This window comes from Platalea leucorodia (genome assembly GCF_965183815.1).
Source record: "Platalea leucorodia genome assembly, chromosome: 18".
In the NCBI taxonomy this organism is placed as follows: Eukaryota; Metazoa; Chordata; class Aves; order Pelecaniformes; family Threskiornithidae; genus Platalea; species Platalea leucorodia.
In genome coordinates, this window is record NC_138840.1 from 9,871,532 (window position 1) to 9,941,087 (window position 69,556).

Below are 69,556 nucleotides of genomic sequence, written 5' to 3' on the forward strand. Positions count from 1 at the left end.
TGCTCATTGCCTTCGGGCAGAGGGTGCTGCCGCAGGCTCCGCACCCCAAACCCAGCAGCCTCGGGGGCCCCTGGGTGCTCCCCCCTCAATGGCACCCAGGGCTGCCCCCCCGCCAAAGCCTTTCTTTGCACTGGGACTGGATTTGCACATTTTGGGGGAGGGATGGATGTGAAGAGGCTCCTTGGGGTGGGGACCCCTCGGTGGGGTGCTGCAGAGCGGGGGTTAGGGTGGAGGGGCTGTTTCTTGTTTACAACCATAGGGGGGGAATAAAAGTAATTTGTGATACAAGGTGCGGCTGTTTGATGCTGGGGAGGGGAGGGGTTGGGACAGGACGGTGTCACCCGCAGCGGAGGGGGAGAGCAGGTTGAGGTCCCCGCGCCGTCGCCCCGAGTCCAGGGCCTTCTCCCCGCTCCATTTCCCCGTGCCCGGTTAAGAAATCCCAAGCGACAGCGCGTTCCCCCACCCATCAGATCCTGTTAGCAGGAGCTGGCCTTGGGGGAGCAGCGCCGAGGGCCCCCGCCATCCTCATCCTCGCAGCGGTCCAGTGCCCGGCAGGCAGAGGGGCTGCATCCAGCCTTGTGCCGTTATTGCCGCCCCGATCAGAGCAAGATCACGGGCAGCTGCCTGCGCCCTGGCCCCTCTCCTGGCGAGGGTGGCACAGGAGGGCTCAGGGCTCTGCCCAGGACCCCTGCACCGAGGTGCCTGTGCTGCGAGAGCCACCGCTCAAATAGGACCTGGGATGTCCATCATTGCTGCCCACACTGTTTGCATGCAGCGTTCGTCACAGAGAAGGCAGGGTTAACGATGGCAGAGCTAATTAGGGCAGCTTGTCCCCTCCGGTAGCAGGGCTCTGCGCCCCGAGAGCCCCCCATGCCCCTGCCCACCCCGGTCAGGGAGCAGCAGGTTTCTTACAGGCATTTGTGCATCCGCAGACACGCCGGGATGTGGCAGAGCCCAGGGCTGAAGAGCAGCCAGAGCCCGGCTGGGTGCTGCGGCGCAGGATGCATGCTGGCCCCCGAGGCTTCGCTTCACCTTGGGCTCGGGGACCTGGTGGCAGCCCGGGGGGTTGGTGCTGTTTATTGCAAAGGAAATAAAGATTTTTCTTCTGCTTCTCGGCCAAGCTGAGCACTGGAGAGGGGTAATGGCAGCAAGCATCGAGGGGATATGGGGCTGGGGAGAGGCTGAAGGACCCACAGACCAACGTCGCCTGCTCTCCAGGGGCTGGGCTTTGGAATTTGGGGCTTGCCTTGTCCCCACTGAGGTTAAGCCAGGGGGAAAGGAGCAAAGCTCAGGGGCTGGAGACACCCGTTGTGTCCCGAGGCTGAGCTGAGGACCCTCCATCCCTCAGCCAGGGGATAATTCCTGAGCCCACCTCCCCCAGCAGTGAAAAATCCTGTAATTCCCAGCCCTTCTTGATTCATGGGCAGTTCGTACCTGGCTGTTCTTATGTCAACATTGTACAGCGGCTTAAACAGCTTTTCTCTCCCTTGTGCTTCCCCTGCTGATGTCTTCAGAGGGAGCAGCTGCAGCCCCTTTGCTTCTTGGCAGTAGGCAAGCCTGACCGGTCCCTCCTGCTCCCTGGGGTCCCTGTGACCTCCTCTGGGGACAGGGTGACATGCCAGGGTTTGCTGCAGTGTGTATAAGCACGTGGCATAAAGGCAGCACCACGCAGGTCTGCTGGGACCCCCCTTGGGCTCCCACCCACCATGGCTGGCGGTGGGGTGGGCACAGGGCTGCAGCCCCCAGCTCCTGGCAGGGCTGCACCACAGCCGAGGGGCTTCCAAATTCACCTGGGGGGGATTCACAGGGCTCCAGAGCTGGGCTGAGCCCACAGTGACAGCCTGGCACCAAAAGCCACCACGACCCAGCCGCATTGCACCACATAAGGCCAAGGGGCCGCCTGTGATGGCTCCCTCCACCGCCGGCAATTTGGGAGCCCTCATACCCACCACCGTGGGTCCCCCGAGAACATCACCCCTCGCAGCCCCGACCCCTGCTGCCACCAGACACCACCATGGTGGCCATCGCTCAGCGTGTGGCTGCCCTGCGTGCTGCTTCCCGGCTGGGAAACGCACCCTTCGGCTCCTACCTGTGTCCGATTCCCTCCTGCCAGGACGGACGAGGAAAGCTGAGGCTGAACGCGGGGCTGGAGGAAGCCGGGCCCCTGACCCTGCCGCGGTGCTGGTTGCTCTCTCGGCACACCAGCCAGTGAGTCCGGAGACATCCCCGGCTGCTCCAGGCCTTTGGGGGATGGAGCAGGCAGCACCGAGCTGGAAGATAAACCAGCCCGCAGCAGGGCCCAGCCTGCTCCCTTTTTCGGTGGAGAAAGATGCAGAAAGCAGAGGTATAAAAAATAGTCAAATCCATCCGAGAAGACGCCCAAGTGCCGAGCAGCCACCCCCACGCTGCTGATGTGCAGGAGAGGCTTGTGGGGCGACTGACAGCCCAGCTTTGGGGTTAAAATATGAGCTAAGAGGCTGTGAGCAGGATAAAGGGGTGGGCACGCCATCACCCCAGCTGTGCACACACATCTGGCAGGCCCGGCCCTCCCCAGGCACTCCCTGCCCAGCACCATGGCTCCCAGCGGATGCCGTAAGCCACAGGCGGCCTCTTGCCTCCAAACCCTGCCCATGCTGCCGTGAGGGCATGAGGCTCCGGGCAGGGTTTGCTCCCATTCTCTGCCGCAGGCAGTCCCTGCCCCATTGGCAGCAGCGGGGCTCGGCTACGGCTCCAAGCGCCTGCCCTTTGCCACCTTGCCGGGAGCAGGGACACCGGGCAAGAGCGCTGGCAGTGACCACAGCAAAGCCTCCCATCACCGTGGTGCCAAAACCAGGGGGGCTTTGCCACCTTGGAGGATGGAGGAAGGTCAATGCTACCCCAAAAACCTCCCACCAGCACCCTGAACCCCAGCTGGCACGCCTGGGGCAGAGCCGAGAGCTGCCCATCACCCACACCGCATCCCGGGGAGGGGTCTCTGCTCCCAGCAGTGTACTGGGGCGCCTGTGATGGGTGCGTCCTGGCAGGGAGCACAAGCCCCGACATCCCCCTTGCACCAGCACGGGCGGCCGGGCTGGGAAGGCTGGGCCGTAGGGAGGGCTGAGCAGCTCTGGTTATTGGCCTGGGTAACATTTAAATGAGAAACCTCAGCCCTGGCTTGGGGGATTTTGTTTCCTTGGAAGCAGGAGCAGGCAGGAAATGAAGAAAACGCGGCCCCGCTCATAAGCGTTTTACCAAATGCCGAAGGCAGCAGGAGGCATTTCCCGGTGCGGCTGTGGAGCATCAGCCCCAGCCACCACCGGAGCCGTGGCTCAGGGAGACATGGGTCAGCACATCCTAGGGAAGGGAGCCCAGCTGAAAGCACCGCTTGGGGTGGGAGGCAGCGAACAGCAGGGTGTAAAGCAGGTCTCTAGCACCCAGCAGCCTCCCATTTTATTCCTGCATCAACACTCGGAGAAGGCAGCTTCGTGCCACGGGCCCTTGGCTGCCTGGCCGGGGCGCAGGGAGCCAGGGGCGGCAGCACCCTCTGCTCCCCATCAGCAGCTCACAGAGGACGGGGCTCCCACGCTGGCTCGGGGCTGGGGCTTTGTCTAAATTGCCCTGGCCTGGAGACAGCGATGGGCAGCGTAATTTGGCGCTGGCTGCAGCCCCAGCTCCGCACCGGCTGCCTTAAGCCCTCCACATGCAGGCACTGGCCTTTGCAGGAGCGGATGAGCCCAGCGCAGAGCTGCTGCCCTGCCAGACTGCAGAAACTTGAGCTCCAAATACATAATTCCTCTGGCACCCCGTGGTTATTTGTGAGCTGCTGTGAGCAGATGGAAGAGTTACAGATAAAGCCATCCGCAGCACGGGAGCCGATTGCCTTCCCCACACAACCGCGTAGGCAACAGCAAAGGCAGGGAGGAGGAAAAAAAAAAAAGAAAAGGCAGAAAGAGAGTGCGAGAGAAGGAGTCAGCCATTTCTACAGGGGCTGAGCTGCCATCTCAGCACACCTACGTGCAAGAAATGGGGACTCTCTGCTGGCAGCGGGCCCTTCCCGGGGAGTTGGACGAGGGTAGTGCTCTCCCACCAGCCATGGCTGCTTGGCTAACGAAGGCAGCGCAAGTCGGGGGTGACATTGGCAAGGCAGAGCGCTGCCACACACTGGGAGAGCAGGCTGTTAACGCTGATCAGAGCTGGCAGCGCCTGCACTCGCTTTGGTCCCAGAGGGGGAATTAAGGGAGAGAAGCTGACGTCAGTCGTGGAAAGGACACGCAGCCCACTCAGCCAAGGCAGCCGGCAGCATCTTCTGGGTGTTGCTAACACCACCTTGAAGGAGAAAATTAAATAGGTCTTTGGAGACAGGGGCTCCTCTGAAGCCAGAGCCCGGCCAGCTGTGATCTGGTGCCGAGCCCCGTGGAAGAGGCAGACAGGCAGGCAAGCACATCAAAGGCTCGGGCCAAGGCCAGAGCGCCAAGCCCCAGAGACTCCCCCAGCTGCAAGCAGCTCCTCCGTAAGAAACCGCTGCTCACAGAAAGGGGACCACGATTAATCTCACTGCTGGGCTTCTCCTCCCTGCACGGAGCTAAACCCCGAGCCGGGGAGCAGCAGCGGAGGCTCCTCAGTCTCCAGGAGCTCTCGCCAGCTCCGTGGGTTGCTTGCGGAGGGTGAAGCGTGGGGCCCCGTGAGCTCCTCGCTGGAGGCAGGTGGGCTACCCAGGAGGGCGGATCTGGCACCGGAGTTTCCCTGTCTGTCTTTTAGGGGGGGTAAACCAGCCCAACACTCACCAACACCCCCCCAGTTCCCAAAGATGACTTTCAAGGGCTGGTACCCCAAAAGCACAGAGCTGTGTGCTAGCATGTACCCCAAAAAAGCAGAGGCACCAAGTTAGCCCTGGCCACAGCCACACCCATCCAGGCAAGGGAGCTAGGGGCACCTGCTGCTCCTCCCGGATTCGAGATGGAGCTGAGAGCCGGGACACAGAGCACCAGGGAGCGTGGAAGCCCAAGAGAGAGACCCCCCCTTCCCCTGCCCTCCGCGCCCCAGCACGACTAAAGGGCTTGCTTGTTCAGAAGCTGGCAAGGCCAATTAATCTAATGAGGTTTTGCAGCCAGGGACTATTGTCAGCCAAGAAAGGCACAGCACTGCAGCGTGAGCGCACGGGTGTCTCCTAGAAGCCAAGGGAATTTGGCAGAGCAAAGCTCACAGCAAAAGCAGGGACGAGAGCAGCACGGATGGATCCTTTTGTTGCTCTCCACCGACCAGCAAGAAAATACACGGGGCACAACAGGCTCACGTGCCGAGTCCAGACAAAGCACCTGAAAACAGGGCCAGGAGCCATCGCTGCTGCGGCCGAGGCCAGGCAGATTAACTGCAGAAGGGACCTTGAGCAGCTGAAATGGAGGCAAAAAAAGCAGAAGCAGCCCCCCCCCCCCCCCCCCCCCAGCTGCAGCCGCTCTGCTCCTCTGCTCTTGCAAGATGGAGCACGGGCTCATTTCGTATGGCAGGGAGCACACAGGGGAGGCTGGTAGCTCCTCCTGGATAGCACTTCCTTGGCGCCGTTACCCACCGCGGGCAGCGCTAACCACCGCCATCGATAATCCTCAACCCACCTTGGCACGGCTGCATTTTGGTACTGGAAGAGGCTTCTGCGTGGATGGTGTCTGCAAGACAGCCTGGGACCTGCTGGCTTTCTTCATCCCTCTGCTCAGGCGGCTGCGACAGAGCACGGCCCGGGCACCCTCGATGAAACGCTGAAGGCAGCCGGGCTCCCCAGATTGCCCCAGCAGCCCTGCTACGGGACACAGGTTGCACAGGCGGGAGCCGCTCGGTGACGGACGAGCCGCAGCCGCCCCGCTGCCCAGGACCCGCCGCCTTCCACGTGCGAAGGACCACACCGCAGCTCCCCAGCGCATGCCCAGAGTAAGACACGCAGGCACCGATTGGATAGAAAGGTTTTATCAAGTTTAAGTTCTAAAAAAGGATCAAAAAATTGTTTTTTATTTTTACACGTACATTACAAAAAAATTTGCAATTGGAATCTTCATCCAGGGGTTACTGAGCTGATTACAAAAAAAAAAAAAAAAAAAGCAGCAGGAAAGCCTGGCTTACACAGCAACCGACAGGGAAAAGCACAGACATTACAGGGGAAACAGAAGGCAGGGAGCCTGCGCCGGGATGCACAGGTACGAGTGCAGACCGGGCTCCACTCCCCAGCAGCAGCAGCTTTATGCCCGCTGCATCCATGCACACGAGGCAGCAGAGCCCGGCCATCAGTGTTTATTTCCCAGGGGTAAGAAAACCAAACAAGTCTACAGTATTTTGCTCATGAGGTTGGTTTTTTTTTTTTGTTGTTGTTGTTGTTGTTGTTGTTGTTGTTTCCCCCCCCCCCCCGCCCCCCAAGCAGAGTTTCACTGCTGAAACTCCTTTGGTCTGAAGTAACCCCCTGCACCCTGAGAGTAGCCGTCAAACATCGCCCTTCCGACCCCCGGCCTGGCTGGGTCCTCCGAGGGCACTTCCCATCTCTCCTCCCACCATATCTTCTGCTCAGCAATAAACCCCTAAGACACAAGTGAAATAATTACTCTTATAAATATATTTATATCATGTAGGAAAATAAGGCACTTCAGGAGGGTTACAGCTCGTCTAATTCTATGACATTCTAATCAGGAAGAAAAATGGGTTAGTTTCTGAAATGAATTAAAACGAATGTTAATACAGTAATAAAAACATCTGATCCGCTTCCCACTTAAAGGCTTTGTTTAAAAAGGAAGAGAAGAAAGTACCCCCTGAAATCCAACAGCAACGAGACCTGACCCGGGGCAGCTGCATCTGCCCCACGCGAGGCCCTGCCAGCCAGCTCCCGCCGGAGCCCCTCAGGGGTGGGTACTTTCAAAGAGGCATATTAAATAAGTTCACGGACTTAAAAAAAAAAAAAAAAATCCTTTCCCTGAAACGACACTCACTCCGCAGAGTTTCTCGGCCATCTGGGACCTCCAGGAGCCCCTTCCCTCGATCTGGTCTGGTGCTTTGGGTCTGATAAGGAGAGGAGAAAGCAGTGAAGGTCACCGACTGCGGATGAGGCTCCAGGCTGAGCCCAGGGAGCCGGGACATGGCTTTCCCTGCGAGCGCGGGCAGGGGGGCGGCGGGGGAAAGGCTGCCGGCGGCAGCAGCCAAGCACTGCGGGCGAGGACACCGGGAGAATGGTTAACCAGGAGCGCGGCGCCGGGAAGGGGAAGGCAGCGGCGGCCTGCCCAAACTCGCCGTGTGCGGGGAGGGAGCGAGCACGCCCCGAGCAAACGGCTCCCAGGATGGGCGAAATGGCTGCTCCGGCTCCGCGTCTCCATACGGACGCGGGTCGGGCTGAAATGGAAAGACAGGGAGGACCCCAGCTGCCAGCTCTCGCTTTTGGCTTTGTGAAATGCTTGAGGTTCGTCCGCCATGCTGTTCAACCCAGCCTTACGCAGAAAAAGGGGAGGAAGGAGTAAGGTAACACGAAATGACAAAGATGGCAGGGGAGTCCAGCACAGGCCCTCCGTCTACGCGGGGCAGCAGCCCTGCAGTTACAGCACAGCTGCTCTGTCTTGCAAAGGTTGTTTTTGGCACCTCTCCTCTTCCCCTACTGGTTTAAGAAATATTAAGCTTACTTGGTGGCCCAGGGCTCTGCGATTTTGCAACGATACTCAAAGAGAGTCACTTTACACCAGTTGTTTCTCAGGGATCTCCACACTAGGCTCATACCACTTCTTTTTGCAATCAAAGGAGATTTAAAAAAAAAATAAAAAATAAAAAAAAAAGACAACCAACCTTCCCTACCTGTCTACAACCCTTCTGTTTAGGATCCAGCAGTTTTGATTCTCACCTCAAGAGGAGAGTTTGAAAGCAGAGGGTGGTTACAGCAGGCTTGCACGGACAGAGCCGCATCCCTCCCGCTGCCAGGAGGGCCGTGCAAGCAGGCGGAGGAGCCGACTCCACCCGCGGCCATGCCAGATCACCCACACAGCATCCTTGTGCAACAGGCAGCGCGTGGGGCAACAGTGTCCCTAACGCCCCGAGGCACGGCCCTGCCTGACAGACCATCCGTCTGGGTCACAGAGAATATGGCACTTTTCTGAATTTCACACGACAGGAATACTCGCTCCCCTTTCCCAACAGGGGCCAAGTCTAGTTAAGGCAATTTAAAATTAACCCAGGTTTGGCATTTGCGAGCTCCTTGCTTCCCTGTGTGATAACGCTGTCAGCCCGGGTTAGCTTAAAGGTCCGTTTTCCCCAGGAACCTGTCTCCGAGAGAAGCCAGAGGAGGATGCTTACAGAAAGAGCAGAAAAACAAGAGGCAGCAATTCTCCTCTAGCTCCCCTTACCCAGCTTGCAGCAGTCATCAGTTTGCATTTCCAAGTCCCTCCACTGCACGATGGCTCACTGGCACTTGAGGGGTTTGCTCCCTCTTCCAGAACCTGAAACCAGCGTTGCTCAGATGTTCCCAGCCCATCGGGATGCCTCACCGTCTACGCCTTTGCATCCTGCCTAGCAGCTGATTTGCAGACAAAAATCTGATGGTGTAGCAGCCCAGTAAATCTCTCCTGATTGTGCTCAGGGTCGCGCTGGATCCGCACCCCAGAAAAGCCCATCCTCCAGGCCCTTATCTGCTCTTTCAAAGATTAAAAATGCATGTGCACACACACGAGAAATCAGTGAGAACTCAATGGCACAAACTGAAGCCATCAATCAAACCCCAAGAAGGATTTTCAGCAACCTGGCAGCCTCGGGCTGGGCCTGGCGCTCCCGATGTCAGCAGCACCATTAAACAAGGCAAGCCAGAGAAGAACGAACGGGCACAGGCTGGCAAAACACTTTACAGCAGGAAAGGCAAAGAGGCTGGAGAGTTGCTCTTAACGGGACACACAGCTGGTCCTGCCCCACAACAGCTGGACCCGTGATCTCCAAAAGGCTTTGGAATTGCTTTCTTGCATGACCCTGGCTGAGAGAGTCACGTCCAAATTAAAATACACATCCATACCATCGGGGGTATTTGTTTATAGATTTCCAAGATATGCTTATAATCTATGTAAGGCAATACAAAACAGCAATAAAACCTAGGTCAGCTAGTTCAAGTTTGCCATTTTCTCCCCCTGCCAGTACTGTATCTGTACTGAGCAGCCTGGGAATTCATAGGGTTAGTGAGGAGAAAAACCGTTTTTTTGGTTTTGTTTTTTGTTTTTTGTTTCTTTAAAATTAACTAATGAATTATAATAAAATTACAGGAAAAGACATAGGTTAGGTCTGATGTAACTGATAGGCAACTCGGTTCACACACAAGACGTTTTTAAGCACACAAACTCCCCTCCTTAGGTGGAAGGGAGGAGGAAGCAAAGGTAATACCAGCATTTTCTGCTACTCAGGTCCCTGTGTAAAAAGTATGGTCACTCTGCTAGAAAAAGCACCTCTTCAAACTGACTGCAGCATTGCCCTGAGCAGGCCAAAGAAGATCAAAGTGCCTGGTGTTCAGAGAACCCCTCCCCACACCATCTCCCTGCTCTACGCACTTTTTTTTTTTTTTTCCTTTTTTAAATACACTCTCAGTATGAACTGGAGAAATCAGCAAAGCGGAGTTTCGCCACCCCTCAGTGCTGACGACACAGATGTGTCTCAGTGGGGCAGTGGCTCTGCTCTCCCAGAAGCGGAAAGCCGAGCAACCGTTCTGCCCCGGCTTTGCATCCCTTTTGTGCAAGTCTCCTTTGGCAGACTTGGCAAAGCAGTCCAGGAGATTTGAGGAAGGTAAAGGCAGCTTTTCAAATAAAAAAAGTCCCTCCTCACATTGCACCCAATGCACTCCACAGCCCTGGAGCCAGGAAGCGCACCCCACGCAGGGTAGTCTGGAAATAATACTAGGGGGTCAGAGGGGAAAGAATTGTGCACTATTGCCAAAACCTGATTATTTGACAGTGGGATGCAGCAGAGAACTGACATTTAAAGCCCATTTTCTTGCAGCACTACCAGTATTCACTGGAAAGGAAGAGCCATCAGATCAACTGTCTGCTGTTGCAATGAGAAAACTAGCTGAAAATGTCCTTCATCTGAAAGGCCACGCGGCCACAACAGGATCATCCATCTTTACTTTAAAAATCCCTCGGGATGGAGGGTTTATATGTGCTCTGCCTGGTGGCATCGAGAATCTGGAGGTTTAGCTCTCTCTTAAATAAGCAACCGTTACACCCCCTCCAGCTAAATCCCAACACCGCATCCTCAGTGTCCGTGAGGAGACCTTTTGGAAAGGCAGAGCACAAAGTCCTGCCAAAGCAGGAGGGGGAGGGAGACGGGAGACATGCTGCTGGTTGTCTGAAAACCCTTGGCACATCTTTGGTTACGGAATGAAAAAGGAAGCGGTGGAAGGTTTGGCCACCTGATTCTTTAAGAAGATGTTAACCCAGGAGAGAAGGGGAAGAAGGGGACGGGACCATGATTAATCCGACCATTCGTCCTCATCGAACTCCGAAGAGTCGTCCTCAGAGTCGCTGTACTCCACAGCGATGCGGCGTGACAGGATCGTTGCCACATCATTGCCCACAACGTCCCGCTTCTCCTGTTCCCGCTGCTCCTCCACCTTGCGGAGCTGGAAGCCTGTTGGGAAGAAGGCAATGGAGGGGATCATGCAAAGGCTTTGGTCACACTGAAATCTCCAAAGCAGCCATCCCTTTGACACAATCCTCTGAGCGAGGCAGCCTGTCCTCTGCCAGCGAGTATCGGACACGCTGTGGGATAACACTGGTGGTGAATGACAGCCAAGACAGGCTGGGTGGGCACGAGGAATGGGAAGCGAATTGTCTCCGTGCTCCTCTGAGGGGTTACCACCACTGCCATTCAATCCACTCACAAACTTGGAATGCACCGATTCCAGCACTGCCGTCTCCAAAGGTGACGGCGGAGGCGTAAAACCTCGTGAGGTGTCAGCATAGGGGCAGGCAAGGAGGGACCACAAGGGACAGGTCTCAAGCAGCGAGGCGGTCACACCACTGCTCGTGAGACGGCTCCCAAGTGCTCGCACTTGGATACTGTGGGGTTTTCCAGAGGCAAAGGAGAAAGTTGGTATTGAAACAAAACCTTACCTTGACGAATAGCTGAAAGTAGATCACTCCTGGCATCGCTAACCGCAGGCAAGGATGACTTGGGCTTGGAGGCGGAGGTGTCTGAGGGTGGAGGAGGGGGTGGGGGCCCATCCAGGCCACTGGAAGACAGAGGCGGTGGGCCAGGAGGAGGCGGCGGTGGCGGGGGAGGCGGCGCACTCCCACTGCCTGGCTGCGGCAGCGGAGGTGGGAGCACACTGGCATATTCAACTGCTGGAGGGGGAGGCGGCGGTGGCGGGGCAGCAAACTCGGGGTGAGGAGGGAAAGACGGGGGCGAGGGTGGTGGTGGGGTTCCTGGGGACGGGAAGCCCATTGGAGGTGGTGGAGGGGGGGTGCTTCCCATCAGCGGTGGTGGCGGCGGTGGCGCCGGAGGGGGAGCAAAGCCTGGCCTGGCTGCTGAGGGGGATCCGATCGGAGGAGCTGGTGGCGGGTGACTTGGGCTAACCAGGCTGGACCGTTTGGTCCCTCCAGAACCAGAACCTCTTTGGTTGTCTACAGGATAGCTGTTGCAACAGAAGGAGAGAGAGAAGTAAGGCTGTTAGCTGTGAGGCCAGATTAGACTGTACAATCTCAATGTTAATGCAAATCACGTGTGTTTGTTGCAGTCCAGACAAAAATCTAAGTTCCAGCTTTAACTGGTGTGTCCATGAGACCTCTCTCCTTGGTTTTAGTTCCCTCACAGTGTTTCTTTTGGCCTACACCACTAGAACAAAGGAAAGCTTCTGGGGACTGGCAGAAGCATTATCATCCATCCCATCTCCCAGGCTGACAAGAACATGAGCCATCTCACCTCTCCGCCAGAGGCCGAGCGTCACATCGGAGCTCAGAGCAGCCTCCTGGCCTAAGCGCTCCTGCAGCAACGCAAGCCACTACCCCTCCACGCTGAGGTCAGACTTATGACACACCAAGCAGGGACGTCTACCGTGATAAATTGCACAAGGACTGGTGGGTGTGCCAGGACAGCATAGGCTCTGAACACCTGCTAGGAACCGATCTCTTCACTGGATTCCACAGCTCAGAGCTGGAGCGCACCAGCCATGTCTCATATCTCGCCATGGCGGGTGAAGAGCAAGACATGGAAATCCAACATGCTTTTAAGGGAAACACCAATTCTTGAGTGACTGAATCTCCCATTTATGGAAGCTGTGTTACACTGCTGCCCTTAAGATACTGTAATATCCTACGTACGTGTAAAGGAAGCCCTAAATTAACATCTCCTTCCATGGTAAAACAGAAGAATAAGGTACATTTGCCACAAAAAGGTCACAGTTTTTAACAGTGCACAGTGCTGATCCAAGACAGACTACTGGAGATCAAACCTAGCTCCCAGAGTTCTTTAAAAACAACCACCAAAACAAAACCAGAGAGGGGAGATCTCTGTGGCTAGGCAGAGATCTAAGCAACTGCATAAGGCAGCGTAAGCTTCATCTGAAAGCTCGTTTCTGCTCTGCCCTAGAGGAACATGCTGCAGAGTGGAGTGCTTGGTCTCTCTGACACATCAGAAGAGTCTTTTCTGCAGCACTGCTGCCTTTGGATAAGATGGAGACAAGCTAACACAATCCTGTCTATCAGATGTACATCCTCCTGTTACTCTTGACTCTGTTTTACTGCCTTTAAGAAAAAGCTACTCTCGTTTCATCCTTTGTGTCTTGAGCCACTGCTGGACCATAATTCTCATCTCTAGAGGTGACTGGAAGTCACCATTTCATCCGATACAAAGCAGCTGCCCTGAACTTGCACTGAAGTCTCTGGGAAGAAGTCAGCTGGTGTGCTCAAGTCCTTTAAATTTAACTACATCTACATCTTCAGCACCCACGTCGCACATTTGTCAAAGATCATAGGGCAAATGATAACAAAAACAGAGGCAAAAGCAGCCGTTCTTTGCACAGCTCTATCAGGAACGTAAGTCTACGTGCTCTGGAACAACTGCATTCGAAAACTCATGCAATGGAGACAGACCATTAAATTGGGACCCCACTCTTCTAGAACGTGAAGTAAGTCTGCTCTAGTTCTCGCCCAGGCCCATTCTCCCCTTCTGTATAGGAATGACGACGGCGGCTGGGATTTATGGAGAGCCGTGCTGCCTGTGCCTCTGTCCCTGCCTGCAGTTGCACTTCCCCTCCAGACAGGAGCATTCTGGTTCCCGTACAACACCCGTTAGGAAGTTATGCTGAACTATCTCAGCCTGTCTCATGTCATCCTTTTACACCACCTACTACTCCTTGGTGACAGAAGGGATCCCGTAGGCTTACCTAAATTCCACCGGGGGTGGAGGCAGGCTGTCATCTGGGAATGAAGGAGGTGGTGGCACAATAGAGTCAGTCTGCGGCGGTGGCGGGTAGCAGTTCACGTCCATGCTTTCATTTGAACCGATGCTGCCGTTCTGATACACCATGTTAGAGGGGTACCTGAGTGAAAGCAAGACAAGCAATTTATTTAAAGAGTTCAAGGCAACGTCTAAAGCTCACTTTCCCCCTCACTCACAAGAGCTTTGCCTCGTGGAAGGGTTACAACAAACAACTGTGCAGCAGTTCAACCACCAAACAGCAGTGATATTAACCACGTGGATAGATCAACCTGCAAGACTCAGAAATGAGGTTTTCTAGCAGGAATGGCTTTTCCCAGCACAGTGGGACCTTATCAACCACCACAACAGGACACACAAAACCTTAAAGCAACATTTAAAAAAAAAAAGTCTCTATTTCTCAAAGCATCCTATATGAAGAACCACGTACAGATGTATTAGTTTGCTCTGCATAATTCTTTGGCTAGAATTTGCCCAGATACTCTCACGTTTGCTTATTGCTACCACATGCCAGAACAGCATGAGTTATTTATTTTAGTGAACAAGAAAACACTGAAATAAAAAATATTTTTCTTAACATTTGATTATAGAAATAACACTTATAAGACTGTTTTGACCAACTTGGACTTGAAGGACTCCCCGCTACACTGGGCATCATCAGTGGCAAAAAAGAAGAGATACTCAAAGATGCCAAAAAATAAGCCTGAGAACAGAATATCAAACAAGAAACAGCGATGCCATTATCCAAGTATCCAAAGCTGAAATAGTACTGAAGGAAGAGACCACTCTCACACTCAGCTTTCAATGAGCTCATTTCACTGTGGGGTGGTGAAGCCCCTCGTTCTTGGGGCTCTGCACCTCAAGTGAATTCAAACGCATGAACATGCTTACATGAGAAAAGAGAGGAGCAAGAAAATGGTGCTGTTGTGCTGCTTGATTCCTCTGCTAGAAACCAAACCTGCTCTCCTATTAAACTAAAAGCAAGTTTTATTTTTAGCTGGAGAGTGTGATTTAAAGAGAGATTTTTCTTATATGAAAGGAAGCTGCAAGGAGCGAGCAAGCGAGAAGTGCATTGTGGGGAATTCAGTCTGCTTCCAGCCTTGCTGGTGTCAAAAGTTAAATGAATTCCCAAGCCAGAAGCGCTAAAGAGAGATCTGTAGCTTGAAATACTTGGATGGGGACAGCCCCCGCTTCAACTTTAGGGTGTGAAGAGCCATTTGTGAAATGTAACAAAGCAATCACACAATACCACTGAGATGCCACCCCGCTCCTCAGCGTAAGGCCCAGAGGCTGGGTGTGATGGGAAGGGCATCGCGACGGGGTAGGGAGCCAAAGCTCTCAACACTTTTGTGCCCACAAGACAGGCAGCCGAGAGCAGACTTGCTACCGAAGCTGTTCCTGCCACCTTGTTCAAACCATGTAGCTCCCTGATTTATTTAGCAAATTTTAAATCAGCAGACGGATTTACTTTGGAGAATCTGATTAGTGGCAGTATCGATCCGCACTGTGCAGCGGATCTGGAGAAGCTGCAGAGCAGGGTGAACTGCATTACAATCAACAACACCCGCCCGCTCCCCCTCGCTGGGAGCTGAACAGAGCCCCAGACTTGCTTACCCGGTAGGACCGTGTTTGTCCTTTGACTCAACAAACTCTTGTCCCATTTTCAGCTTCTCCCACTCTTCTTTCCGGGTTTTGATTTTCCGCGGATTCACATTTCCTCGGTTTGGATTCTCCTTTTTCTCTTTCTAAGGGAGGAGGAATCAAACAGAAGCCTTATTTTGCTTTAAACTCACTGGGAATAGGGAGGGATAGGACAGACCTACAGCAGTTTAAAGATACAGTCTCAAAGAGAGCCAGGATTTTTAATTTACTTTCCTGATTGCTGCAAGCTCCAAAGATCTCCCATAGAAGTTGGAGTACAGACAGCATAAAAAGAAAGACAGCATCAGGTTCCCCAGTGCAGCCCAGACATGATGCCATCGTTACTCCCTGGCACAACCACCCTGAGGGCAGAGGGCAAGCTCAGTTTCCCACATTAATTCAGTTTTTGGCCCCTGTGTCAAGACTGCCAAGTCTCACCATCACCTTGCTGGTGTTACGTGCTTTGGGGTGCAACATGGACACTTGCCCACAAAGAATTGGGCTTTAGCTAGCCTCGCTCTCTGTATTCTAGCATGCCCTAAATCTCTCCTTTGTTATTTTGACTGAAAAATCATGATCTGTTTTGATATTTAATACTCCAGTTGCTCAACAGCTAAATAAAGTATGCTCAAACTGAATCTTTTATGGTGTAAGTTTCAGTGTTGGTAAACATGGGGCCAGGCAGCCAAACCCATTTGGACCCATGTTTACCCGCACTCCCTCCAGGCAGCCAAACCAGGAACTCTACTGGGCAGTTTCAGCTTAAATGGTTTTGTTAAGCCTCCCGCTTGCTCCTGATTTAACATTAGGGCCTGGTTTTGCACTCCTGAAGGGATATTTTCTCCCTCCTTTATTCTTCCACAGTAGAATGTATTACGCCACTCAAAACACTGTGGTGCTGGGGCAGTGGGATTTGCACTGCTTCAACACTGAACAGACCCCATCAGAAGCACAGAAAAGACTCCAACACAATTTTCTCCCCTGCTGACTGCACCAGCGCCATGTTTGAGGACTACAAATTAAGCCATTATAACCATACAAAGACAGTGGCATTTGGAAAAACAGATTAAGGGTATTTTTGTTTTCTTTTTTTAATTAACAAGGATGAGAGTAAACCAGATAAAAACGTCACAGAATTGATCCCTAAAGAGTTTAAGAGAGCAAACCTGAATTTTGGATAGCAACTTTCGAGTCCAAGATTCATTAACACTTCCCACCTCCTATTCTTCCCTGACATGGCTCTGTTGGCAGAGATCTCCAATTTCCTCACCCTATGTTTCCGCTTCTCTTTCATAATATCCTTGGTGTCCTGAAGCATTTTCTCTTTCCAAAGGTCAAAGAAATATGATGGATCTGTGTAGAATTTAAGCGCCTCCTTGCCATCATCCCTAGAACGGGGGGGGGGGGAAACACACAAACAAGGACCAAGTCACGCATTTGTTTGAAGCCCAAAGAAAACACAAGGCACAACCCCAGATGACAGTTTAAAAGTCTGCAGTGAGAAGGTCAAACACGCTGCTCTCGTCTCTGTCCTCCATTTCAGAACAGGCAGCAGACCCACAGCCTCACTTGTCCCGGCTCTCCCACTTGCCATCGCTTTTGCCCTCACACAAACTCTCCATTACTCAGCACCTGAAGAGCTCAACTGCTCTAAACAATCACCAAGAGAGCAGCAGGTCTCTCACTTCAACCCCCACTTGTTTGTGTTGTATTTTTGGTGTGAAAAAAACCTTCTCCAGCCCAGGAACCCTAAATCAGACCAGCACCATCCCTGAAACTCATGAGCGAGCACACAGACACGCACACACACGCGCGCACACACACACTCTCTCTCTCCTCCTACTTTGCAGTGCAGCCGCGTCTGGCAGAAGACAGCTGCCTCCAGCTATCTGTAATTACTTTTTACCTGTTCAAAAGATATTTATGGATGTGGGCTAAGTCTCTGTATTCTGACCCCCTTTACTTCTACTACCTACAAGATGAAATCAGAGCGGGACTGCTCAGGAGAACTGGTTACACAGCCAGCACAGGTCACATCAGATGTCTCAGACCAGGCACAGAAGGCCACAGAAAGCATCTCCAGATTCTACAGGAGTCTGCTGCACCCACCTGGGTGAGAGCCATTTACAGATGTATGCTCTGCAGTTTGCACTACAGCTTTCTGGAAAGGAGCCACAGGGCTACAGAGAAGCACAAGAAAAATGCATCATCTGCACAACACCTAGCATGTTTATGCAGTGCCAGCCAAGCCTTGCCCCAAGGCAGTCACAACAGTGACAGCAGGTAACCAAATATATAATTTTCTAGCTACGCTCATTTGTACAGCCCCAAAAGCGAAGTTTCACGTAATCCAGAGGATGAAGGTCTCCTAGTGGATCTCAATTTCGCAACTCGATTTCCCATTGGAAACGGCTACTTCAATACAGCACAGAATGGGAAATGACCTCCTTGGCAGGTTGGGGGGGAAGAGGTACTCCTCTGCAAGGGAACAAGGGGCCAAGAAGGTGTTGCAGCCATACCTGTAAGGTGAGAGAATGTTGAGAGGTGGAGGAGTGTTGCAGGTCCTATAGGTTTCAAGGACAGGCACGGGGAGAGAATCTCTGTCGAAGAGCTTCTGGTCCTGAGTAGTGGAGCTTTTGAAGGCCTTCCTGGTGTTAATCCCTTGCAGGGAGACTGTAAGAAAGAGGAGAGAGCAAGTGAAGAACAGCTTGACCCAGGCCAATGACACTGAAGATCAAGTAGCGAACATCTGATTTCAGTTGGAGTTCTTGGCACGCTTAGCACTTCTTAAGGTCAGGTTCCTTTTCCCACAGATCTCTTGGGGAACGCAGCAAATCTCAGATCATACCGTGCCAATACCCGCTGCTGTATAGACACGGCTCTCTTGAGAGTTGCCAATGTGGTTTCAAACCCCTGTGACCAAGACTCAAGAAGTGCACCGCTAACAAACTGCTGAAAAGCGAGTTTCCACATGGAGACTTGCTAACGAGCAAATCTGGACTCGGCCAGAAAGGCTATCCACATGAGCAGCACAGTGCTTTTTCAGGAGGGGAGGAAACTGTCCCTCTTAGTCCAAGAGAAGACGTTCCAACGCCCATCGCAGCATCGTTTTACGGCCGCGAATTGACCACGCTGACTCAATAAGAATCTTTACCACGCTTGGTCTGCAAGGACTGTGCTCCACTCCATTACCTTCTTCCTCTTTGGGATCCAGCTGAGTGACTTTGACTTGCAAGCGGTCAACTCTCTCGACTAGAACGCTCACCCGAGAGGCAAAGGTGTTGGCTTGAGTAAACAACTCTCCAAATATGTCTTCTGCAAATTTACCTGGAATATTAAAGCGTCCACATTACCCTCGTGAGCCACATCAGACCACGTTCAGTCTCCCAGCTTGTTTTCTTGAAGAAAGAAGAAAGAAGGAACAAACCACGCATCTTTTCAAGTTTGTCAGGGTTGAGTTTTAACATCCAGGAAGAAAATGCTCTATTCCACCAAAACCTGACATTTCCAAGGGATCTTCAAGCAATAAAGAGACAATCGAGTCATACTTTCAAGTCATTATTAAAGTAACGAAATAAGGAGGGCTGACAACACTGTGCTGGTCTGAATCTGGACGGGTCTGTAGTCCTTTAAGATTCTCTGCTGTTCTGTTTATTAGACAAGCAAATACAGTTAGATTTTTATTGCTCTGGAGAATCTCAAAGGCTCCCAGTCTCCAGCAGGCCTGCCTCCAGGGTAACTGGCACATATTTACAAGCTCAAAGTACTCTGGAACTAGAGAGCAGACCCAGTCCTTGATCCTAAAGCCTGAGCTACAAACCACAGACGAAAGCACTGACCCTTTTGTTCCTTCAGGTGGCAGTGTCTGAAAAATTGATGCATTCACGTTTATTCTAAATCAAAACCAGAGGGGAACTTCTCACACATGGATATTCTCTCTGTAACAGCCTGGATTGCCCAGTGGGCTGCTATGACAAACATCATCCATCGTTTAGACTGCAAGAGTGCCTAGGGGCTTAGATCAGGAGCTCGCTGCACCACTTACTGGCCTAATGAAAAGATGTCCCCTGTCCTTAAGAGTTTAAAAATCTACGCATACAACAAGAGATGACCACAGGTAGACAGGGGTGGGAGAACTGGAAGAAAACCAAGAACTTACAGTAACCAAGAACTTACAGTAAGTACTGTCTTTTTGTTCTGCTCTCAGGCATAACCCAAGACAGGGAGCCCTCACCACGCAGAGGACCACACTGATCAGAACAGACTTGGCACTGACAGCAGACGCAGGCCCGTGGAGTTCCCACTGATGGGAAACATTTCCAGCCACGGCTGCTGAGTACAAGGCTGCTCCCAATAAGCAGTCTGGTTTTGAAGTGCATCATCATATGGTCAACAGTTTGTTCTGGAATCTGTTACTCCTGAAGATCCTCTCCGACATTCAGGAAAGGATAACCAGTTGGAAGCCTAACTTCAACGGCAATTTTGGAAAATCTAGCTGTCTGCAATGAGTCACACCAGAAAGGCAAGCGCCCCTTCCGCAAGGCAACGCGAGGGCATCCCCCAAAGCCCAGCTGCACAAATACTTTCAGCTATCTAAACTGACATATCAGCTACTTGTTCATACTCCCATGCAGTTCTCCTTACACTGCCAAGCACGGGGAACCAGCCAGGTTAAAAATCAACCTCCTCCACCCCTTCTGGTGGCAATGCCAGCTTGAAGTGTTTATAGAAAGCAAATGCTGGATGTTAACTTCAACTGATCTCCTCCTTCCATGTCTCCACATACGCTCCATTAACAAGCCCAACCAGCTTTCCTCAAACGCATGAGAGGGATTTTACTTCTGGAGACCTAAGGGCCAGGTAGCTCTTGCTATAGCAACAGTTCAAAAAAGAAAAGTTGGAATTTGGTTTCTACTTTAATAAGAACCGAAAATAACTTCTGAATTTCACAAGGAACTGTGACAAGCACTAGGGAAAAAATAAAGTCTTTGGTTTGCAATGCTGAGTAGTACCTTTCAAGCATAAAATAATATATTAAACAGCATTGTATATATCAGTCTTGACCCTGGAGGGAGACGAAGGGATGGTCCGTATTCCCTTGCCTGTGTAAGTGCACCTGTACGGAGTTATCATCCAGCATCTCACATACTGTTCTGTGTTTCATGTACACTTTTAGATGAGATAAGGCAGAGATTAATTTTTTGGTTTAGTTACTTTGACTGCAAAAGCGCAGCTTACAATCAGAATTATCTTTGTCATGCACTGGCAGGAAGACAGACGGCATGATTTAATAGGTCTTTCCATCTTTAGCTTGTGGATTCTATAAAATCACACAGAAACGCACAGTCGACTTATACAAAGTGCTACCAGCTGTGATAGTAACGAAGGGTAAACTCACTGGAATATGAAAGTTTGACAAGATTTATGTTTGCATCTTTGTAAGGAGACTGCGGTGCACTAGGCATGGCTGATTATTCACTTGACAGGGCTGTCACAGCCTACTGAACCTGCTTTACGTTCCTGTAATATTCAACATACAAGGAAGGAACGGATTTATTTTTCAGAACTAAGAAAAGAAAAGGAGCGGGGGCAGGACTTTGGCCATTTGGGTGCGAGCGTTCTGTAGCGGTTAGTCTAAACAGCGCTCCACGTAAAATACTGCTGGCCCTAGGGAAGCGGGTAAGAGACGGTGCTCAGCATTTCCTCCGCACCCGCCTCGCTCCCCTTACGCAGGCAAGTGTGCAAGTGTCAGCAAGAGCCACCTCTCCCGAGTTTTCCCTCCAGCGCTCTCCTCGAGGTATCTGCGATTGGTGCAGCAGCACGCACCTCCCTCCCCACATTGCCGAGCGAGGCTCCCGGGGTGCCTTCCCAATAAAGAAACCGGGCTGCAATTTGGCTTCCAGCACTTCACCCTCTCTCTCTGACGAGGCAGAGGCAGAGAAGCTTTGAATATCTGAGCTGTGCAAAGAAGGTCTAAACCTGAAGGATCTCACCATGGCTCTGTCACGCTAACCCGCTGCATGCCTTTGGACTGGGATTAGCTTTCTCTGCAGCTGAGATTTGCACAGCTTTACCGCCTTCTTCCTCATCATTTCACATGCACGAGATGGATTTTACTCACACTCCACAACCATCTTGGCTACAAGACCTAACAAATGAACAACGAGGGCCAGTTGAACGCGAGCAGAGAAACTGGTCTTGCCTGCGCAGTGACATTTCTACAACCCAACAGAATGCGATACCGACTGGCAGCAAACACAGGCCCAGATTTTAGCGACAGCCATGGTTTTCACTGCTGGAAAGAGACTGCACCCAAACTTTCCCTGCCACATTCACGCTACGGCGGAAGACAAGGGGTTTGCTTTGCAGAGCAGGCAGAAGTGCTTGCAGAAACCATGGAGAAGCTAAACAATATATTAATTTGATTATCCAAGTCTTGCTTCAAGGGCAGAGGTGGCTAATCAGAATCCAGAGCATTTCAACAGACTAAGGAGTCATCCCAGAGAGACCACAATTAACTCTTCGCTTCTCCTATGGCACGTAGGCCCCCATTTTCCCTCCAGCCCTTACAAGGCTATTGGTCAGCCCACTGGAGAGCTGCGCTAGGCATCGCTACAGCTCTTGCTACCATTTGAGCGAGCAGCCCCAAACCCCCAATACTCCAGAGGCCACACTTGGCTCAGACTGGGGACTTGGGGTCTTGCAATGCAACAAACAGCAGGGGCAAACAGGCGGCTTCTGCGTGTGCGCTTTAATTATCTTTCATTAAAAATAAGACTACTGACACACTGTAGATTCAACACAGTCAAGCTCCATTTAGTAGCGCGTGCAATTACAGGCACATTCTCTGACACAAGATCCTGGCTGCTCGGAGAGCCTCCCATTTTACAAGCCTGAGTTGTGCTCCATCCTTCCATCTGCAGTTTCGCTGCAGCCTCTCACACACGCACGCACACACACGCACACATACACCCCCCCCCCCTTTTCTCTTAGATGGGAAGGCAGTGGGACCAGGGATATGAAATTAGCATCAGATTTCTTTAGGAAAACATTTTAGCATTACCCAGGGAAGGCAGATGGGGGAGAAATAGGAACACGAGAGTAGAAAGGGAGCTAAATAAAGAGCACTAGCGACTCCTGAGGGCAACGTGCAGGCTCGCCATGGTACTCACTCAGGCTGCCCAGCTGTCGAATGACATTTGCCAGGGTGATGTTGGTCATGCATTCCAGCTCGCTTCGAACGCTAGGCAACGTCTGACGGCACAGGTGCCTTGGCTCAATGTTCCTCGTTACTAACGGCATGGTGGACCTGCTTCAGGCACTGTTCTGAAAGATGAAAAACAACCCAAAAAAGAAACAGGAAAGGATTACTCAACCGCAAATTCCAGGCACACCAGAACCATGGTGTTCGTTTTTCCTGCTCTCAAATGGCGTTATTTATAAGCCTTCTTTCCCCCCTCCCCACCCTTATAAAACTGGTTCATCAGAAATAAAGATCCTGCTGTTCTATGACTTGCAGTGACAGCAAAGCCCCACCAGCTCAGGTACAGAGGCAGAGATGGAAAACTACACATCTTCGCCCACACGCAAGGTGCTGCTGGCATTACCGCAGCCGTTGTTCCCTTCCTACCCATCCGCCGCCTCTGAGCAGTCTCCTTCCTCCCGCGCTCACACACAGCGTCTTTGGCGAGTCCTACAAGCTCTTCTTCAGAAATATTTTAAACTTGCAATCAATAGGTTTGCTTAAACTGAGAGGATGAAGGTGGGAGATGTTAAAAAAAAAAAAAAAAAAACAAACCACAACAGAACCGCACAGCTTCTTCCAGCACCCCAAAGCACGCACGGTGCCTCTCTCCCGGAGCAGCACAGACAGGGCTCTCCTGGAACAACAGGAAGGGCTTGCAGCTGACCAGGAAACTTTCTGGTGACTGTTCCTTATCCTGCAGGCTGCACCCCTCTTCCCTTGGGAAATCCCCCGGGGCCGAGGTTTACACTGGACCATTGTTTTCCTGCCACAGCAGTTTAAGGATGAGGGAGCTCTAATCAGGATGCAGGACTAGAGTGTGCTCAGAAAGAAGTCAAGATTGCTTGTACAACAGTCGGGACAAACTTCCAGTTCTTTCTTTTAAAAAAAAAAAATAAAAAAAGAAGAAAACATAAGTGTCCGGAAGTTATGCTTTAGACAGAAAACGCTTTTATGTGCGGGTCAGTGTCTTGAACTAACGAAAATCTCCTTTGCTAACAGGCTGAAACATTGAAGCAACAAACAGCTCCCTCTCGGAGACAGAGAAGGAAACTTGGGTAAACAGCGCTCAGAGCAAGAGGCACGATACCTGCCTGAAATCTTCAAGACTAAGTGAAAGCAAATACATCCCAACTTCTTGATTAATTTAGAAGGGGAAAGAATCACTTTTCTAGGTCAGCTGAGGAACAACCCAAGAGAAGCAGCCAGCTCCCATGTGATAGGCATGCTGATCTGCTCGGGCTGGGTGTAAAAATAAAACAGGAAGCTAACAGCTTGGGGAACATGGCTTCCTGTCACCAACAGCAAAAACCCAAGAACCATAAAAAATCAGCTGTTTGCTCTTGACTTTGAGCCACCCTTTGATAGTCTCTGTGGCAGCTGGCAGCTTATCTTTGAGGTCCAGGAGTCCTTCCTGGATGCTTTTCTATCAGGGTGTTAAGAGGAAGAAGTGGGCATTATCCCTCCTAATTACCTCACAAGCCAGATTTTGAATTGCTAAATTTGACCCATTAAGGCAGAGGAGTTCAAGAGCCGCAGCATACCGGGCACACGGATATCTCCCAGACAAGCAGATGCAGGTTGCCATTTTGCAACGCCTCTACGGGAGGGATTTCGCGTGCTTGTCCCTGCGCAAGGAAAGGGTCCCCAAAACCGCACACCTTACAGAGGAGGGGAGCGAGATCTGCATCCACATAAATAAAAGCAGAGACTCTCTGAGGACTGAAGTCCGTGCTGCTCTTCACCGTGTCCAAGCACTGCAGCAGCCATCAGTAACTGCTGGGATATTTAAAGAACAGGGTGAACTAAGGAAGGACTCTGACCTTCGCTTCTAAATACCCCGTGTTTTATCGATTACAGCCCAAGCCCTACAATCTTTTGTCAGCTTTAGCGCTTTAAGCCAGACAAACTTTCCCAGCTCCCCCCAGACTGCAGTCTGCACCAACAAGCAGCTCTCATAAACAAGGCAGCATTTGCAGGCTGCCTGCATCGAGCTTCTCCCCCGTGCTTCCCCAGGGCTCGGCCAGGGAGCACACGCGGTGGGATCTGCAGAGCCAGAGCGGGCAGCCCATCCACCAAACCCGGCTGGAAACCTTCCAAGGTGCGGGACAGACAGAAGGAAAACAGCAAGAGGAAAAACAAGCCTGTAAGGGGGAAGAGATGGGAGCAAGCCTGTATAAAAAAAAAAAAGACCAAAAACCCCCAAAGATGACAGGTATGCCGGCTCAGACAGACAAAGGTAGCACTAATCGCTGCAGCTATGGGGAGAAAGGGCAGAAAATGGACTAGTACCCCAAATACCCACAAACAAACAAGGCCTCAGAATATGTTGTCTGCATACAGCCCCCCCCAAAGTGTTTGCCTTCAAAGCATATTTTGAAACTAAAAGCAAGCAGTAGTGGTGAAAGTTGCTTTTTTTTTTTTTTTTTAAAATAACAATGGTACAGCACAGGTACATTATGAATTTGCACTGGTGCAAGACAGCAGAGATAAGGGCTAAGAAAAACGCTCCCTTTATAGCCTGGCTCATCCTGCCAGCCACCCCCACCCTCCCAGCACAGCCTGCCACACTCCACTGCAGAATCAAGAGTTTCGCCCTCGCGATCGCTACGACAGCCCTCCTCGCGAGTACGGCAGCATCGCTTCTTCCCAAGGCGACGGGGATGGCTCTGCTGCCCCGCTGCTGCTCCTAACACCAGTCAGGATCCAGCAAGCAGCAGTCAAACTAAAGGAAGATATTAATCCCCTGGACCAGCGGAGACAAGCAAGGCAGGGAGGACAGGACGGGCTGTGGACAACCACCCTTCTGCTCCTGCCGCAGCCAGCGGCCTCTGGGATAAGAGGCATTTTAAAGCAAAATTTCCTCTCCTCTGAGCGGAAGGACAAGGAGCTTCAAGGTTTCCGATGTTTTCGCAGGGTGGAGGCAGGCAGATAGGAAATCTGGGACCTGCAACCAGAGCTTGGTGCCAACTTTAGCAAAAAGAGCAGTCGATGTCCCCACAAGAAGGCATTTCACTGTTAGACCTCGTTTTTCCCGTGAGTCTTTGGAGGGTAGGTATAGAGATAACAGCTAATGGGCTCCTGTAAAACCTTCATGCCTCATGAGTAGGTGGGACAAAGATTAATAGTCTGGATTGGAAAATAAGTGGTGTATTTCGAAAGCAGCAGTCAGGAGGGGCAGAAAATCAAGTGTGGAGAAGGGACAAGGCATGAGAGCAGAGGGAGAAGGAGGAAGCAAAACACGGGAGACAGCACAAGGCATACAGCTGGGGGCAGGGAAGAGACACAGTAAATGAAACAAGGAAGGGGCAGACCTAAAAAAGCTTTCCGGGAGGCTCTTGCTTTTATTCTTTAAGAGAGTCATTAAGAAGCCAATTGACAGCAGGCTACCAGCAAGGGCCATCCAGAACCGCTTTACTTTCAGTGGTCAGGGCATGACAGCACAGCAGTTTTCCACCCCAGCTAGCCAGACTGGTCATCAGGCATTAGTCACTGTCACGTAACTACCGCAGACCATATATTATAACTAAATCCTACCATTCAGAAGCAAGTTAAATGAATTGCGAGGCCAAAAATCCTTATCTTTCAGGCACAGATAAGCGTTTCCACTTGCTTATTAATGTTGAAGATTAGATTTGTTTCAGTACTAGAGTTTGGGGTGCAGAAGCTGTTTTTAAGAAGCTGCAAGAATGGCACGCCACGGGCACAGAGGACCTGCCCCGATCCCACTGTAACGGGAGAGGAGATCAAATATGTTAAAAGTAAAAGGCAACCGCCTCTAAGAAACAGCAAACTGTCTGCAACAGATTTCTAATGAATATGGAGAAAATAAAGAAAGGCATCAAATTGAAACACGGTGCTAGCTATGTGAGGAGGGAAGTGACCTTTGCTGGTTGCAGAGCACCACTGGTTGAGAGAGCTGTAGGGAAACGGGCCGATGCTTAAGTCGTTTGTGTGCCAAATCCACGCACGCTGCTGCATCAATCGACGTTCAAAATACTCATCCTCACAGCCGCCATGCTTCACACCTTCTTAAAAACAAGAAGTAAGGGCTTTTGTTACGGTAACAAATGATTTTTCTCTCCCACTTGAATCAGAACCTTCCTACCTGCCCACAGCAAGCATTTCCTCTGAAGTCTCCAAGTCACGGCTTGAATCAAAGAAGGCTCCAAGCCTTGTTATGACGGCAGTGACTAAAAGCCAAACCATCCGAAAAGCCCAGCTTCGCCCCGTAGCTCTTTTCCCCTCGCCTCCCCACAGCTGTACACTGCCCCACCTCCAGCTGGGCATTGCCAGAATTCCTCATAATTTCCCCTCTCCTGAAACGCTTACGCACGCGTTGCCAAGCCCTGGCCCGCTCCGCAGCCCCGCGCCGGCCCAGGAAAAGTTTGCTGAGCACGACAAAAGCCCTGGAAGCTGAGCTCACCACTCCTACATTCCTACCGATCTTCCAGCCACAACTGGCACCTCGTTTCCAGGATTCACTGGGCTTTTGCTCTGCATCACCCCTCCTATCGACTCCGGTGCTTTCTCACTGCACACACGGTGGGCTCGGACGCCTTGTGTTTCTCTAAGAAAGCAGGATCCATGCACAGTGCTTCTTCACAGGGCTGCGGATCCAACACCCTGCTCCCTCCACAATAAGCTCTCACCTTGAATGCCTTGCTCACTGGTTTTTAAGTGGATTCTGACTTTGGCAATTATTTCTGTAAATACTCTCAGGGCACTGGGGAACAAGCGTGGCACAACACAGGCCCGTAAAGGTGTGTGTGGGGGGGAAGCGAGTGGCAATTTTTGCCTTTCTGAATCCAGCACTTTGAGGTAAATTCAAGATGAGCGTGCTGCTCTAAGATTTCTTATCAGCAAGTCATCGACCGCTCTCCCCATGAGTTCTGCTGTAGCGGATCGCTCAGGAATCCCAGTTCTGGATTAGAATCAAGTACAATTGGTTTGTTTCAAACAAGAACTGCCAGTCTATAAGGCCCTCACACAAAACTGCGTCTTATCTTATTGACTGGAGTTATATAGGTCTGCACAGAAAATTGTACTTGATTCTACATCAAGGAACTGGGATTCCTGAGCGATCCAGTATTAAAGCAGAACAGGGACATTTTAGGGTTGAGTATATTTGCTTTCCAATGCGAGTTCTGTCAACTGAAAACAGCAACTCGGAGCAAATACTCCTTAACAAGCAGTTTGGAGCAGAGCAGAAAACAGCACTGCACAGCAAGAGAGGAACCAGCCCTTTTTTTTTTTTTTTTTTTTTGTACAGCAGGCAGATAGCACAGTCAACACCGCGGTGCAGAGGAGAAGGCAGGCAGGACTACAAGGTGAGATGTGTGTATGCAATGCACACAAAGAGCTGTAAATAACAGCCGAGTTGGAGGGAGAGATCTGGCAAGGTTCTTCTCACTGGTATTTGACCAGCTAGCATAGCATTACTGGGAGTCACCTGGGTAATTCCCCACTCAATGTGACACACAACCTCTTAGATCAGGGACCATCTGCAAATAAATCTGGACCCCAGCAGCGATATCATCTGTCATAGTGTCTGGTGTAGCACAAAGCACCTAAGGAGGACAGAGCTCATTTTGGGGGAAGAGGAGTGAAATTCGGCTTGATTTTCAAGTACGTCGGGGTGACCAATCACCCTGCCCTCAGCAGGGCTTATAAAATCCTCTGCCTGGACACAAACAAGCAGCATAGTCAAGGAGACCAAGCCTTCAGCTAAGCGCCTTGGAGAGCAGCCTTTAGGAGTACCCATCGGGGGATTAGACACACCAGCAGGTTTGGGAATGAGGGAGGAAGGAGATAATCAGATCTGAAATTCCCATCAGTATGAAATGAGACTTAACTCAGTAGCTTGCCAACGCAGACTGACTGTTCTTTCTAATGTCTGTGACAACTCTGCTTCAAATTTCAAGCTTCTCTCAGCAGTAACTACTCCCCCATGTAGCTGTAATGGCCAGAAAGAGATTGGCTTTTATGTAACCCCAAAAGACTAGCAGAAAGGGAAGCAGCAGCCACACACACACACACAGGGAGAACTGGGGAAAAAAAAAAATTCAGCAGAAGGCTCTGCTGAGTGCTCAGGGCTATATCCAAGCTCACAATGCAGCCACAGAGAAGTGGGATGCAGCAATCAGAAATGCTACAGTTCCACACTCAGAGAGAGACCTAGCAATCAGTGCTGCATCCGAGCAATAGGGAGTGAAATTATAGAGCAAACTGCCATGTGATGCCACAAACTACTCCATCCCACCAGCTGTAACAAGTATTCATTCCCAAAAACGCGTCACAGGCTCATCTGTCATTAACAGCCCAGCCTGCCAGCAGCTGAGCAGGAGTCAGCAGCGAAGGGCAGCTGCGGGGCTCTTCCTTTCACAGTGCTCCGTTCTTCCCAAAAGCCACGGGGGAGATGCACGGGTAAAACCCTCCGGGCACCGGGGAAAACGTTGCCCACCACCTCGTACCAGCCGCTAAGACAGAAAGCGGAGGCTGCGTTTTCACCACCATCGCACAAAAGCTTTCCCGAAGCAGGATCTACTGAAGGCATGGGGCCTTCCACAGCCAGCCGATCGCAAAAACACATACACAACCCCTCTGTATATTAATAATCCACTTCAATCACCAACTCGAGAACTTCGCAGATACGATCTGCCAGCATTACGAAAGAGGCGTTTCGGCAATAGCGTGGGGCAAGAGCAGTGCTGCACATTTCCACAGCGATGTTCTGACACTAGGAAACGTCAGCCCTGATCATGCAGAAGAACGAAGCATTGTACAGCACACTGTGGAGTCCTTGAGACAACAAACATCCAGCCCGCCCCGTTCCCAGAGTAAAAATACTCTTTTTTCCCCTCCTCTGTTCCCCCCCCCCCCCCCCCAGTCTGCTGGCTCTGAAAAATGCAAAAGAGGCTCAGAAAGCCATTTTCTGCGGTTTTTGTCTGGCTCGTGCATTATCGTCATCATTTACTGCCCTCAAGGGGATTGCACAGGTGTGACTGAAAATTTGGCTCTTCCTTTTAAACTTTTGTTATCAGCTTTACTGAAGATGATCTTGCTGGAATAAATGCCAGCCTGCTCTCCTGGAGAGGGACTCGCTGGAAGCTGCTGGCAGAAATCAAGCTGGGGGTGGAAGGACGGGGGTGTCACTAACAGGGAACATACAGATCCTCCTAGCTTCTGTCGGAGTGCGAACACAGCCAGCAGTTTGACCTAGACTTTTTTTTTTTAATTCCTAAAAAACACACCATTGCCCTAATTAATGTTTCCATTCATCTAGCTGAAAAACAAGTTAAACAAAGAGGGTCACCTGGTGTTCCTATCAATGCCTAACTAGGATACAGGCAGAACAAATGCATTTAAATAAAACTCTAGAAGAGATGTGACAAGAGAAAGGCAGTTTAGCTCAATTAAAGAGAGCTGTCACAGGGATTTGATTCTCAGAATACAGAACTATTGATTAAACAGGAATTAAAGCTCTGAAACAGAAAGGTTTCAAGGTCTTTGCTGTGAGGATATACATCAGGAGAGAGGCAGGGCTCCTTCAGCGCCAGAAGAGCGCTGGCTTTGTCGCTTCCTAGGAAACAGCAGCAGCAAAGAGAGCGGAATGCTTTCTGTTAAACCTGGGAATTATTTTGGCAAGGATACAAGGTCAGTGACAACACAGAGTAGCATCACAAGCTTCAATCAACAGGTAGCTTTGGTGCGCTCAGGTACAGAAACCCCACTACAGGTTCTCAGGTATTTTAGGAGGAGGTGGGGAGAGGCCTGGTCGGTGGGCAGGTTTCAGTCCATCGGCAGGAGGTCTCCAATGACACCCGGTCTGAGCCCGAGGGTGTCCAAAGCCAACGAGGCTACTCGAGGAATCAGTCTCACCTTGTCCCAGGAGATGAGTCCTGAGCAGCACCCACCACTGGGGTTAGCAGTCACAGCAACCCAAGAGAGAGATGGCTACTAAAACAGGATTGCCGCTCTGCCCCAAAAGCCAGTCCCTAAAGGTCGAGGTTGAAGAGCTTTCATTGGCAAAGTCATCCGTTTGTTTCTGTCCCAATCCAGGCAAAACGAGCTCTGGATAAAATCACAAGATTTCATTTTCCAAGCCTCGAAGTCTGTAACAGCACTGAATTCACTTCAAAAGGTCTTGACTAAAGAGATGCAGTTTAGTCAGCAACACAAGCAGCATCATTCCCAACAGCTTCATTTGGAGGTGCTGCGGGTACCCGAGGCACACGCCGCCGCTGCGGGGATGCCCGCGCAGAACCATGGGCCGACGTCTGCAAATGGTGCGCGGCTGCTAAAGCAAACACCGCTGAATCGCTCATTCCCAGGCTGAATTACTGCTAATGAGGATAGCGTGTTTTCTTCCTCTCCTTCACACCAGCCTCCTCCAGCAAGAGGAAAGGCTTGTGCCTGTTAGCAGTAACAAAGCGCTCGGTGCAAAGCACAACTCTCACAATACATCAGCACATTTTCATTCTAGGGCAGCGCTCGGTAATTAATACGGAAAGAGAGGGTGTGGTTTTTCTTCTAAATGACTTATTCCTGAAGTCTGAACATATTTTAACCTTCCTTTTCAGCAGATAAACTCTGTCTCATTTGCAGCTAAGCTCAGCCTCCCCTCCTTTAACATACACTAAACTATTTTGATTAATGAAAGAGTAGGAACAAACCAGTTCCAAGTGTTTTCTATACAGCTCAACTGCTCTTTCAGTTTCAACTCACGCCTAGATAATTATATCACAGCTCTGAGTGCCCCCACCCTTCTGCTGCACTTGGGGAATACTGGAAAGATAAGTCTTTTCTTAATTATTAAATGTAAATAGCTCATTAAATATAATCCAATTACTTTAATTGTAAGAAAAAGGAAGTAATTACAATATGTACATGTATTCTTGCCCGAACAGTTTTAATATCTTAAATGAATCTTTGCAGCATTAATATTTTAAGTTAACCTTTGACACGGGGGGGGGAAGACACTGACTCCCTGATATTTTCCAGAAGTGTTATATTTCCTGGGATTTCTGTCACAAAAAAACCAAGAGAATAGCCTTGAGCATCTAAATTAAAGTGGTTTATGAACAGTGTCTTAATAAAGTCAAAATAACGCATGGGTTTTCTATGGGGGGGGGGGGGGGGGGGGGAAGACACACATGATGCCACATTAAAGACCCTGAATATGCTTTTTGGATCTCAGAAGTCAAGTGAGATGGGTACTACTATGAACTCAGGAGAACAGGCAGGCCCCCACCAGCACCAGAAGTCACCACGTGTCCGGGGTTTTCCAGGCAGTTCTCCTCCCCCAGGCCTACGGCTTGTCCTGTCCAAGGGCGGGAAGAGGAACCAGGGCTGGGGGAGAAGGGGCCTGCCCCATGTCTGGGATCACCCCATTCTTCCACAGAGGTGCCCAGCGAGGCGACCCCACAGAAACACCAAATCTGGGTTTTGTGCATGCACGAGCCATCTGTGCAACGTGCGGGCACGGCGCACGATCCCAGGCTGCCATTTGGGATTTGCAGGCAGAGCTGCAGGAAGCTGCGAGTAGCCGTCTTCTGGTTTTGCTCAACAGCATGACAATCCTTGGACTCACTTTCTCCATCCGCGCAGCCAGCGGGGCCGAACAACCTTCCAGGCAGACTTCAGCAAGGCCCCACTGTTTCAATCAGCCCCCCTGGTCTGACGGAGCAGGGTCAGATTTCAGCTTGGACGTGGTGACAGATGCCTGTGTAATCTCCTTGGGACGGTCAGAAAAATATTCTTTTTAAGCTGTAGTTGTTTCCATTTTGTACGTTCTGAGCCCAGCAGTGATCTCACCTTACGTAATCTACAGTGCAAACTCCAGACTCTGGACCATCCAAAACTATTTCAGAGCGTTTGAAACCATCACTTTATTGAACCGATCTTTTCGGGAGAGGAGAGATTAGACCGTATTAGGGATGCTAAAGATGCAAGTCTTTCTATCAAAGCTCACCACAAGGTCTATAATAAGCTGCTTTATGGAAACCTCTCATGTGAAGCCAGACCCTAGATGTAACCTCCTTGATACAATATTGAATTCTCAATAGCAACCAAGAGGCTATTTTGTATAAGTTAATTACACACTTTTTAAATTTAGCCTCCAAAAGGGAAGCGGCCAGTTATTTCACGCTGCCCTAGACAGAAGGTAAAGGTTTTACACAAGCTGTGTTTATAGCTATATGCCTTCCTCCAGCAAAGGATCGGCGCAGCAGCTGTTGGTATTGAAAGAACAGGATCTGGGTGTGTGCACGGTTCTCTCTCGCTTTTTTTTTTTTTTGCAGCTGCAAGGCCAAAACCATAAGAGTGTGTGCTTTTTCTTACGGTGCACAAAAGCAGGGTGCCTGAAAGGGAACTCGCTTCCGCTCTGGCAAGCACTCAGCGAACTATTTGCCGGGCTAAGGGGTGGTCGGGGAACTTTCACCCATCCATTCAGCCAGGGCTGCTATTCCCCCTCCCTCCCAATTAAATCCCATTTTTTACACTCCATGCATGAACCGCAGCTACACCAATACATCAGATATTGTGGCTGATAGCCTTCTCTGAATGCCACTTAAAGCCCTCCAGTGCGGAGCTGCCTGAAAGCAAAGCATCATTCATTCTTTGAGCAACAGAAAAAGACTTTTGCTATACAGAGACTTGAAGTAAGACTCTAAGAAGTAGGAAAAGACATCCAGTGAAAGAGGAAATGAGAAATTAAAACCACATTCAGTCTTATTAGCGGTAATACAATAGGTCAACAAAGTACTTCTCAAAACTCCACAGCATGTGAACAATTTATGCAGATCTCGCTCCTATGCGATCAGTGACACCAGCCCATTTGGCTATTACAGAAAAAAGCAAAGATTGTCAGCGGCTATTTTAAATAGCCCAGCTGGGAGGGGAGATGGCTGGAGATATTACCTCCATGCCTTGCAGGAGAGTACACTTACGAGATGAGAACGGGAGGAATATTCCCCCTCCTCCTTTTCCATCTGAAACATTTTCTCTCTCTAGGGATTTCCAGCATCTTATAAGCGAAGCCTCTTTGAAGTACCGCAAAGTGGCATTGCTCATCATTTCAGTAATGATAGTAAATAAGCTCCAGTATTTTGTTGATCCTTTTTCTTTTCCTTTACAAACAAAAGGTCAGAGTCATTAGCCCAGTTTTATGAGTGGGGAGAAATGGAGGCTCAGAAGAGGCAGGTTGCTCTGTAACATCATCGGAAACGTCAGCGAACAAACAAGACAAGAAACCCTAAGCCACAGGACTCAAGAATAGCCATGCTAGGTCATCCAGCCTCCAGATAAGCCAGCATCCTCTGTCCATCGGTGGCCAGATAACAGATGCATAAAAAGTGCATGAGAACAAGGCAAGCACAGAACAACGCTTCTCCCCGCTGTCCTTTTCCACGTTGCAGCATCCTACTGCACCTTAAGACCACACAGAAACAAACACCACCATTTAATTGTCCTTTATGGATTTCACTTCCATAAACCAGTCCCATCAGCTTCTGAACATATCTAAACAGTTGGCATCCATGAAATCCCAGGGCAGCAAGTCCCACATTTATCATATGCTAGGTGAAAATATGCTTCCTTTTATGCCCTTCACTTTACAATTAGGATATTTTAACCTCAAATCTATATGTCTCTTTGCTTCATAAAGGAGTTCAAACAAATGCATCACCATTCATATTAAACAAGCACCTTCCGAGAAGAAGGTTATCTGGCTGCATCAGACAACACAAGAGAAGCTCTCAATTCTTATTGAGCACTTTCAGCAGAAACCAAAATAATAAACTCATGGTTTAGGTTTGATTTATGGCAGCAGTAAGGACAAATTATTTTTAGTGGACAGCTCTTTGTGTGTTGTCCATCCCATTCTCAACTGTGCACCACTTCCAACAGTAACACAGGCAAACCAAAGCCTCCAAGACAACAGCTCAAGGGTGATCTCGGAGCAGCTCCTCTGAAGCAGTGGCACACCACCAGCCTCCCATGCAGAAATGTAAGCCCTCGAGAACACATGCTAACTGCTGCTGCTTCATAGGCATCTCCCTTCTTCCTCTCTTGGCATCGCAGCATCCTTGAAACCACTGCTTCTCCCCAAAACAGGTCTGGGACACTGCTCTGTGAGAGGAGGCGACACAGAAGGTGTCGAAGGAACAGAGCAGGTCACCACTGACCCCGTTCGTAGGAGACCAACTGGGATTCCTGGTCCTTTAAGTTTTCTTCATCAAAGCCCCTGGCAGATGCATACTTGAGACATGCCTGTGCTCCACCACTTCCCCAGTAGCAATGAAATACCAGAAAGCTCTACTGCAATTTCAAGAATTAGGGTAGGATCTAGAGGAACTATTTCCCAGGCCCATTACTACAGCGAAGGCGAGCTCAGGACGCAGAATGTGATTAACACTTTGCACTGCCGCTGCGCTGCTTGCTCAACAAAATAACGTGGAAGTTTGCGTTTCAGTTCTTCTGGAAGGGGACCTCCCCCCCACTGCCTCCCAGGCAGGAAAAAAAAAAGCCCTGCAGATGGAAATACAAATCTTATATAAATCAGGATCAGGCCTGAACCTGATAACCGTCTGCAGAAGCTCCTGTTCGCAAGTGCGCCCTTTGCAGCGAGGCCTGATGAGCAGCACTGGTAGCCTCCCCTCCTCGAAAAGAAAACACATGGTCTTTTTGTTACACAGAGTTGCAAAAATACAAAGGAAGTAAATGTCATCGGGGTGGTTCTGTTCTGAGTAGCCATTTGCTTATTACCCAGAAGCCATTTCCACATGCCTTTTTTTAAATCCAGTGTTTATAAATACCTAAAATATTTACATAAATGTTAATCTGCGGTAACTAAGGGCCCAATCTCACAAATATTTATCCTTGCACAGTGAAAATAAATATTCAAATACACAATTTCTTACTACAGAACCCACTAGAAGCAAAGAGTGCTGCTGAAAACAGTAGGACACCATAAGACAGGCTGGGAAAATAGTTGCATTTTGCCTTCCTAGATTTCCGCACAGTGAAAGTGTCACTTTTGGTTTGCCTCCTGGGCATTTTGTGCGCCATTACTTTAGAAACCATATAAAGGAGCAAGCCCAGTGCCGAGCCATCAGACACTGGCCTGTTGTGGCTGTTTCAGCCCTCAGAAGCAGCTTTTGGCGGGGTGTGTTTTTGCCGGGCGCTGGTGCCCCATTCTGTATGGGGACAGCGGTAACTTTATACGCAACACATCAACGCAACTGCTATTCAGTCCTTTTCCTCGTTTGTGACCGACTCATGCAGCACACGCAGCAACGTATTTCGCTCCACCGAATGACCAAGGGCTAAGTATTATCATCAAACCCAGCAGAGACAAAACAGAAACCTTACATTTAAAGTTATTAAACATTTGAGTCCAAAAAGCCCACAGAGAGAAGCTATCTAGAAGGATTAAAGCAGAGTCTTACACTTGTTGAAATCTTCCTTATTACAGTCTGTCAAAGAAAACTAACCTGATTTTGTGGAAACATTAATCCTAACAACCTTCTTTGTTCTTCTATCACCACAAAAAATAAAATAAAAAAAACCAGGAGACGGATTTGCAGCTGTAACTGTATGCATATGAGGCAATCACTGAAGTTTTAACCCCTCCACCCACACTACGCGATTATCTAAGCTTTGTGAATGAAATCAACTTTTCCTAGACCAGCCCTGAAGAATGAGATATATTCAAAGCATGCCGAGAAACTGGGTTGGTAGTTATCATAAAGGTTGTATTCTTGTTAATGAATCACTGCTCACAAATACCTTCTGAGCTGTAACTTAAAAATACACCATTTCTGTTCAGTGTGTCACATTATTCATAGGGAGAACAGTTTTATACTCTGCTTAAAAGAACTTTACTATTAACTCATCACTTCAAACCCCAGCAGTGATATTTCTAAAGAAACGAGGGCTGCAGCTCCAGCCTCTACCCTTCTTCAGTAGGATACCCACTTCAAATAAGTCTTGTACAAAATAAAGTAGCCAGAAACAACGCTGTATTTCCTCTCCCCGCCCCGTAGCCTTAGCGTGCATCCTCCTCCCCACGCCCCCAGCATAGTTTTGTAAAACCAGAGCGTGAAAGATTTGTTAGGAATGTAGACCGGACAGAAGCTAAAGTGGGGAACGGGGGTGAGCCCGCAGCCAGAAGTCAGGCGGTGGCATGGCACTGCTGGCTTTTGGCGGGGCTGGGGACAGTGTGGGAACGGTGAAAGGAAGCAGGGGTCTTGCTAACGTCACCGTGCAGCGGCTTGGGAAAACCTGATCAGCAGCAGGCAGCTTGGAAAGGCTTTTATCTTCATAGCTGTGAAGAGGAAGGAGTCTGACAGGCACGAGCCATCAGAAGGTTGGTTTTTTTTTTTTTTTTTTAAATAAAGAAGTGGAATTTGGGGCATTCACTTTTTGAACTTGTTGTCAGACAGATAAAAAAATATCACATTATTTCTTTTTAAAAGCAGTGAAAATATGCGGTTTAGGGAAAAGTTTACATTCAGTTCACCCCTGGAAGTTTATCCTCTTATAACCCATCCTTATTCAGTACAGCAGTACGGCTTCACCCTGCTTCAACTGGGCTACACAGGGAGCTGGTAAACCTGCTCCTCACCCCAAACAGAACAGGGCTGTTAACCAAGTAGAAACCGATGCTTTGGAAGGTAGAAGTCCTGGGTCTGATCCCCACCATCACCAACCTGCCCAGGGACAATATTGACAGCTGTAGCTTGACCAAAGATCAGCACTAGGTGGGCCTCTCAAGCTTGGGAAGGGAAAAAAAAAAAAAAAGAAAAAGAAAAAAAGCACAGAACTGGAGCGCCTGGCTTGCTCCACCCCACTTCCTGGATAAAGCTTGTCCTTGGCTGTGAATGCAAGTAGATTTTCAAAGTCACTCTATCAACATGCTGTCTGTGTTTTCAGTGGGGAGATGTTAGCTTTGGTTTGTTTTTAACTAAGTTTTGGATTAAACTCTGTATCGGTTTCTATGACAAAAACCCACTCAAGGTCAATAAGAGACAAATCAGAATGAAAAGTGTCGCAACACACCATTTTAAATTCCTGCAGCATTTAGTAGCAACTGATTCTGCAGATGTTTAAATGGGTGGAAAACATAACTACTCCCCTTCCTCATGTGACCAAGCATACAGACTTTAGTACTTCCCATAAAGTAGCATTTTGCACCAGCTTTGTCACCAGGAAGCACAGCACACACACCCTGCTGGCTTCTCACGTCTTTTACCTTCAACTTTTCCATCTCACGAGTCTTTGGGAAGGACACGCAAGTGTGAGGGTTACAGAGGGCTCCATCAGTTACGACCCTGTCTGCAGCAGGTGTACTTAATAAAAGTTTTTTAGCATTATTAGTACCATTTCATATCCACTAACATCTGCAGTGCTGAAAGACTTAGACTTTCAGTATTTGCTAGTGTCTTATCGAACAGGCCTGCTCCTGGCATTAACACATCATGCAGTCAGTCCCACCAGTACTCTGATCCATCTAGAGGTGCCCAATTCTGCTGCTGCTACTCATGAAAGTAAAACAGTAATGCCAAATGTGAAACTTTTGGCAGGAAAAAAAAAAAAATCCTACCACAGGAAGGTCCTTGAGGTCAAATAACAACCAGCAGGGAGGAGCTGCAATCTCTTACCTTTCTCCAAAGGACATATGCTATTTGTATCCCAAAGGAATAACCCCAACACAAACCTAAATGCTGGTGAGGTACAACCCCAAGGACGTTCCCTAACAACTTACTTCTTCTCTGGAAGAAATATGGTCTGAGGTCACCAGCAGGTCAGCGCCTTTGACTAAACTACCCGACATATCCCGTTACACCCTTCAGAGCTTCCTTTCAGAGAGAGTCTAGGGATTTAATATTGGGGAAAACATTTTCCAAAGGACGCTACAGCACCCACACAGCCTCACCCCAGGTAGTTTTACGTTTTGTGTGCCCATAGTTAACAGCCAAGGGGCTTACGCACATCCTTGAGGCACAGCCAGGCGCCCCGAAGGATGCACCCACTCGTGGGGCAGGAAGGCAGCCAGGAGGCAGAAGTTGCTTTCGCAGCAACGCTGTGCGAGCGCAATCACCAGAACTTGCACCAACAGGGGCAGCCAGCTCACACCCGGGCAGACGGACTCGCACACAGACACGGACGCGTTTCCAGGAGCACCGATGTCAAACCCAGAGAGCGAGGGCTGCAGCCGGCCCGGGCAGGCCGGGACCCCGCCCCGCTGCCCCTGCTCCAGGGGGACCCGCACCCCCCGCTCCCCCAAGCCCTTCCCCGCTCGCTCAGAGCTCTGCAGCGGCCCGGGACGGCAGAGGCTGGCGAGGCCTCGGGGAACCCAGCAGACCGGCGTTTCCTTGACCCAAGGCCGGGCCCGGGCCCCTCCCGGGCAGGCCGGCGCTCCTCCCGCGCCCCAGCCCCTCCGGCCGGCCCGGGGCCCACAGCCTGCCCCGAGCCGCAGCCCCCAGGAGCGGCTGGGCAAGTGGCGGCCCAGGGACGGAGCCGGTTCCTCGCCCCCGGCCCCGGGCCGGGCCAGGCCCGCCCCGTCCCCCCCGGCCCGGGGGTCCCCGCCCGTGCTCACTATCTGGCAGGAAACGGTGCCCGGCTCAGCCCCGCAGCTCACTCCTTGGCAAGGGCCTAGCGGCCCACCCCAGCGCCTCCGCCTCCCTCCCCCGGGACGAGGCGGCCCGGGAGCCCCGAGGAGCCGCCGCTCGCCCCTCTCGCACTCACCCCTCTCCGCGGCCGTCCCCTCCGGCCCCCGGCTCGCTACCAGCAGGGCGGGCCAGCCCGGCCGGCCGCCATTCCACGGCTCCCCCTCCCTGCCCCGACCGAGCCTCGCCCCGCCTCCTCCCGGCCGCCGGTCCGCTGCGCCATTGGGTCGCCGGCCATCCATGCTGCCACGCGATTGGTCGCGTCTGGATGTCTATCAAGGCCGCCCTACGCCACTTGCGTACGAAACTGGAGCAGCAGAAGAACCGCACCCAAGGCGGCCGCGCAAAGAGAGTAAACACGGAGGAACGTACCATTGGGGGGGGACGGGGGACGAGACGGGGGGATCCCCGCGCGGATTTGGGGCAGAGTCCCGGGGCAGAGAGGAGAACCGCGACACCACGCACAGCCACCACATTCTCAAAATACGCGTCTGCGTCTGTGAGTGCCTGAGCTCCATATTCTTCCGGGCGGCTTTGGAGGAAAGGGGGGGGGGGGGGGGGTCTCTGTCTTTTCCGCCCCCCCTCCGCAGAGCTCCGCTTTGGTGTTGCCCTTCGCCTCTATGGTCTCACGCCCTGCGAGGAAAGTTCCACCTGGGGGAGCGGGGGTGTCACTCCAGGGCGGGGCGGGGGCGAGGCGTGGGGCAGGGACGGGGCTGTGGGGCAGGGCAGGGGCTGGGGCTGGGGGGCAGTGACCGGGCTGTGGGGTCGGGGCAGGAGCTGTGGGGCGGGACTGAGGCTGTAGGGCAGGCACTGGGGGCCAGGAGTGTGGGGTGGGGGTGAGGGGTCAGGGCCGGGGGGGACAGGGCTGGGGGGGGGAAGGGGGGCTCGGGGGGGGGGGGGTGGTGGCAGTGGGGCAGGGGTGCAGGGGTGCAGGGGCCAGGGCCAGGGCCAGGGCTAGGGCTGGGCTGGCAAGCAGGACCAGAGCCTGGCGCTGCCTTTCCTCCTGCCGCAAGCCCTGAGGGGCCCCGTCCACCTCCAGCCCCCAAACCAGGGTGGGGGGTCCCCAGCACGGGGCCACCCGGAGCTGGGGGCACGGGGATGGCCAGCTGCCCTCCTTGCTGGGCGATGGCTGCTGGAAGCCGCCGTGTGACTCTGGTTTTGGCTCCCGCTGGGGTTTCTGCCCATGGCCTGACGAGGCGGGGAGCCGAGTCAAGGCATAAATGAGCCTGGTTTAATGAGCAGGGCTGGCAGCGTGCGTATGGGGGGACACAGGATGGGTCCCGCTGAGCAGACATCGCCGTGCATCCCACTCCCACAAGGACATCGCGCTGCGGTGCCAGCAGGCGGGGGTCAGGCAGGGATGGGCAGTGCGGTCGAGCGTGCCGGGGGCTCGGAAAAGCCCCGCTCCCTGCCCGGCCTCGAGCCTGGGTGACCTCGACAGCGTCCTGCGGCTCAGCGCAGTCCTCGGCAGAGCTGGGGCGATGCTAATGCCCCCCCTCAGAAACAAGCAAAGACTTGATCAAAAATTACCAGCATGCGGCACGCCGCATTTCTGCCTGTGCATCTGGATATTAAATCTTTCCTCCCCTGCCTGATTATCAACATTAAGTACCAGGTTCATTTATGCCTGCAGAAGGGGGAAGAGGGAGTGGGCGCGAGCAGGACGAAGGGCACCGGGCGCAGCCATCTATCTCTTCGTGCTCGGCATGCTCCTGCTTTAAAGTGAACCGCAGGGAGTAAATCACCGGCACTCCCTATGACGGGAAGCAAACAAATCCCTGTCAGCGCTGCCGGGAGCCGCGGCGGCAGCCAGGGAGGGCATCCTGGCCACAGGCATCACTGGCCAGCAGGGCCGGCGGCCCCGACTGGAGCAGCCTGGGGGTTGCTCCAGTGCGTGCTGTGCCGGCCCATTTTGCCTGCAGCTCCTGCCCGCCATGGCACAGCCTTTGCCCGCTCCTGGGGTCTCTCCACCACTGCCGCCATCTCCTTCGGCTCCTCCTGGGCGAGATGGGTGCATGCGCATGTTGCAAACAGCTGTTTCTTGTCTGGTTTTCATTGCTCCCCCCGTGCACGGCCACCTTGGGTGCGATGCTCAGCACCTCCTGGTGCCCCCAGCACCCACTGGCTCCCCGTGCTGCCCCAGCACCCCCCGTCCCCCCATAGGTGCAAGGCAGGGGCCGAGGTGCTGCTGGAGGCCGCTCAGCTCCAGGTTTTCCAGGCTGCCAGCGAGCCGTTCCCTTGAAGAAGATCTGCTTCTATCTCAAGGTGCCACAGCCTCAAGGGAACCACCTAATCTGTATCTGCACTGCAACCTTTATCTCTCCCTGGCTGTGTGAGAGGCTCTGTTTATAGCTGCTGAATAATACCTGCTAAATTGCAGGATCCAACCCCCGCCCCGGTACCCCCTGACACTTGTTTCTCTGCAAGAGGGATGCTCTCGCCTGCCAGGTGTCTCCTTGTGTTTTGCTGGAGGTAAATGATGCTCCAGGGGACGGGGAAGGGCAGCTGGGATGCTCCTGCCTCCCAGGTGAGCTCCAGCCACGTCCAAGCCCCTGATAACCCCAGACAGACCCTGGCACAAATTGCTGTCGCCTCCAGCTTCATTCCAACGCCACTTCCCCCAGCCTGGGCTTTGCTTCTGCTGAAAACAAGGTGGGATCCAGCAGGTCCAGCCTCATCCTTCCTCTGCATGACCCAGGAACGGAGGAGCGGACATCCTCCATGGGAGGGAGGAGATGGCAGATTATTGCAGCTCATGCACCGCCCCAGCCTCGCACAAGGCCGCGGCCACGTCCTCACCTGGGGACAGTGGCCATGCGGCTCTCTCGAGTCACCCACCACTTGCTGGGGAGCCTTGGGTGCTCCTTCCCTGGCCGACTGCTCCTGTCCTGGTCCCGCTGTCCTGCTCCCCGGCGTCTCATAAAACGGTCAAGGAGCCCCTGCAGTGTGGCCTGAGGGCTGGCGCAAGGGCAGAGCAGCTCCAGCTGCATCCCTGCTCCCTGCGGGAAAGGAGACGGGGCTGTTGGCAGTGGAGCTGTGAGGATGCTCTGGAAATGCGCACCCAACGGTGTGCTCCAGGCTTCTCCTGCATCCCTGATTCCCATGGACTGTGACGCCCTGGCATCAATCTGGGCTGCAGCTGTGAGCTGGGGTGCCTGGACGCGTGGGGCAGGTGGGATGCACAGGGTGCATGGGATACCGAGGGTGCACGGGATGCCTGGTGCACATAGGATGCAATGGGGCACGTGTGATGAGCGGGGTGTGCAGGGTGCCTAGGATGCACAGGGCACATGGGGTGCCTGGCATGTGTGGGATGTGTGGGGCATGTGGGATGCACAGGGTGCACGGGATACCGAGGGTGCACGGGATGCCTGGTGCACATAGGATGCAATGGGGCACGTGTGATGAGCGGGGTGTGCAGGGTGCCTGGCATATGTGGGATGCTCAGGGTGCACAAGGTACCCGGGTGCAGGGGGCATATGGGATGTAATGGGGCACACAGGGTGCCTGGGATGCACAGGATACATGGGGTACCCAGGGTGCGTGGGATGCACAGGATACCCGGGATGCAGTGCGGCACACGGGATGGATGGGGTGCGCAGGGTGCCCGGGATGCACGGTGCAAATGGGGTGCCCAGGGTGCGTGGGGCGCCCGCCACCCGCCGGGTCCCCGAGCCAGCGTGGTGGCGGGCAGTTGCTGCGCCGCTGACATTTACTAATCAGCTCTAACCTCAGCTGCACACCCGCTCTGTCTCGCTTGCTGTCTTGTCTCCATGGAGACTCCGCAACCTTTGCTCACTCGTTAATGGTATCTCAGCAAACGAAACTCCAACGCCACCCAGCCTTCCCCTCCCGGCCCCGGGAGAAATCCTCGCCTCTCACCTCCATACCCGTCTCCTCCCGCCGATGGGGATAAAAGGGACGAGTCCTTGTTAACGAAGGACCCAGCCGCACTGGGCCGAGCCAGGGGCAAGTTCTGACGGCAGCGCAGGGAGGAGGGAGAGCCACCATCCTCCTCACCGCCAAAAAAACAAGGCCAGGGGATTTTATTGCTGCGGCAGCAAGGACGGGCTCTGGCCATGCGGGATGCCAGCCAGGAGCCCCTTCCTGGCTGATTTATTGAGCCACGAGGCTCGGCACAAGCCGTTGTGCCCAGGGTTGTGTGTGCCCCCATTCCCAACCCCCCTGCCTGGCGGCCAGCGCCCACCGAAGCCACTGGCACCCAAAAATCATCCGAAGGCAGCAGCAGCTGCCGGGAGCATGCTCTGTCCCTGGTGTCCTGCTCTCGACGATTCTGTTTTCAAATTAACATGGGAAAGATGCCCATTACCTGCTTTCAGATAATGACTATGATTAGCCAGAGCTCTGCTGCCAGCCGAGATCTGAAGGATTTCTGTGCACTCCAGCAGCGCTTGCCGGTGCAAAAACAAGAGCAATAAAGTGTAAATAAAAGACTAAAGAAAATAGCATGGTCCATCAGCGGAAAGAGTGCGCGGAAGCAGCTCTAATGACGGGCTTTCTGCGGCAGCGGTGGTGGCTTCAGCCTCACTACAAGCAAGGCAAAATTGGAGAGGGGCTGCCCCGTGCCTGCACCCCACATTTGAACCTGGCTCGGCCTCCGCTTGCTGGAAACTGGGGGTTTTGAAAGAAAAATTCAAGAAGTGCGCTTGTAAGCTGCAGTGTAATGAGTGAGGCTGTCCTTGGGGGACTCCCGGCCCAGCAGACAGAGCTGGGGTCTTAAGGAGGGGGAAAAATATAGCCTGATCTCCTGAGACGGCTGCACCGGCTCCCGGAGCACCCAGTGTGGTCCCGGACCTCCTCTGCCCTGCGTGACTACTCTGCCCTGGCATCCGGGAGCCAGCGGGGAGCAGGGCAGAGGCGGCCCCTCTGTGCCAGGTGTCCTGGGGCACCTCCATCCCCAGCCCACCGGAGCCCACCGGGCAGGCAGGGGATGCTCACGGCCCCGCGGGGCTCGCGATGGGCAGGGAGCAGCACGGGACCCGCGGTGCCCATGGATACCGGCCAGCTGCCCCGTGCAGCACAGCCCTGAGGGGGCACACGAGGGGATAGGATGGGGCACATGACCCTGCTGCGAGGGGGGAACCCCAGAACTTTGCTGTTCAATTGTACCTGGCTCAGCTGGACCCTCCTCATCCTCCTGCTCCCCTGCCAGCCCTTACCAGGGGCAGACGCGGGGCTGGCAGAGCCCACACCACCTTGCAGGGTCTCCGCTGCATCCTCGCGTGCCAGCATGCCCCAAAACACCCCGGCTCAGCCCGGCCTCCATCCCCTGCACCCCCAGGGATGCTCCACAGCATGTTGCCTCATGACATGTCATCCCATGACACGTCGCCCCACTGAGCCACCCACCTTCCCCAGCAGCCCCGCCCGGGGCGGCCACCCCCCGAGTGGGAGCCAGGCAGGGCTGAGCTGGCAGAGGCATCACTCACTGCCTGCCACGCAACGGCTGCAGGAGGAGGGCGAAGGTGGCAGACAAGGGGGAGGAAGGGCAGCCGACACATCCCAGTGCCACGGTGGGGAGAGATTCGCCCGGTGGGAGCCTTGGGGCTGCCCAGGCACCAGTCTTGGCTCCCTCCGGGAGCTCCATTTTTCACCCTGTAGCTCAGGGCTGGGAGCTGGTTACCTGGGGGGGTGCAAGAGTGGGGACCACAGCCAAGTTTGTCCCCGTCCTCCAGGGATGCTGGGGTGTCCCTGGGGGCACTCGCCCTCGTCCCAATGCCAGAGGAGGCACAAACCTTCTGCCTCTGCTGCCAAGCTGAGCTCCTGCTCCCCCCGAACCTGCCAAGATCCCCCCGCTGTGCCGAGGGGAGATGGAAAACCATGGCCACGGCCATGAGCTTGCTCTCACCAGCAGCCTTTGAGGCAGCTCTTGCCACCCTTGGGGCAGAGCATGACTCCCAGCTTGCCCTGCACTGAACCACGGGGCCAATCCCCCAAGGGCCCGGGTGCCACCGCGCCTGGCCGAGGGTGACGGTCCCCACCGGGGAGGCTGGAAGAGGAGCCCCCATTTCCTCTGCCAACCGCTTCAGGCAGTAACCCTCACCTCCAAAATCTGGCCCCACATGTGGCTTGCAGGCAAGGTGGCTCCCCGGGAACCCGGTGGCCTCATGTCACCCCGCTGGGCTTCTGCTGCTGGCGGGATGGGTGCGGGGCAGACCTCCCGGACGCCCATCCCGTGCAGGATTCCCCGCAGCCCCAGTGCCCACGGGAGCTGTCCCAGCCCAGCCGGGCAGAGGCGAGGAGCTAATCTATGCTCCGATTAAGCAGAGTTCCCAGCAATGGAGGTTTCTTCTTTTTTCTCCCCCCTCAGTGATAACAAATAATAATATAATCCCCTTAATCCCTCCCCGAGGAGCTGGCGCGCACACCCAGCTGGGAAGCACCGTGCTTCTGCTGCCCCTGATAACTCTCACTGCTGGGGCACCCAGAAAAACAAACACTTCGGCTCACACTTTGCCCCCCAAAATCCCACGTGCTGCCCCTCAGCTCCCTTCCCCCCAGCACCCCAAGACCCCACCCAGCCCCACCGCCAGCCAGGGGGAACCTGCACCGCTCCCGGCTCCTTCCCACAGGGCACGGCTGGGCAAGGCCACCACGACTCCGCAGAGCCCCCAGCCCCAGCCGGGGGGGCCCAGCTGCCCCCTCCCCAGGGGGGTCCCATCCAGGACCCCTGTAGGGACTCTACTCCCCCAGGCTCCTGTGCCCTTTGCAGCAGGGACGTGGTGAAGCCCCTGGAGGCTGAGCCACCCTGGGGTGCCCTCCCCTCACAGCCTCCTGGTCCCCGGGGATTAGGGGGAATCCCCTGGGTGCCTCCACCCCAGGGGGGTCTGGGGCTCCCCCGGCACACCCCAGCTGTGCCCCAGGGCTTGGGTTTAGGAGTGTCGGCGCAGAGAGCATCACCTCTCACCCCAGCCGGGGCCCCACCGCCAGCTGCACAGGACCCAGGAGTGCTGGCATGGCTCCTACACCCCCCACCCCATCACCGGGTGCCAGGAAGGAACCCAGGCATCAGGCTGCCAAATCCCCCTCCCTTTATGGGGAGCCCAGCCTGCCCTTCCTCTGCGGGGTGGGCACGCAGCCCACCCCCTGGTGCCGGCTCCCCCCGCCATCATCAGCCAGCAAATATTAATAACAACCCCTGCAATAGCCTCTGCTTTTATTCCCTCGCTTTCCTGGCCCCTGCTCTGCTGATCTCAGCTCCTCTGGCTCCAAAACGCCTTTTAAAATTACTGGAGAGTGGAGACCTCTGCAAACGCTCTGCCCCCGGCCGCCCCTGCCTCCCCCTCCGCACCGGCACCCGCACCAGGGATGGCAGCACCCATGAGCAGTGCAGGGAGTGGGGTGCCACCCGCCCCGGTTATTTAAAAGGCGCCAGGCTGGGCTTGATTAAAACCGAGTAAAAGCCAGAGCCAGGGCAGAGAGGGGGATTAGATCGCTCGGGGGAATGTTAATGGACTCCAGAGCTTTCTGCCTGGCCAGCGGCTGGGCCAAATCCAGCCTGGGGTGGCTGGGGATGTGCAGGCGCAGCCCTGCGGCGGGTGCAATGAGTGCACCAGGGCTCAGCTGGACCCCAGAGCAGGGAGCACATGGGGAGCCTGAGCTGCTGCTGGCGCAGCAGAAGGAGGATGGGGGGGGGGGGGGGGGGGACGGGGGACGGGACACCGGGAGGCTGGAAATATCTTCCAAGGGCCTGGCCCTTCCTCTGGGAAAAGCAGGGGTGGTCTGGTCCTCCAGCTGGGCTCTGCACCGCCCCCGCTGCCGGCGCAGGAGGCCGTTCCCGCGGCAGGGACGTGGCACGGCACAGGCTGCCTGCGGCAGGATGGTCCTGGGGAGCATCGCCATCACCCCGCACCCTGGCTGTCCCGGGGGGCAGCAGCCATCAGGGACATGAGGGGGCTTCAAAGGCGCTAAAGGGGCTGTTTGCTGGGGTGCTCCTGGTGGGAAGGGCTGGTGCGGTAGCAGGGGTGCCAGCATTGGGGTAGGGGTGCCGGCGGCCCCCGGCACGAGATGCTCCCCACCCCAGCTACCAGATGCACTGGATTGCAGGTCTGACGTGGGAAATCGCCTCCCTTCCTCGTTAGCTTGTGATTAGCATGTCAAGTGGTTGAAGTTGGTGGGTATAAAGGATGCGAGCTAAGAATAATGGCTTCAATTTTCTTCATGGCACAGCCATTAATTTGAAGGAGAAGGGGGTGTCCAAACCTCCTGGGCAGCTCCAGGCAGCTCCACTGGCCCCAGCCCTGTGGGGCAAAGGCAGGGTCCCACCACTGCCCCCCGGGCCCAGACCCCAGGGCTGGGGTGGGCGACGCGGCCCTCGCCCCGCTCCGGGTGCCGGCAGGCAGTGTCTGAGCCGGTGTCGGGACTGGGGGGAGCTCGGCATGGGCCTTCCGTGTGCTTCCCTGTGCCAGGGTGACGGTGCAGCCAGGACTGGGTGTGCAACACGTGTGCATCCATGCACACCATCCTCTGACCTGGCACATTGCCCCTCACCTCCCCGGGAACGGGGCATTTCCCCAGCCTTACCAGATCCATCCCCATGCGATGGGCAGGGGGTGAGGGCAGGGGGACGAGGGCAAATTCCTGCCTTGTTTCCAAGAGGATGGAAAAAGTCCAAATGGCAGCAAAGCTGCCTTCCCCCGAGCACATGCCAGATCCCGTCAGCAGCGCAACAAGCCTCCTTTACAGCCACGGTCCCCATGGCACATGCGGGCAAAGCTCCGGCTCGTTGTGGTGCAGCGGCTCCAGGTCCAGCCCTGGACCTTCTGCCGGCGTCCAGGACATGGAGCATCCCCTGTCCCCCTGTCCTGCAGCATCCCCAGGCTCCGAGCACCATCACCTGCACTAGCATCATCAGCATGATGAGGGGCCAGAAACCTCCTCCTGGCAGAGCTGCTTAATCAAAATAATCATTTCCATCCCGAGGAGGCGGCGTGGCCGAGCAGGTACAGCCAGGTGCCCGAGGACCAGGCTTTCCTCTCCCCGCTCATCCCATGTCATCCTGGTCACTGCATGGCACCACGGCCATGCCAGGCTCGCCCCGGGTGCCCCCACAAGCAGCTCCCAGAAACCTTCGATAAATACATGCCATGCAAATAAAGAATTAGCAAAACAACCATTTCCCCACCAAATTTTGAAGTCTTTTCTCCTTTTTTGCCCCTTCCCCAAGCAGCCTCTGCTGGCAAAACCCAGGCAAGAGCCAGGTGTGGTGGCAGCGATGCTGGGCTGTGCTGATAAACCCCCAGCAATCAGCCCAATCGTAAGGCTTTTCAGCCTCAGAAACAGTGCACACTGCTTGATAGATTTAATTGAGTCTTAACAAAAAAAAAATTAAAATAAATAAAATCAAGCTGTGCTCCAAGCAGCCGGCCATGCCCGGCGAGGCTGCAGCCATGCCGGGCAATGCCTACTGGCAGGATTTACCTACCGGGGGGGATTTCTCTCCCGGCTCACCCCGGTGCCGCCATCACTCTCACATTCATTTGTACCCGCCTTACCGGGGTGTTTATCAGGCCACAATGGATTTCATCCTCCTTCACTGCTGCTTTTTGCGACCTGAAATGAAAGAGATGAAAAATGAGGGGAAAAGAGCAAATTTGATGCACGTGGGAAGCATTGCGTTGGAGCCAAGGTGGGAACAGTCATGCCGCACCCCCAAAAGACCCCCCAGGAGCAGCCGCGTGGGAGCCAGCTGGGGGTCTAGCACCTGTGGGATGGGTGCAGGATGCGGGCATAGCACACATCCCCATGCCTCAGTTTCCCCACTGAGCAATGTCACAGCTGGGGATGCCTGGTGGGAGCACAGCATCGGGGTGGCCCCCTGAGGGGTCCCCTTTCACCCCAGCCGCAGCACCCTGCCTGCAAGGTGTGCGAGGCGCATGGGAAGGGGTGCTCCAGCCCCCGTCCCCTCCCCACCAGCAATCTCCCAGTGCTGCGGCCGCCCTGGGGTGAGGTGGGGGGTCCCACACCAGCTGTGCCAGGCATGAGCAGCATCCCCAAGGTCAGCACCAGCTGTGGGGTTCCTGCAACAGCTCAGCCTGGATGAGGCCACCGGGTGCCCAGCAGGGACCAGCCCATGGGGAGCAGATGGAGCTCGCTGGGTGAAGCTCCAGTGTGTGACTTTAGGGGTGCAAGTGGCCCCCCCCAAACCACGCAGCACCAGCATGCTCGTGGTGAGCATGGCTGGTCCCCAGGCACCCATGGGACCCCAGGGCGGAGAGGCAGCATCCTCTGCAGAGTCCCCTGCGCCGGCAGAGCCCCCCCAGCCCTCCCCACCACCCCCCCAGCTTGCCCCGAGGGCCCTGCCTGATGCGGGGGGGGCACCCGAGGCACCACAGAGAAGCAATGCCCCCCCCAGTTTGGCCCCTGCAGAGGAGTTGCACTGAGGGACCCACCTCCTCACCAGCAGGGATGCCAAACGCCCCCAGCCAGATCTGAGGAGGGTCCGTGAGCCACCAGCACCTGGAGCCCCCCGAGCCCCCACCCTGCAGCACCCAGGGACGCTCGCAGGGCCCTGCCGTGGGGGGAGGATGGAAATACAGCCCCCTCCAACTGCCCAACGACCTTCACCTGGGGCACAGGGACCGGCAACGCCCCCGCCTCCCTCCCGGCACTCCGGGGCGTGGGGCGCTCCTGCGAGTCCGGTGGGGGCTCAGGGTGCTCCTCGCACACTGCACGGAACCCGGCACCCTCGGTGCCACCCAGCTGCGAGTCCCAGCGGGGGGGGCTCTGCTGGTCCCCCAGCCCAGCACGGAGGGGGTCCCCCAGCATCGCCCCTGCTCTCCCCGCACAGCACCGACATCTTCCCGGGCTGCGGCGGCGCCGGCGGCCCCGCTCCCCCCGCTGCCCCCGCCATCAGTATGCGCCGGGTGTTCTTCTCCATAGCAACCTCCCGCCTCCCCCGGCCCCCCCAGCGCGGCACAGGCCCTCCGCTGCAGCAGCCCTGACCCCGCCGGCACCGCTCACCTCTCCCACCCACAGGTAGCCGGTGTCCCCCCTCCCCGCGACCCCCCCTCCTCGCCCGGAGGATGCTGCAGCCTTCATCTTCCCAGTCCTGGAAGTTGGTGGATTTTTTTTTATTCGGATTTTTTTGGGGGCTTATTTTTCTCCCTTTTGCTCCTTTATGGCATTGGCGCTTTTCCCATCCATCACCATGAAGCTGCCTGCAGCCCTGCGTCCCCCCCCGGTGCAATCCCATGGGTGCCAGGGAGGGGTGGGCACCCATCCTGCCCAGCGAAGGAAGCCCCCAGCAGTAACTCGTGCACCCGCAGCCCTGAGCACGAGGCGAGCGGGATGGCAGCGGGTCCCTGGTGAGCTCCAGGTGCCACCGGCTGCCCCAGCAACGTCTCCCGGGACCCCCGTTGGCACCCCATCCCGGGGGAGCAGCAGCGGGACCCCCCCGTGCCATACCGCACCCCGATTTGCACCAAAATTCAGCTTTCTCGCTGCAATTCCCACGTTAGGCCGGATCCTGTCATCCCCCCCAAGTCCGGGGGGTTCAGCCTCCCTCCAGCCCCCCCAGCACAGCCAGGCCGTGCCACCCCCAAAGAGAAGCAAGAAAGCAGCGGGCATCGCTCAATATATAGGTTTTTTTTTTAATATAAAAAAAGTGCCTATTAAAAATTCCTTCCTAAATAACACAAAAAGACCAGTTGAGGGGCAGAGTGGGGGCCGGGCACGGGGGGCTCGCCTGGGGGGCTCGCCAGGGGGGTCACTGTGGCCAGGGCAGCACAAGCACTGCGCAGGTCAGCTGGGGAGGGGCAGCACAGGAGGGGTGGGGAAGGGGGGCTATTTTGACCAGGTGGGAGGTTTCCCTTTTTTTTATGCATTTTCCCTTCTTTTTCAGTTCAGGGTGTTTTTTTCCTTCTTTTTTTTTTTTTTTTTTTGTTCTTTTTTTTTCCCCACAATCCACAAAGCTGTACAGAAGTTGCCAAACCCTGGGGGGGACACAACACAGGGGACACTGGCTTGGGGGGGAGGAGAGGAGCCCAAAGCCCCCCTGGCACCCATGTGTGCACCCACACCCTGAGCTCGTCGCCGCTGCCGCGCCGGGGGCCACGGGAAGCCGGCGGCCCCCCTTCGCCCCAGCCCGCGCCCCGGCCCCCCCGGCTCGCCCTACCCACCAAGAGGGTGCGTGATTGACTTCTCCTTTTTTTTTAATTTTTTTGTTTTGTTTTTTTTTTTTAAACTCCTTTTTTTTAATACAAATTTGGATCTTTGGGTGTGTACTGCCAAAAAAACCCGCCTCGTTCTTCTTAATAATAATAAAAATAAAACTCAAATCATCGTCATCGTCATTAAAAAAGGCAACGGAAACCCAAGGAACCCATGCGGAAGTTGCACACCACAAAACCACAGCAGATGTACAGAATGCAATATACAAGACACGATTTATAATAAAACATTATATACAATAAATAGGTTATTGTTACTTTTTTTTCTTTTCTTTTTTTTTTTGTCGATCGATCTGTAAATAAATTTTTCTCAGTGCATACTGGTGGGTTTTTGCTCTTCTCTCCTGCATATTCGCCTCTCGGTTGCTTTAGGTCTCTTCTCGGTCAGTTTTTGATTCTCCCTCTGGTGCGTGGCTCTTTTTTTTTTTTGTGAATTTTCAGCTTTTAAAATTTTTTTTTTCCTTAAACTTTTTTTTTTTTTTTACTTCTTTTCTTCAAAAGTATTTACAATTGCTGGTTTTGTGCAGAAAATGAAAATTAATAAAATAAAAAATAAAAATTAAAGAGTCCCTCTGCTTCTGGCCGGGAGGAGAGAGAACGCGGCGCCGGCGCCACGGCCGAGGCGGGGGCCGGCGGGCGAAGCGGGAGGCGACAGGGCTGGGGTACCCCGCCGGCAGCGGCCCCCTCCTCTCCTCTCTGCGCCGGTGGCCGGGACGGGCGGGGGGCGCGGGGCCGAGGGTGCTGTGGCTGGCGGGCAGGCTGTGGGGAGAGGCGAGAGAGGGGTGAGTGTCCCACCATCGCAGCACCCCATCCCAGCTGGGGGTGCCGGGTGTGAGGTTGAGGCTTGGGACCACACCGGGGCACCCACTCGGTGGGGCCTGCAGCAACCGGGTGGCAGGGAGCCCTCCCTGCCCTGGCTCCCTGCGGTGGAGGGATGGAGCCGCGCCCCAGCATCTGGGGTCCTGCTCACCCCCATCTGGCACCCATGCACTCAGGGTCTGGCACCCACATATCCAGGGGTCTGGGGTCCTGCTCACCCCCCCCATCTGGCACCCACATACCCAGGGGTCTGGGGTCCTGCTCACCCCCATCTGGCACCCACATACCCAGGGGTCTGGCACCCTGCGCACTCATCTGGCACCCAAATACCCAGGGGTCTGGCATCCTGTGCACTCCCAGTCTGGCACCCACATACCCAGGGGTCTGGGGCACCCCACCTCCCCCCCCGCTTCAGCACCCAACACCCCACCACTCTGCAGTCCAGTACCCCGCACCCCGGGCTCCATCACATGGCACACCCGGGGCTTTGGCACCCCACCACCCTGGGCTCCAGCCCCCCACAGATGCTGGGGCAGATGGGGTTCCCAGTTTGATGCTTGGCTGTAGGGCAACACCTGGGACAAGTGCTTGCAGCCCAAAAGGGGCTGGGGGCAGCCAGTGGGTGCATTTGGGTTAGAAGCCCCACCGGAAAGCACACAGCACCCAGCGCACCCTCGCGGCTCCCCGGGCTCCCGGCCCCTAGCCCCACACCACCCTCCCAGGGGAATGGGCATCAGGCAGCGAGGGGGCTTGGGTGGCACTTACGGGGTGACGGTGGCATCTCCAAGCCCCGCTGGCGAAGCTGCCAGAGCCTGGTGGGGGTCAGCTCTCCCGAACACCCATTGGCATCCATCCGGCAAGACAAACACCCCCGTCAAGCGAGCGGACAGGGAGGGAAAAGAAAAAAAAACCAACCCCCAACCAGACCCCCCAGGGGTGGCCAAGGGGCTGCCCTCGTACCCCCGGCCGGGCTGCGGGCAGGGGGCACCCAGCCGCTGACCCCCAGGCCCCGCGGCCGCCTCCTGCCCAGCCTGCCTGCCCTCCCTGCCTGCTCCCCTGCCCTGGGCTCGGCGGGGGCTGGCACGGTCCATCCGTCTGTCCGTCTGTCTGTCCGTCCGATTGTCCTGCTGCGCGGCGGGAGGTGGGGGCGGCAGTCCGGAAAGCAGAGCCAGGCGGTTGGCAGGTGGAGCAGGTTTGAGTGCGGAGGGGGGGAGAAACGGGGTTTTTCTCTCTTCGTCCATTATTATTTTTTTTTCCTTTTGGTTTTTTTTTTTCCTTTTTTTCCTTTTTTTTTCCTTTTTTTTTTTTTTTAGAAAACAAACGGTTCCAATCCCAGTTAAATACAGAACTTGAAAAGTGTTCCAGAAAAAAGTGCTGGCTAAATTACCTCTGAAAGAGAAACACAACACGGAGAGGGGGGACATGATGAGAAGGGCCCGGGGGTGCCCCATCTCCCCCCGCCACCCTCCCCCTGAGGGGCTCCCCCACCTACCCTGTAACAAAACCTCGTTGTCCGGTTGGCACGTCAGCAGACACTACAATGAGGTGACCGTAAAAGTGTCCTCGGGGTGTTGTTGCTCTACCATGGGTCCCAAAAACCCGCTCTTCTGGGTGGGGGCCATGACGGGGTGCCCTTGGGGTGCAAAACTGGGGTACCTGTAGTTGTCCTGCAGCTGCAGCATTGAGTCTCTCGGTACGGGGGAGATGTTCAAGTCATTGATCAAGGGACAAGCGTAGGGTCCTCGGTGGTGAGCCCGGGACATCTCCAAGGGCTCCTTCTCGCCCTTGGAGGGGTGGGTGCTGCTCGGGCTGCTCAAGTGGGGGTTGAGACACGGGGGGTCCGTCCTGCCCATGAAGTCTACCAGCATACTGGCCCCTGCTTTGCCATCGTACGAGGGGCTACGGGTGCTGGCATTGGGGGAATACCAGTACGGGGGGTTTTTACAACTGGGGGAGTCGTAGTGCGGTTGAGGCATGGGGAGATCGCGGCAAGCCAGGTGGGGGGCATGCGGCAGGGCCCCCCCCTGCATGCTGTGTTTGAGTGAGTCGCAGGCGGGCAGCTTGCGGATGTCGCCTGCCCGTAGGTCCTCCTTGAAGGCCAAGGTCGGGGAGCAGTTGGGCGAGAAGGCTTTCTGCAAGCCAGCCTCGAAGACAGTCTGCTGGCTGGGGGCTGCCAGCTGGTGCGGGAGGGCAGGGAAGTGCTTGCTCTCCAAATCCGGCTGCCCCAAACCGGGGGAGTCGCTCTGAAAACCCTGGACAAAGGTCCCGTCCGAGGGGGTGGAGGGGTTCATGGAGTAGGGGCCGGCGTAGTCGCAGGGGTCCCGCTCGCCCACCCCAAAGCTCCGGGACTGGGAGGGCAGGGGGGACATGCTGCTGTCCCCGCTGTAGTAGTCCAAGCCCAGGTCCGTGTTCTCCTGGAAGAGGGGGTTGACCGCCTGCGACTTGGTGGGGAACTTGGCCTTGCCTGTCCCCCTCTCCTTCTTGGAGGCACAAGCCCCCCGGGACCCCCGGGGCTGCCGGGGTCCTGTGCTCCTCTTGGAGGGGTACACAGAGGAGGAGGAGGAAGAGGAGGAGAAGTTCAGGTGGGAGGTGTCGAACATGTCCACCTTCTTCCGTCGGCCCCGACCAGGCTTGGAGTTGCTCTGGAAGAGGACACTCTGGTTCCAGTTGTAGCCTGGGGCGGAGGATGCCTCGTTCCAGTCCATCATCAGCTTCTCCAGGCTGGAGAGGCTGGACTGGCCCTCGCTGGAGGAAGCCTCGCTGTTGGCACGCCGGTAGCCGGCCGGCTGGTTGAACTGGGTGCTGTCGGAGGAGGACTCGGAGAAGGTCTCCGAGACCGTCTGCTGCTTGGCTTTCTGCGGGGTGTAGTTGGAGATGTCCAGGATGACATTGGGCTCGTTGAGGTGGCACTCGAAGCCCGGGTTGTAGAGCTGGCTGAAGGCCTCTGAGCTCCAGTCCAACCCACTGTAGCCTTGCCGGAAAGCCCACGGCGCAGCGCTGGGGAACTGCCGGCAATTTTCAGGCGAGGGCTGGAATGAAGCTGAACCCTTGGGCACCATGTAGCCGCCAGGCGAGACGGTGCTGGCCCGGCTGTCGCAGCGCAACGGGGTGTGCGCCGCGCTGGAGAACTGCCCACCTTGCTCGGCGCTGTTGAAGAAGGCAGCTTTGCCCAGCGGCAGGCTGGGACCGGCCGTCTGTGGTGCGTAACCGGCGCTGTGGGCACTGCTGGGGGAGGATGGGAGGCTGCTGCCGCTGCCGTAGGCGAAGCTGCAGTCCTTGCTGTTGGGGCAGTCCTGGGCTGATGGGTATTGCTTCCCCGGTGGGAAGACACTGGCGGGCGCCACGCTCTGCCCGGTGCCATAGCTGCCGTATGGAGAGTAGCCAGGGGTGCCGCTGGCCGCTGGGTGAGCCGTGGGTGACCGGGAGACGGCCGAGGGTGGTGCCAGCTTGGGGAAGGCCTCGGCCCCCCGGCAGTCTGACGACCCTTGGGCCACCCCATAGCCGGCACCGGCAGCGGTGGCACGGCCCGGTGGGAAAGCCGGCCGGCCCTGCATCGCCGCATGGAAGGCGGCCTCGGCGCCAGAGGTTGCCGCAGCCACCTTGCCGCCCCGGGCTGGGTAAGCAGCCAGGCCCCGCTGGCCCGGCAGGGTAGCTGGCGGGGCCGTGTAGGCAGCCGCCGACTTGCGGGACTCGGAGCGGGAGGCTGAGAGGGCGAAGTCCAGCAGGTCGGAGGAGTCGTCCGAGTCCAGCAAGGAGCGGAAGTAGCCGGTGAAGAGGCTGTGCCTCTCCGGGCCGGCCTCTGTCTGCGAGGACGGTGCACTCCCGGCGTAGAAGCCGGCCCGGCCAGAGGAGCCCGACTCCAGTCCAGCAGCGTGGAAGGGCCTCGCCTCGGCTCCTTGGTAGCCGCCATTGCGGCCAGCCTGGCCGCTGGGGTGGCCATGGTGGGGGGCCCAGGGGCTGCCCTTCTCCCCCCCGGCCCACTCGGCGGGGCCGTCACCGAAGCTCTGCCCTGGGTTGGGCTCGGGGAAGAGCGCCCCGTTCTTGCGGGCCCGTCGCTTTCGCTTGGGTTTGCCCACGGGGTCGGGCTCCGGCCGGCCCCGCTTGCGTGGGTGCACGGTGTCGGCATGGAGGGCAGCAGGGGCTTTCTTCTTCTTCCCGATGCCCTCAAAGAAATCGCTGAAGGAGCAACGGGCAGCGCGGGCAGCGTGCCCCCCCCCGCGCCCGCCGAAGCCCCCTGCCTTGCCGCCACGCCGGCGGAAGCCCTGGACGCGGTGCAAGAAGTGGGAGATGCTCTGGGTGTCAGGGGCTTGGTGGATGGACTCAGGCTCGCTGGGGGTCCAGCAGCGGGGCGGCGAGCAGCGCCCCGAGCACTGGCTCTGCCGGTTGAGGAAGGCCAGCTTGGCCAGCACATCCGAGTAGTCAGCCTTGCTGTCGTTGGTGTCGGCGATGTAGGAGGGCTGGGGCGAAGCCAGCTTCTGCTTCCTCCTCCTCCTCTTCTTCACCTCCGGGACAGGCTCCTTGGGCTTGGCTTGGCCCAGCAGCAGGTTCTTGGGAGGCCTGCCCCGCTTACGCTTCAGAATGATAGGCATCTCGCCGGGGGGGAAGACCACCACCACGTTGCGCCCGTTGTTCTTCATCTTGAGCAGCGGTGTGGGCTCCATGGAGCTGCTGGCCGCCAGCTCCTTGCCCTCCAGGTTCAGGTTGCTGCTGAGCGATGACACCTTGTAGGTGGTCTTGTTCCTCCTCCCCAGGGACACAGGGATCTTGGCCATCTTCACCACCATCTTCCTCACACCCCGGCACTTGCTCTTCTTCCCCGTCGCAGGGGCCTTGGGCACCTCATCAGGGTCCAGGGCGTCGGGGGGCGGTGGCGGGGGGGCCAGCAGTGGGGCACCGGGCTCCTCGGGCCCAGGGGGCACCTCGGCAGGCAGGGCGAGGGGCGACAAGACACGGCTTTCGGGGGTGATGTCCGCCCGGCGCCCTCGCCCTGCCCTCCTCCGGCGGCACAGCATCTTTGGCTTGTCTGTCCGGCGCAGGGCGTACTTGCGGTGGTCCTCGCCGCACCGCCCGGCCCCCCGGCCCCCACAGGGGCCCCGTTTCACCACACTGCCCAGGGGACACCCCCCAAGCCGGGGCTGCAGCCCGTGGGGCCGCAGCGGGTCCCCAGTGCCTGGCTGCGCCTCCAGCAGCTCCGACACGGACCCCAGGGGCTGCGCCTCCAGCAGTGGGGGCTCAGCGGGCAGCAGTGGGGCCCGCATGTCCAGCAGCGGCGGCTCCAGGGCCCCGGGAAGCGGCTCCAGTGTCTGCAGCCCCAGCGGCTCTGCCAGCGGCTCCAGCGACTGCAGCTCCAGCGACTCGGACAGGGGCTCCAGCGACTGCAGCTCCAGCGACTCAGAGAGTGGCTCCAGCGACTGCAGCCCCAACGGCTCTAGGTTTTGCAGCTCCAGCGACTCCGGCAGGGGCTCCAGGCTCTGCGAATCGAGCAGCTGGGGCTGCGACTCGAGGGACTGGGAATCCAGCAGCCGGGACTGGGAGTCCAGCTCTTGGGCTGGCAGCAACTGGGGCTGCGGCTCCATTGCCTGCGACTCCAGCAGCTGCGTCCCCGGGCACGCCAGGGAGGCCAGTTCGTTCAAGATGTCTGCCTCAGCCAGGTCTGAGTAATCGCCAGCGTCAGGCTGGGAGCAACCGGCTTCCTCTGCCGGCGTTTTAGAGGCCCCTCCAATGCCCACACTGTGGCCAGGGGGCTGTGGGGTGCTGCCCCCACCGCCATCGGCTTCTCCATCATGGGCCGGGGGCCGAGGGTGCCGCGGCGGCTCAGTTTTGCAGAGCACCCCCCGTTCCTCGGGGCTGCGGATGCTGTTGGCCAGGGAGGGCGAGGAGAAGAAGCTGTACTGGAGGTCACGGTCGGCAGGCAGGAGGCGGCTGTCCTCGTGGCCACCCCCGCCACCACTGCGGAGGCTGCCACAGTCCAGGTGCACCCCGCTGCTCTTGAGGTCCTCGGAGAGGCGGTTGAGGTCCTTCATGATGTCGATGAGCTGCACCACGGGGTGGAGGTTGATGTGCCCGTTGCCGCACTTGCTCCGGAGCAAGGCGAGGATGCTGTCGATGTTGCAGCGGCCTGAGGCCAGCGTCGCGTTGGGGAAGGTTTTAGGCGCCCGATCGCAGGCGGCTGCCTCCTCCGCGCTGCCCCCCAGGATCCGGGGCTCACCGGCACAGCCCAACAAGTCCTCTGCCGCCTTGGTGCCCCCGTGCACGCTCTGGCACCGGTCGGCCGGGTCGCCGTGCAGCAGCGAGCCTGCCTGGTGCTCCCGGCCGAGCGCAGGGCACGAGCCCTCAGGGAAGCTCAGCACGCTGCAGGATAAGGCCTTTTCCGCCGGGCAGGCCGGGGGCCGCTGTGCTGGGTGCCCCGGCGGGTAGAACTTGGGCTCTCGGACGTAGTCAGGCGAGCCGCGCACAACGCTGGTTGTTACCACTGGGCCCGGGGGCTTCACGCGCATCCTGACCTCCTCCTCCCCCGCGTGCCGCTTGGCCGAGCAGTTGCTGACATGGGGGTCAGGGAAGGTGAGACCGGGACCTGCGTGGGGCAGAGAGGGGGGACAATGAGGCTCCGAGGGCACCGCTGGCCGAAAGCAGCCGCAGTGCCTGCTCCATCCCTGCTGCCCACATTCGCCCACCCAGCTCATCCCTGCCCCATCACCAGCGAGGACCCGGCTGGCACCGTGGGAACCTGCCCCCACCACCCCCAGCCTCCTCCCTTGCCCACCGCAGTGGTGGGGAAAAGGGGTCCGGCCTCCTCCCCTGCTCAGGGGGGCTGGAGACCCTCCCCATGGCAGGACCACCGGTGCCAGCCTCCGGCTCGCCCCAGCGCAGAGCCACCTCCCAGGGGAAGCGGGGTGGCTGGTGCCCGTGGGGGTCTGGGCTGCCCCGCCACCCCCTGGGGCAGGGCTGGGGGGCCTGGGGGTGTCGCGGGGTCGGGGCTGTGACTTACCCTCGGCTTTGCTGCTGCTCCTGCTATTGCACTTGAGCTCTCTGCAAAGGAAGGGGGGCGGAGGGTTAGCCCCGAGCGGGGCAGGGGGGACCTGGGTGCCCACCGTGCCCACGGCTTCTTCTCCGCGGCGCCAGTCCCTGCGAGGGACGTACCGGGGGCCGATCCTCCCGAGCTCCCGCGGCCGAGAGGGCAGCGCCCGCCCATCACCCTGGCGTCGGGGCTGCGAGCGGGGCGGGGATGGGGAAGGGGGGGGAGGCTGCCTCCGATCTGGGGGACAGAGGGGACAGGTTTACCCCCCCAAGCCCTGCAGGGGCCGGGGCGCCGGGGGCCCGGGGGCGAGGCGGGGGCCCTGCGGCCGCGCTGCCGCTAGGTGTCCCCGGCGAGCCGCGCTCCCGCCCGCCGCCCCGGCCCGGCCCCCGCCGCCCCCCCGCCGCCCAGCGCCCCGGCAGACGGACGGACAGACAGACCGGGGCGGGGGGAGCTCTTGGCCCGCAGAGGTGGCTCAGCGTGGTCCGGCTCCTCCGCCCCCCGCCCCACCTCCTTCCCGCCCACCCGCGGACGCCCCACGCACAGCTGCTGCCCCCCCCGAGAGGACGCTGCCCGGCGCCGGCAGCCCCCAGGGGTCCCCTGGATCGCGGCTGCCTCAGTTTCCCCTCGCTGGCAATGGGGGCATAAGCGAGGGCTGCGTGGGGGGGCGTTGCACAGGCACCCACGGGTGGGTAGGGGTAGCCGGCACCAGGCATGGGGCCCATGCACCCACTGCACAGCCCACTCTGCACCCCATGGCACCCCTCTTTGTCCCCCCACTCCCAGCCAAGGGCTTTGCAAAGCCGCGGAGCCCCCCCACACACACCTCCAGGGATGCTCTGCAGCCCCCCGCTCCCGCCAAGGCAGGGACGGGCAGAGCAGAGGCAGCAAGATTTGCTTCCACCCCCCCTGCTCCCGGTGCAGCCCCTGCTCCCCGTTCCCGGGGCGAGGGCCCCCCCGGGGTACCTGGGCCGCGGGTGCTTGCAGTGCAGGTTCACTTTGAAGCTCCTGCCGTCGCCCTCGCTGCTGGGCTGGCGGGGGCCGCAGCCCTGGGCGCGCGGGAACCACTCGGCTGGCGGGCTGGCACCGTTCTCCAGTGCGACGGGCTGGCAGGCGACCGAGCTCCCATCTGCTCGAGCAAGCACAGAGACCCCCACGTGTCAGCCCAACGGCCCCCTCCCCAGGGAGCACCCCCTGCCCCAGGCTGGCGTGGGCACCCACGGGGCTGGACACGCTGTGTGCCCTCCGTTCACGCCTTCCCCTCGAAGCCACAGCCCACGGGGACACCCAGGGACCCATGCCATCCCCTCCGCCCTTCAGGATGGGGCCCATCACGGGATTCCCCGGGCATGGGGTGGCATTTGGGGGCAGGACACCCCTTTCCTCCCCACTGTGGCCGTGCTTTGAGCCAGGGGCTGCCCATCCGAGGCAGGGCATCTCCCTGCCAGGCTGCAGGCGCATGTGTGCACGCCTACGCGTGTGCGTGTTCACACAGATGTGTGTGTTGCACATACGTGTGCATGTGGGGGCCCCTGCTCCCCCGTGTGACACCAGTGTGCTGGGGGTCCAGGCACCCAAGGCAGCTGCCCATCCGGCACAGGGGTGCACGGCAGATCCCCCCAACCCGTCGCGGTCCCCCCATGCCTGCGCGTCCGCCTGTTTCCCCCCACCCAGAGCCGTGTGTGAATCCCTGCCTGTTGGCTCCCTCCCCCAGCACACACCCGCAGACACACACACGCAGCCGCTCGGCGTGATCCAGGCTCTTCCCGGTGTCTGGATTAGCGTGACAACTTATCAACAAGGCAGGGAAAGAGAATTCAAACCTGTCAGTCCATCCACATCCCCCCTTCCCCGTCTCCCCGCCAGCCTTTGGGCGCAGCGTTGGCACGGAGGAGATGCGGGCACCTCTCCGGCAAACGCCGCCTTGGTTGCCTGCACGGTGTAGAGTTACAGCAAGGGCAATGTGGAGCAGGAAAATATGTGCTAGAAAGACCGGTCTAGTCTCTGATGAAGCTGCTAATGTGCCCGGAGAGCTGTTGGAGGGGAGGCAGGCAGGAAGGAAGCAAGCGGGAGGTTTTCCAGAACAGCCGCTGGGAGCCGGTCCCTGCCGCACACGCTGCGCACGGCTCGACGGGGAGGACCGGGGCGTCGCGGGGCGCGCGGTGCGGCCCCCCCAGCTTTGCACCGTTGTCCCCCCGTTGCCTGCGGCGCACAGGGCTGTGGATGTATTGGCAAACCCTGCGGGGTGCCCATGGGCTCCCCAAGGGGTGGATGGCACCCCCCGGCACGCACCCACGGGTGCCAGAGGCGCTGGGCACGTCCCCCCTGCCCTGCTCTGCCCGTTCAGCCAGCTCTTACCCCACGCTGGCCGGCGTCAGGCTCCTGCCCTCGGACCCGCTGCAGCCCCCGGCGGGGCCACGTCTCCGGTGACAAGGGGGGGACGCTCCCCGCGCCGTGCCAGCGCTCCTCCCTCGCCCCGGCCGAGCCGCCACCATCCGGCCGCCCCCCGCGGCGGGGACCACCTGCGCCCCCCACCCGGCACCCACCACGCCACGCCGCGGGGACGGGCAGCACCCGCCTTTCCCACGCCACCACCCACCCGTGGGGCGCAGGACGGGAGCCCGGCCCCGGGCGGTGGGGAGGGGGCCGTGGGGGGGAGCCGGGCGCGCCGGGATGCTCGCCGCGCCGCCGCGCTCACTTTCACCTCCCTGCTCAGCCCCAGGCAGCCGCCACATGTTTCACATTAGGCTCTCCGGACTTCGCCATTCCTGGCTTGCTCGCCAGGGGTAGGGCCTTTTTCCTTCTTTTTTTTTTTTTCCCCCTTTTTTTTATTTTTTTTTTTTAATTTTTTTTTTCTCCTCGCTGGTTACAAAACACCAGCCGAGACCACACAAGCGAGGAGGGATGGAGGGAACGAAGCAAGAGGGAGAGATAGATGGGCGCCGCGGGTGGGGGAGAGGCGGCGAGGCCGGGTGCTGCGGCGGGGCCGGGGGGGCTGGGGGGGGGGAAGCGGGAGAGATTGCAGTCACCTCCGCTTCCCACCTCCTGACCCCGCAGCCCTGCAAAGATAACAGCCCCCGAAGACTGCTGACTCGCCTCGCAGAAATCCAATATCCTCGCCTGGTGAACTAATCGACTACCTGGGCTCGCCACCTCCCCTGCCCTGGCTTAATCCTGCTGCTGCAAAGCTTTAATTAGTTTAACGGTTTCAGGCTTGACGGAGGTTGGCGGTGAGCAGTATGGCCACCCCCCACCCCGGACAGGCTCCCCGGGGGCTCCTGCTTGGGTGGCAGGGGTGCTGCAGGGTGGGAGAGGTGACACCATGAGGGCGCGGGGGGCTGCTGTCCCCCTCCCGGTCCCCTGAGGCTGCTGGCGCCCGGCCCCGACCCCCAGTGCTGGCGGGGGGGCACAGAAGGGCTTGCTTGGCACCGGCGTGGCGGCAGCTTGCGGCGGAGGGACGGCCCTGCAAGACACGGACGTGGTTTGGTGCCCAGCTCCGAGGCCACCCAGACGTCAGGGTGGGGCCGGAGATGCCACCGGGAGACAGGCAGGCGGCAGGGACCCAGCCGCCACACAGATGGGGACACGCCGGCCTGACGCCTCCCGCTCTGCCGGGGCACCGTGCCGAGCTGCCCACGGCGGCAGCACCGGGGACAGGGGGTCCTCCCCATCGCCCACTGCCTCCCAGGTCCCTGGGCACCACGGGGCGCCAGGAGGGGTTGGGGTGGCCCTAAATACCCCCATGTGGGTGTGGTGGGGTCTCTGGACGCTCCCATCACCCGTGTTCTGCATGCACAGCTGGCCCTTGCATGTACACACACATCTGGGGCACTGCAGAGGTGCCCCCACCCTTGCGCGCACACATGATGTGGCATCAGGGGGTGTCCCACTCCTGCATCCACCCTTGCACAAGCCTGGGGACACTGCAGTGGTGCCTCTCCCTTGCACACTCACACACCCACACACGGCCGGGGCATGGTGGAGGTTTTCCTCCCTTGCACGCACACATCTGGGGGCACAGTGGAGGTGCGCTCCCTTGCATGCACAAGCACACACCTGGGGCACCGGGGAGGTGCCTCCCTTGTACCCACCCTCTGCTGCCGGCCACTCTGCACCCCGTCCATCGCACACTCCCCCTCCCCCCCCTTGCACACTGACATGCACCCGGCCCCCCACCCCGTGAGTCCCCCCGGAGCCCGTCCTGCGCCTGCTGACACCAATGGAAAATCCCCTCCAGTGACAGCTTCCTGGCAGGCGCTTGCCGAGGGTTTCCGTGTTCCCCAGCCAGCCCCCCCAGCCACCTTTTCTCTGCACCGTGCGGGGGGTCGGGCAGGCAGGAGGACCCCCTGCCTTCGCCCCTGCCACTCCGACCTCTGTGTCCCCCTTGCCTCAGCATCACGACCCCCACCCGAAAGCACGCGGGTCCCGCTCCCTCCTCTTCCTCCCCTTGTCTCATTGCCCCGCCTGCATCCCACGCACCGGGCATCCCCTGCCACAGCCCTGCCCGACTCCAGAAGGGGAGCATCCATCAGCACTGGGGTGCTTTGGGATCTCACCTAGAAACCCTCCCGGGGCACCCACCCACCTCGGGGACCCACCACCCCACGATGCTGCCGGCACACGGGCTGGGATCAGGGCAAGAGCCGGGGGGTCCAGAGGGGCGGGCACAGATGGGTGCTGGGGCACAGGGTGCTTGCAGGCAGCCCTGACCCCTCCTTCAGTTGCCACCCCACTCCCGCTGCGGTTCAAACCCGTCCATCGCCACGTTCCCCCACCGCCCTGCCCTTTCTGCTGCACTGGTAATTAGGAGACAGAGCAGATGGCGCCTGGGTTTCATCTTAGGTAACGGGTCCAGCCGAGCTGCTCAGCCGCTGGTTCCCTTTGCGGGGCCATCGATCACCAGAGCAGAGGTTTTTTGGGGTCCCCCCTCAAGGAGGGAGCTGGTGGGGGACCACGTCCCCCCAACACGGTGCTGGGATGCAGCGCTGCTGCAAGAGGAGACAGCACTGCCGGGAAGGGCTTGGCTGGAGCGTAGGGCAAACACACCTGGGAGATGTGGCCCCGAGGGGGAGCTGGGGCTGGCAGCCACTTCCCATGGCACCCCGGGGTGCCATGTCCCTGCGGCAGGCTCAGGCACCCGCCCTGGCACTGGGGAGGGGGCTCTGGGACCGCTGGGCTATAAGCAGGGGGTGCCTGCAGGTCTTGGCATCCCCCCAACCACCCAGCGCTGCAGCAAGGCAGGGTGGGAAACTCATTGCCAAACAGCTCCGAAATCCCAGCTGGCCTGGAAGTGGGGACCCCGGGGATACCGACACCCCGACCCACGCTGCTGGGGACGATGCTGAGTCGAGGGACACAGCCCTTCTCTTGGGCCTGGCTCCAGGTGTGCTGCTGCCACTGGGCTCTCCTGCAGCACAGTCCCCAGGCTGCTGGCACCCTCCAGGCCTGGTGGTCCCAGAGCTGGTGGGACCCTTGATGCGTTCAGCCCTCAGCACCGTAAGGTGTCATGGTGCCCTCAAGGTGGGCGGGGATGGGGATGCCTGGTCAGGCCCCTATTCCTGCTACTGCAAGAAACCATCTCCCCAGCAAGGACCATCTCCCCCACAAGAAACCATCTGACCTACAACGACCATCTCCCCTGCAAGAGCCATCCTTCCTGCAATGATCATCTCCCCTGCAACGACCATTTTCCCCTGCAATCATCTCCCCCTTCAAGAAACCATTTCCCCGTGCAAGGATCCTCTCCCCTGTCACAGGCCTGGGCGGGCGCAGCCGCCCCGGGGACGTGGATGCAGTGGACATGCTCCCCTCCATGCCCAAATGCCCCCAGCCCCAGCGGCATCGTCCAGTGCGAATGCAGACCCCTCTCCCACCCCAGCCCCCTTGGCCCTAGAGGGGTCTGACCCCCCACCCTGGCTGGGGAGGGGCAGCAGGCGGTGGCGGGGCCGGGGGAGGTGGGGCGGTGAAACCGCTCGACAGATGGACTGCAGAGACGGTGGCACCTCGGCCGGCTGGAGCCCAGAGCCGCAGTTCAGAGCTAGCAGGGAAACAGGCTAAATTTAGCTGCTTTCCTCGGTGCCAGCTTTGTTCCCCCGCCCCGTCGAGCCGGCGCGGGAGGCAAGCAGCCGGCCTGGCCCCCTCCTCTGCCCTCTCCCTGCCGGGGGGACACACACACACCCCAGCACCCATCCCTCAGGGTGCCAGGTCAGGGTGCCAGGGGCTCCTCGGGATGCCGGGTATTTTTGCACGCACATCTCTGAGACGGCTGTTCCCAGCGGTGCCGTGGGGTGCTTTGCCCCAGCGTGGGGAGCATGCCCTGGGCCCCCCCTCAATGCGCCAGCAGGCCTGAGGCTGCGCAGACGGCCGTGGCCCCCCTCTCCGGGCTCCCTGTTATAGCCACAGCATGAGTCACAGCCCCGGTGTGTCCCTGCCCAGTGCCGGCCACGCTGGGTCATGTAACACCCGCAGCCACGCCGGCGCAGAGGGGGGCTCCGTCCCCTGCCCACATCACCCCCTGCCCGCAGCCTGTGGCAGTCAGGGTGGCTCCGCAGCCCCCCGGCACCCTGCTGGGGGACCCCCGAGGGGGGTGTGCAGAGGCCATGCTCAGCTTCCCCCGTCCCCAGCCGGTTGCGAGGCCGCGGTGCGCTGCGGGTTAACGCCAAGCGGGGCCGGGATCCTGCGAGGCCAGTAACATTTGGAAGGCGCCAGATGGACGCGTGCCCGTGCCGAAGGCTCACTCGGCACAGCCATGCTCCCTCGGCGCTGGGGCTGGGGGGCTGCCCAGGGCAGCAAAGGGGCGCCTGCTGGGATGTGGGGATGCTGACCATGTGCCCACCGGGGTCTTGGGCCACCCAGCACCCACCCACACCCCCGATGGACACCACCGCCACCCCCCTCGCTTGCAGCCCCGCCGCAGGGAATGGCAGCAGCAGGGTCCAGGTGCAATGGCCGAGCCTACAGCGTCACCGCTGCACCCCTTTGGTGCCGACACCGCGCCTGGGCAGCCAGGTGGGGACCGGGGGATCCGGGCAGGGGGAGAGCAGCCAGTTGCCTCCCTTGGCCAATTTTAGAAACTGGCTAGACAAGAAAAGTAGAATGGGCCGGGCAGGATTTACGGCTGGGCTGGTGTCAGGGTGGGTTGGGTTTTTTTTTGGTTGGTTTTTTTTTTTTTTTGTTTTGTTGTTGTTTTTTTTTGTGGGAGGCACACACGAGTTGAGCGGAAACTCCTGGCTGCGGATCCTGTTTCCTGGGAGATGCGGCGCGGTGCGGGGCCGGCTGGGGCCGAGCTGGGGTGTGGGAGCCACTGGGGACAATGCCAGCGCCAGCGTGCCGGGGCAGGGGCGTGGGGAAGGGGGCAGCTGCCCGCACGCCGGCAGTCTGGCACCCCACACACAGATGGGCATGGAGGCGATGCGCCCACCGACAGGTACGGGCGCAGGCGTGCATGTGCACGGGGCTGCAGGTGCACAAGGCGGTTGTCCGCACTCAGGAGTGTGCACACTACATGCACGGGGAGAGGACTGTGCACTTGCAGTTGCATCCATGCAGACAAATATGGGTACAGGTGCACGTGTGCACCTACATGGGTGCAGGTGCACACACAGGTACAGGAACATGCATGGGCATCAGCGTGCACACGTGGGTGCAACCAAGCAGACAAGCACAGGTACAGGTGCACACGCACACATACATGGGTGCAGGTGCACACACAGGTACAGGAACACGCACAGATGGGTGCACATGTGGGTGCACACAGGTACACACACACAGAGGTGTGCTGGCACATGGATGTGCAGCACCCACCTCCCATGCACATGCAGGATCACACCCACTCGTGGGTACAATGCACCGACAAGCACCGCCATGCCCCCTGCACCCTCCTGTCCATGTGGCACTGGCAGCCCCAGCCAGGCACCCAGTCAGCACCCACGGGCTCTCGCAGTGGAGGGACCCCTCAGGTCCCCAAAATGGCCAGGCCAGCACCACGGACCCCCATCCCACACCCCGGCAACGGCAGAAGCAGGAGGCCATTGATAGCTCGTGCCATGGGGCACGCTGGGTTTTGCCCCAATCAGAGTGGGTGACCCCAAAACACAATTCACCCTTCCCCTTTGAGAGGCCGTGGTGGCCCCCGAAAAGCCAGAGGTGTGCGGAAGGTGCGAGCGCAGGGAAAGCATCCAGGGTCTGGCAGAGATATGCAGCAGGGGCACAGGTAAGCATGGGGAAACTGAGGCAGGGAGCAGGGCGGGCCGTGCCCGGGGTGCGGATGGAAACAGAGAGCTGCAGCCAACTCTCCCAGAGGACCCAGGTGCCCTGTGCCACCCCAGCCCCCCACTCCGCTCCCACCCAGCTGCCCTCCCGGCTCCGGTTACAGCCGCGGCTGGGCCAGGCTGTGGCACAGCGTGTCCCAGGGGGCCAGGCTCCCCAGGGACAGGAGACCAGGGCACCCAGCTCTCCCCGCACCCAGACACAGCCCACCAGCATCACTGATCCAGCCACATATGAGTCTCAGAGCACACACACCTATAGATACGCCTAATTTTTTTTTCCCACCTCACCGGGGAGCTTTCCATTAAAATTGGAAGAACGCAACTTGCCGGCACAGCCCCGGCGCGGATCGTACACAGCCTGTCACTCACACATCACTTTGTAGATGCCCATAAATTGCTTCATTACCTCTTCTAATTGAGGAGAACGCAGCTGCTGTGGGGCGGTGACAGAGCGCCTTCCCTTTGAAGGATGCCTCGCTCTCCAAAGATGGGTCCGGCAGAGCCGCAGAGCCCCACCAACATCCCAATAATAATAATAATAATAATAATAATAATAATAATAATAATAACAACAACAGCAATAGTAATAATAACGATAATAACAGTATCCAAGCAAAATCCCTCAGCAAAGGGCAGCGGGGCTCATGTGCGCCGGATCCCGCTTGCGGGAGGGGGAGGAGGTGATTGGCGGGCCCTGTGCCAGTGGGGAAACTGAGGCATGAGGGATGTTGCACCATGCACGGGGAGAGGGCGGGGATGCAAACCCCTGCATCGCACTGGGACCCTGGGGGGCGACTGTGGTGGTGTCAAGGTTTAGGGACAACCCCATGCTCAGGGGGGCAGAGGACGGAGCATCTCCCTGGCCTGCAGCGGGGATCTGGGGGGCGAGGGGGATCCACTGGGCACGGTGCTGCCATAACTCCCTGGGGAACTTCCCACCCTGGTCAGCAGCTACGCCCTCCCAGCCTTGCCAGCAGGAAGCCAGGTGTGCCCGCCACCCTCCCGTGTCCCTGTCCCCTGTGCCCCATCCCCGTGTGGGCCCCCGGCTTTGTCTGGCAGGCGGTGAACGGCTGCGGCTGGGCTCAGTCCCCTTGCAGGATACTGCAGAAGGATTTACTGTATTGCAGCTTGTGCTGGCTGCAGCCCAGCGCACAATAGATTAGCTGTAGCCCAGGGCAGCACGTTGCGGGGGAAGGAAGGTGGGATTCATTCGGATGCAGATTGCAGGGCATTTGCTGCAGTATACTGCAGGATCCGGCCACTCGCTCTTGGGACCCCCCCATCATCCTGCTCCAGCCATGGCAGAGGGACTTCGAGGGGCTCACAAGTCCCTTCCCCATCCGTGCGCCGTCGCCCCCACCAAATTTTATGGCACGGATGTTTGCTATGGCTGTGGGTGCCCATGTGGGCTGGGGGACACCCCGCTTGTCCTCTGTCCCCATCCCAGGGGATCTGGAGGGGCTGCAGTCCCCAACGGCGCCCAGGTGCTGCTGGAGACGCCAGGGCCCCCCTCGCTGGGCACGACGGCACAAAGCTGGTGCAGGGAGGAAGCCAGGGACTGCAAGCAGCACTAATTGATCGCGATTAATTCAGCTCCTACCTCCCTGGGTGGCAGGGAGAGATGCTGAGACACAAACCCAGCCCACAGAGCTCCCCAAACAGGCTCCACTCTCCCCCGCACCCATCCCTTCCCCCAGCGCGGGCACCCAGGCCTGGGGGACCCGTGCTGCCCATCCCCGGGGATGTGGGGGGCCTTGGTGGGTGCCCAGCTCCTGCTGCTGCCCCAGAGGTGTTGGGTGCCCACAGGCACACAGTTTGGGGATGGGTCCTTGGGGTGGACCCCCCTCTCCGGGGTGCTTTTGGCTGCTGGTGGTGGTGGTGGGGGGTCCCAACGGTGCCCCACACCTCTTCCCACCCCTCCGGGATGCAGGGATGGCCGCATGCCAGGAGATGATGCTCAGGCAACAGCATGGGGGAGTGGAGGTGCCAGGGGTCACCGATGGCCTCGTGGTGACACCGTGGCACCTTTGGCAGCATCACCAGCCTGTGGGTGCAAACCAGGGGACCCAGGAGTGCTGCTGCCACCTCCTCCAGCACCCAGCCTCCACCCCGGCAGGCACAGGCAGGCACCCCATGGGCAGCACTGCTGTGGGCACCGTGGGCAGCGGGGCTGGTGCAGCAGGACAACGGGGGGACACCCCGGTGGCCGTCATCTGGATTTCAAGGGGAGTTTGGAGCCTGCAGATTCAGGCTCTGTAATCCTATGTGGGATGCAGTTTCCACAGCAACAGCGGGTCAGAGGGCAG

General features: G+C 56.9%; 2 protein-coding genes across 7 annotated transcripts in view; both read right to left on the reverse strand.

Annotated features, from left to right (window-relative positions):
* Positions 1-6,329: 6,329 nt before the first annotated feature.
* Positions 6,330-39,138, reverse strand: WASF2 (WASP family member 2). Of its 5 annotated transcripts, XM_082329532.1 has the most exons (10): positions 39,035-39,138; positions 22,857-23,164; positions 22,215-22,368; positions 18,235-18,369; positions 17,562-17,715; positions 16,313-16,430; positions 15,016-15,146; positions 13,349-13,504; positions 11,079-11,599; positions 6,330-10,593 (listed from the first exon to the last, which is right to left on the reverse strand). In XM_082329532.1, exons 3-10 carry the CDS (start codon positions 22,342-22,344, stop codon positions 10,436-10,438), a joined length of 1,503 nt encoding a protein of 500 aa, XP_082185658.1. In that variant the 5' UTR covers positions 22,345-22,368; positions 22,857-23,164; positions 39,035-39,138; the 3' UTR covers positions 6,330-10,435. The 5 variants fall into 5 exon arrangements, with proteins under 5 accessions (XP_082185658.1, XP_082185659.1, XP_082185656.1 ...); XM_082329533.1 differs by lacking the exon at positions 22,857-23,164 and having other exon boundaries at positions 22,215-22,363; XM_082329530.1 differs by lacking the exon at positions 22,857-23,164.
* Positions 39,139-50,610: 11,472 nt separating this feature from the next.
* The window catches only part of AHDC1 (AT-hook DNA binding motif containing 1), a 52,283-nt gene continuing 33,337 nt past the window's right edge, over positions 50,611-69,556 (reverse strand). Inside the window, exons 2-6 of one of the 2 annotated variants that reach the window (XR_014230109.1) lie at positions 59,947-60,109; positions 58,954-58,994; positions 53,458-58,539; positions 52,731-53,354; positions 50,611-51,905 (exon numbers count right to left, since the gene is read on the reverse strand). Coding sequence is in view for 1 of the 2 variants with exons in the window: in XM_082329536.1 (XP_082185662.1) it covers positions 53,501-58,462 (4,962 nt within the window). In the remaining variant the exon portion in view is untranslated. Of the gene's footprint in view, positions 51,906-52,700; positions 53,355-53,457; positions 58,540-58,953; positions 58,995-59,946; positions 60,110-69,556 lie in introns of those variants that run through there. The other variant, XM_082329536.1, reaches the window with a different exon arrangement.

Bases quoted from the DNA above. Each gene is read 5' to 3' on its own strand.
- WASF2 (XM_082329533.1), bottom strand. From the start codon at position 22,344: ATGCCGTTAGTAACGAGGAACATTGAGCCAAGGCACCTGTGCCGTCAG. The intron at 17,716-18,234 runs GTAATGGAGTGG...TCTTTCTTACAG, and splicing joins GGATCCCAAAGAGGAAGAAG to TCTCCCTGCAAGGGATTAAC. The intron at 16,431-17,561 runs GTATGGCTGCAA...CCCCCGTTCTAG, and splicing joins AACATTCTCTCACCTTACAG to GGATGATGGCAAGGAGGCGC.